General features: G+C 40.2%; 1 pseudogene; it reads right to left on the bottom strand.

Moving 5' to 3' along the window:
• Positions 1-6,246: 6,246 nt before the first annotated feature.
• Positions 6,247-41,309, bottom strand: LOC119530221 (annotated as a pseudogene).
• Positions 41,310-64,546: the final 23,237 nt, after the last annotated feature.

The following is a 64,546-nucleotide window of genomic DNA, read 5'->3' as shown; positions in this document are numbered from 1 at the left end:
GACTGTCCTTCACTCAACAGAAAACTGCCAGAGAAGCTGAAAACCAGGAAGAGGGGGGAGAACAAAAAATCAGCTTTCATTGCTTTTTGCAAGAATTTTAATTAACCAGGGAATTGTGCTGTGTACACACGACTCTGATTATTTTAAACTTCTGCAATATATGCTTTACCTCTGTCCCAAGTGACAATACATCCCATCCAGAATAACCTTTTCTCAGGAAGAGATAATCACCTATCCCAGACTCATTTGAAGCAGCAATCAACATCCCTTTCATGACTTTGTCTGCATTGCTGATGTTCTGGAGAAGCTTTATTTGGCAGTGGTGTTAGGCCCCTTATTGCAAGTCCAGGAGGTAATGGAGTTCAGGATTTCAACTGAGGATGTCTTAATGATGGCCTCATCAGGGTGGATGAAGTTGTAATGAATATAGCAGGTAGATCTGACTGGCAAATAGCACATTATGAGTCTCCCAGTGATTAGAGTTGTCTAAAAATGGAATGGTTAGCACATGAGGTGGTGAGTTCCCCATCAGAGAATCAACGATGTTGACATGGGGGTTCCTTGTCAGGTGGGGGTTAGACTCGATGATCTTTTGCACTTCATGTTAGTTTCCAGGGGCTGGTGGAAAAAAGAACCACAAACTGGCTGGCTAAAAACAACTGAAATTTATTCTCTCCCCATTCCGGAGTTCAGAAGTCCAAAATCAAGGCGTCAACAGGGCCATGCTCCCTCTGGGGGAAAATCCTTCCTTGCCTTCAGCTTCTGGTGGCCCCAGGAGTTCCTTGGCAAGTGGCAGCACAACTCTAATCTCTGCCTCCATCGTCACATGGTCTTCTCTCCAGGTGTCTGTGTCTCATGGTCCAATTTTCTCTCTTCTTATTAGATTACCAGTCATCCTGGATTAAGATGACCCCTAATCCATTTTAACTAATTCTACCTGCAATGCCCCTATTTCTAAATAAGGTCACATTGACAGGTACCAGGTGTTAGGACTTCTGCATATGTCTATGGGAGGACACAATTCAACCTGTGGCAGGTCTCTTCCAATTTTCACTTAGGGTTCTAGGATTGTCCTATGATCACACAGGCCAGCAATCTTGTTTTGGGAAACTTGCAAGTTCAAAGGTTCTGTGACAGAGTTGGATTGACTGGAAAGTCAGACAGTCCTGGGTTCAAATCCCTGCTCTGACACTTACTAGCACTGTGTAAGCAGGTTACTTAAACTCCCTGTGTCCCCGTAAAAAAAGAATTGAAATAGATTGCTTCCAGGGCTGTTGTAAGAGTTAGAAATAATGCACTTAAAAATGAGGCCCAAAGTGAGCATGCAATAAATCACAGCTGTAGTTACCCTTAGGAATCTAAATCTTTCACATTTTTGTTCACTCTCCTCTTTAAAGATACAGTCTTGGTTTATAAAAACAAAAGAAAGGGGAGGATTATATATAAACTTACAGGAGGAAGGTCATGCCAGTAACTGAACTAGTTGAAAAAAGCAGGCTGAGTGAATCTTTACAAGTTATCAGGTAGTCTCTGGAGGAGGCGGAACTCTGTAGCCCCGCCCCATTCCTGGGAAGGCTATTAGCATTGCAGAGTGCTATGGCATGCTGGGCACATGCCATTGTCATAACTACTCTGGGAGGTAGGTCTGATCATTCCCAATTTACAGAGGAAATACACAGAGGTTACTTGCTTAACCTACAGGACATACACCTAGTCCCCAGCTCTACCTCTCTCACCCTACCACCAAATCTCCCCAGCGTGCTGCTACATTTCATTGACAGAGCAGAGTAAATCCAGGTGCCCAGTTGCCCTTTGGAAAAGATTCTCCCACCTGGCGAAGGAAAGCCGACTGATGAAAGCATCTGGAAAGCTGGTGTTTGGAGCTAGCACCTTAGTTGGTAGACTCTCAATTAATTGTGATCTGCCATTAACTCATTCTTTGCCCATTTATTTTGGACTTTGCAGAGGGCAGGCATGTCTGTTAGACCTTCATCCTATACCTGTCCCCCATTGTCAGAAACTCACCATGCAAGACCACATTTTTCTCAACTCAGCAGCCCACCCCCACTCACATTATATCTGTGGGAATTGTACGCTATTATTCTACAACCTTTAAAGTTTACTTTATATAGTTGTTAATAGAGAATACACTCATGAGGTGCAAAATTTTAAAGATACAACAAGGTGTAATGATGAAAAGTTACCCTTGCAGCCCATCTCCCAGGTACACAGTTCTCCTCCCCAGAGGCAATTAGTTTACGGGTTTTTGCATATAGCCCTGCAGAGGATTTTAAGTTCATGTAATTTCCCCTATTTTTATAGTACACTGTAAAAATAGTGCTTAGTACACTAACTGCATTGTGTTTCATCTTGCTTTATTCACTGAACAATGGGTTTTGAACCTTGTCAATGGTATGCTAATAAATGGTTAACAACTGGCTCTCCTGGGTTGGTGAGTGCCCTGATTTGCAGCATTTGCAGATTTCCCTGGTATAACTCCCACTAAGGCTGATTTCAAGCTACCAGCGTGAGGTCACTGCAGGAATTCAAAGAGATGCTAATGATCTGTTCTCATCAGCTGGCTCCAGCGTATCACTGGATCATTTCATATCAGAGCATGAAGAGCTGCCTCATTCCTTTTTATGACTGCATAGCATGCCATTTTAGGAGGTACCATAATTTCTTAACCAGTCCCTGATTGTAGACACTTAAGTTGTTTCCAGTCTTTTACTTCCACAAACAAGGCTTTAATGGACAAGCTTGTATGTATGTAATTTTGCTCACAGGAAAATACAGCAGCAGACATGATTATATGACTTTCTAAAAATCACGAGGAGAAGAAATTCTTCTAAGACATTTCATTCCTTCATTGGACAATAACAGATGTTAGGAAGAATTCTATGCAAAGGAATGATCTCTTTTTGCCCCAGTTTCCTTATGAGTAAAACGGATGTAAATTAACTAGCTACCTGCCAGCATCAAATCTGTTGTAAAACTGAAATAAAACTGAAAAGCATGTTTTTCTTCTTAAAAATAGGTATTTGTCTAACTACAAAGTAACACAGTTCAAATTTGATGACCAAAAGTTCTTTCAAAAGTAGGTTGGTAGGAAAAAAGTAACACATTCCTGGGACATTGTGGTCCTGCTTTCGAGTTTCATAAAGGTGAGATATAAAGCAGAGGGATCCAATCAGCTGATTAGGAAATAGGATAGTTGAAGAGTTTTAGCCCAGTTCTTACTTATATATTTTTGACCAAGGAAGAGTCAGAATAGTTCTCAACCATGACTACACTTTAGAATCATTTGGGAAGCTTTTAATATCTTGATGCCCAGACTAATTAAATCAGAATCTCTTGGGGTGGGGGCCCAGATTTTATTAAAATTAAGGATTTTGAAAAGATAAAGTATTTTTGTTCCATCATCTCCAAATTGAAGTTTTTATTAGAATATTATCAACTTTTTTGTCACCAGGAAAGAATGTTGTTAATTTTGCAAGGAGATTCATTATAGAAGATGTGAAAAGGTTGATCTTAAGTCATGAATATACTATTCTTTGAAAATCTGATTTCCTATGTGCCCTTAAAAGAACCCTGGTACAAAAACCCAGAATTCAGAAAAATTGGTGGCGAGAGTTCTAGTGATCTCAATAGAAAGGAATCTATGATTTATTGTGGGAAAGTCATGGACATCCCAATCGCCCTTCTCTCCTTCATCAGAGGGCTTGGAAAAGTTTCATGCCACCCGCAATAGGATTTTCTTTCTTCTGTAAATGATTGGAAGCTTAGTTTAAAATCCAGCTTTTCTAAGCAGCAAACCATCAGGTTGCCTGAATGTCCCAAGGTGGTTGAGCTCCGGTAACAGGTGCGGAATTGGAGGCCGCTGGCTAAGCAGCAATTACAGTCCTGGGCTTCCAACTGGCCTCACACCTCCCACTCTCATTCAAGCTCCCATTTCAGAGTGCAAACTGGAAATATTCAGCCCAGTACGAAGACCCAGGCCATGAGGACAAAGCCAGGGGGCTGAACACTCACGCTGAGCCCCTAGCAGCGGCCATATGTGATGCTCTGATTCCCAGTGATCTTTGGTCCTATCTGGAGCCACTTTTAACCTGTGGGCCCAGCTGGCTCGTGGAGCCGGAACTGCTGTGAATCAGCAGGAGCCTGAGTCAGCCTTGTTGATTTGGAGTAGGAGAGTGTGGGCTGATTTTGTGGGGACCCTGAATGGATTTTTGTGGTGATGGAAATATGTTTCATTTTGCCGGCTACGAATCAGCTAGCATTCATGCAGGCCCAGAAGCAGAAGAGCTAAAGTTAAAAATAAGTCAACCCTTTATTTTTAGGCAAGACAGAGAACAGCCCTAAAAAGGGAATTGGGGCATGTGGACCTGCCTCGTTTAGGAGACCCAAGGGGAAGGGGCAGTAGCACAGGAGCCTTTGCCACGTGGCTTGTCTGCAGGACAGTGTGGCAGATGAGCTGGCTAAGCGTGGGAGATGGCCTGAAGTGAAGCAGGGTTGCACTTCCTATCCCGTTACCAATTAAAGTTTAGGGGACCCAGGTCCTCAGTTCTCTATCTAAAACTTGTCAGGAAATAACATCTGGCTGAGGAGAGCTCTGCTGTGCAGGTGTGCTTTGTAGGCAGGACTGCTGTGCATCTGTTTTCAGCCACCCCCATTGTTAAAATCAGAATATTTCCATGCGAGATGGTAGACAAACATGGGGCAAGCCTCCTGTTGACACCCTTAGCCCTTCCTCTGAGCCTTCATGGACTTTCCCACTACTCAGCAACTGGAAGCTTAATTCCTGGCACAGGGGGATTTCAGAAAATCTGATTCCCCCTGATCTCTTGAAAGAACCCCAGGATCTAAAGCCAGAAATCAAAAAGATTGGTGGCAAGGGTTCAGTTGGGCTCACTAGGAAGGAGTCTATGTTTTATTGAGAAAATCATGGACAACCCAATTACCCCTTCTCTCCTTTATAAAAGGGATTTGGAGATTTTCCAAGTCACTAAGCAATAGCATTTACTTTTTTCCATAAATGACTGGAAGCTTTAGCACCAGGGCCAGCTGCAGCCTTTTGGAATGGTCCTTGTTCACGAAGCAGTGGTGAAATAAGTGGCCAGTTGCCACTGTGTGTAGACATATGTGTACTGTCAGAGGAAGGCACTGGGCTAGTAACCCAAGCGACTGTGCTCATAGCCCTGCTACTTGCTTAACAGAAAATACCTTCCGTCCCCCTGTTCCCCATCACAGTATTCTCTGGCTCTTTCAGTCTGCTCAGCACCTGCTCCCATGTGCTCTGGAACAGGCCAGTGGGTTCTGGCACTTGGGCCTCTTCACGGTGGCACTGTACCATCACCTCTGCCAACAATGGCCCTCTGCTGGTGACCCCACTGCTACTGCCAGTCTGAGCCCAAAGAAAAGAGCACACCCTTCCCATGTCCACTTCATCCCAAACATGGACAGGCCCTTCCATTTGGTTCCCGCAGTAGAGCAGAGACCAGATGTAACTTTTAATGAGACTTAGAATAGGTTTGGGAATAATGATAGGCAGTTAAAATACAGGTAAAAACTTAGAGCTCTCATAGACCCTGGTGTATGCTAGCATCCTTCAAAGGCCATCCTTCCCTGACTTTGCAGCCCACTGGCCACTCTGGGACAAGAATCACCTTCCCTTAGCTACTGCCAGAGTGTTCTGTGTATCTCTATATCTGAGAGTCCGGGCCAAGCTGAGCTCCATGAGAAGGCAGAAGTTCTATTCTCACCCAGGTCTATGGCCTGCTGGGAGACCCCAATAGCTCAGAGAAGGTGAAACAGCACCAAGATCAATCAGTTGCTCTTCAGGGGTTCAAACATCCTGCAATGGAGTCTGAAAGGAGTCAACCAGAAAAGGCTAAATGATATTCAAACTGCATTTACCATGAGAGTGTTATATTATTTTTCCTATTTTCTAGAAGAGAAACAGAGGCCCAGAAAAGTTTAATAATTCAACAAAGCTTCTAAGGCCTTGTCCCTGAACAATCACTCCAAAACCTGAGACTTTAACCATACAAAGTACAAAAAGCACTTTTCTTACAGGGAGCAGGAGAGTTCTTAAAAATCTTCAATTATCAACATGTTGCAAAGATGAGAAAGACATATGGGGCTCACGGGTTAAGAATGAAGCTGAGCTTAAAGAGCTTGGGTAGCTTTCATATGAAACAGAAGCCAATAACGGGAAGTTTAAAGGAGGACACATCAGTGGAACACTTAAATTTTTTCAGTTAACTTCACCATCTTATCTGTGATGTCAGGACAGGCAACTTCAGCCATGGCAACAGCATTCTCCAGTCCTTCAACTGCCATGTTCCTGAGAACATTATTCACATGCAGCTGTTTAAGAGCCACAAACACAGTTGTGATTATCACAAGCAGCTCCATGTTTTCACAGGACCTTGATCTGCCATATTCTGTCGGTTCTTTTGGATCTGGCTTCTTTCAATTGTGATAAAGCTCCATTTAGGATAAGCATGATTTTCCCCTGCCGATCTTTTGGAATCACATTTATTGTCACTGTGTGCTTCTGCCTTCTGTCTTTTAAGTCTATCAATCAGCTTGGTCAGTGAAAAAAAGTCTTCCTGGAATTTTTTACAGTGAATTTGTGTTTCAGATGTAGGACAAAGTGATGACTCTTTGTCCAGGCATGCACCATTAAACACCTTAAACATTTAGTAATGTTTCTAGAAAGAGTGGAGGAGCTATATTTTTTGGAATATGAAGCAGAATCCTCGTTGGTTTCCTATCCGAGTTAGGTGGCTCTCTCATGGCGGTTTCAATGCAGCAGTTCGTGATGACCAAATGTCAGCTTTTGAGTCATAAGCAAGCCAGTAACTTTAGCAACCATCTTAATGTATGTTCCCACAGAGGTATTTCTTTTAATTTATATATCTGTCAGCAGGCCAGCAACTCCAAAGTCAACAAGGTTAACATCTTGTTCTAACAAGTTGAAAGTTTTGAGGGGTAAATTTTCTTTTCTGAATATAGATAGTCCAGATCCTTCAAAATTTCCCTTAGGATGGTAAGATCTGGGCCTCATCAAACAGACCAGCTCATAGAAGATCCAGTACTTTAACACTACCCAGCCACACCAGTTTTATTTATAATTTTGAATCATTTAAATATGATCCATAGGATTTTGTTATATAAGAGCTGTCACACTGACTCAAAAAAGTTATTTTTTGCTAAGTGTATTTAATTACGTCTTTGGCTTCCTCGAGATCTATGATTTTCATAAACCACTTGCTGGGTATGATGATCATTTCCTTAAAAACTTCTCCAAAGGAGCTTTTCCCATTGAGTTTAATTTTGTGAACACTTCTTTGGGACCAGTATTTGGCTTCCATTTAAATTTTTCCAACTGTCCCAATAATACCTCTTTTCTTTTCTGGTCCCACTCTGTAACATTTTCACTCAACTCTGCTCAGCATAGATGTTGAGAAGCAAACTGTCCTCATCCTTGAAGCAGCTCTTCCTTTTTAACAAATTCCAATTAAGTTTCTTTTCAACATTTCTCTGTTCAGGCAAATTTACAAATGTGTGTTTTTCAAAATGTTTTTCTTGTTACTCTTGGAATGTAATTTCATATGGTGGTATATATGCGCTGGACTGAATGAACTCCAGGACACCATACTGTGATCTGGGCCCTGCAGTGAGAGCAAAGTAGGTTGACAAAGCTCTCTGAACATCAGAAAGTAGAGGCAGGATGGGTGTGGCATGCTATATACAACAACAAACACATAGATGACTTTTGACTCAGCATTGCCAGGGTAAATGAATGTAAGCACATTCTGTTTGGTCAGAGTTTTATCATTTTCAGTCCTATTCTTTGACCAATTTCTCCTATTTGTTTCATGGGGCCAACTGAAGTGGATTGCAATGGAATGTGTGAATCTAGTCCTTGGAGATACTGGTCCTGCAACTGTGAAGACAGCACCTTCAGGCTTTTTCCCAGCCCTAAATTAGATAGTCCTAGCAGTGTCATCCAGAAGCCTGTCAACCACGGCTCAGTGTGACCCCACCATGGCCAGGGCTGCCTCCATTTCCAACCAGTCATCTTCTCAATGCTCCATCTCACCCCAAACCCAACTTAATGTCATTCTCATGGCTAACCTGAGTGTAAACTTTAAGAAAACTGGAGCAAAAGTTAGGGAAAAAAGCAAAGAAGCACTTAGAAATATGTTGTTCTCATTTCTTTCCTTCTGTTGAGGACTGAATCATGTCCCTAACAAAAGACGAGTTCAAATCCTGATTCCCGGTCCTGTGTGTGTGGACTCATTTGTGAATGGGATTTTTGAGGATCCTATTTAGATGAGAGCATATTGAATCAGGATGGCCCCTAATCCATATGACTGGAGGAAATTTGGCTGTAGACAATCTGGAGAAACCAGAGGAGGAGACAGAAAGAGACAGATTGCCATGTGACTGAGGTTTGCCAGAAAGCCATCACAGAATGCTGCAGACTTTGGAGAAAGCATGGCCCTACCAACACTTTGCTTTTGGACTTCTAGCCTCCCAAACTCTGAGACAATAAATTCCTGTTGTTCAAGACAACCCATTGGTGGTATTTGTCATAGCAGCCCTGGCAAACTAAGACACCTTACTTCCTTCCTGTTAAGAAATAAATGGAGAAAAATCATCTATAATGACAAAAATAGCTACAATTTTTGCCTTTCCAATGTTTTCAATATAACCGCAGCCCTGGCAAACTAAGACACCTTACTTCCTTCCTGTTAAGAAATAAATGGAGAAAAATCATCTATAATGACAAAAATAGCTACAATTTTTGCCTTTCCAATGTTTTCAATATAACCACACACTGTGTAACATAGCTTCTATCATAATATGCATGCAATTTTATATTCTGCTTTTGCAGTTAACCTTAAAGAAATTAATATATGTGGCCATTTAAAAACATACCTGCAAATTCTTTGTTACTACTTTCATTGAGAGTTGGTATCGATGTCCCCTCCCATTGAATCTGGGATGGCTTTATTGACTTCCTTGTAACCAACAGGATGCAGCAAAAGTGATGCTGAGTTACTTTCAAAACTGGATCAGAAGATGCCATGCAGTTTCTGTGTAGTTCTTTTTGGATGTTAGCTTTAGGGGAAACTAGACCATGTAAGAAGGTCTAGTATACTGAGACCTCTATGCTGGAGAGCCCATGTGTAGCCATGCTGATCAACAGCCCAGCTGAGCTCCCAGCTGACAGCCAGCATCAACTCCCAAGCATGTAAGTGAACTGTCATGGAGATCCTGCCCAGTCCAGTCATCAGATGATTGCAGCCTCCGCTGACATCTTTCTGCAAGTGCATGAGTAACCCCAAGTGAAAACTTGCTTAGCTAAACACTTACCAAATTTCAGATGCACAAAATTAAGGGTAAAATAAGCCACTAAGTTTTGAGGTGTTTTTTGCACCTAGTAGAAAACAGTAATCAAAACAGAATATGGGTGCCTGTAAATGGGGTGCTGCCTTAACAAATACTGAGAACGTATGCCATCAGCTTTGGGGCTGGGTAGTGGGCAAGGGCTAGAAGGGCCTTGAGACTATTGGCTGAAACCTTATGAACCTTGAGAAGCAAAAGAAAGAAAGTGAGGAAAATGTTAAAGAAGCTGAAGGAATACCATTATATCATAATGGTGGTAAGCTTAGCAAAATTATCCCCTGTAGTAATGTGAAAAATAGAGAATGTCCTCAATGACCTTGATGACCTAACTAAAGCAATTTCCAGGCCACCTGGCTCCTTCTAGCTGTCTACAGTAACATGAGAGCAGAGAGATATGGACAGACAAACTAAAAGAAACCCAGCTATTCAGTATTCAGGTAGAATTTGAAGGATATAAAGAGTATATTTTTCAGCCAGCAACGAGTACTTAAAGTAAGAAAAGGCCTCAGGGAAAAGATCAAATCCAAGGTTCTTTTAGGAAAATTCTGCCACAAGGTAATAATGAAGCCAAAGAAGTAATTTTAAAACTCTTTTTTTATGAATTCCAAAAGATTTAAGGTAGACTCTCTTAGATACTGTCAGCCAGCTAAAAAGCTTCTAAGGATTATAAGTCTTGTAGACCAGCCCTCTTAAATAATAGAGCTTCTAGAATCTTAAGGGTGTTGACCCTCAGCAACCTTACAGGGAATTTAAAATAGAGAAAAATCTGTGTCAAAGAGATTTATGATTGTGGTTTTGTCCAATTAAAGGAACCCCAATAAATTCAGAGAAAATCCACAAAATTTTTGAGAGAATTGTATTGGAAGAAGCAATGCATCTTGCACAGAAAGAGACAGAGGGACAGTGCAAAATCAAAAGAAACCTATGGACTCCAACTTTGTATTGGAAGGAAGCAAATGAGAAAGCCACTCAGCTACTGTGATGGTTGGGTTCATGTGTCAACTTGGCTAGGTGGCCTAGCTGTCTGGTCAAGCGGGCACTGGCCTGACGATTGCTGTGAGGCTATTTGAGGCTGGTTAATAAACCAATGGGCTGGTTTGTAGGATCATCAGTCAATTGACTGCGGCTGACTGATGACTCATCAAGGGGCGTGCTTCCACAGTGAGAGAATGCAATTGGCTGGATTTGGTCTGGGTGATCAGTTGGAGGCTTATAAGCTGGATGGTTAGAGAAACCTTCACTTCTTCTTCAGCTGCTCAGTGAAGCTTTTCCTGGGGAGCTCGTCGAAGTTGCCGGTTCGTTTCCCGAGGAGTTTGTCGGACGTCTTCCTTGGAGTTGACAGCTTGTTGACGGCTCTGCAGAATTTGGACTCGTGCACTCCCGCAGTTGCGTGAGTCACTTTTACAATTTGATAATAAGAGACATCTCTCATTGATTCTGTTTCCAAGGAGAACCCTAACTAATACAGCTACTAACACAGCCCATTTATTATGGAAAAGAAAGGATGACTCAAAATGCAGAACAGGAGCCCAGATGGAGGAACCAGGAGCCACCAAGAACAATTCCTAAGGAGTAGTACTGGGTCTTAAGGAAATGGTAACATGTGCCCAGCTGTATTTCAAATTGCTATGGACTCTGTGTCTCCTATCCCCTCCATTTTTAATAGGAGCATCTATTATAATTATTCTATATTTCCATCTCTTTAGTTCACAGGTCTTCAGACACTCTAGCAGTCTTATTCACACATGGACCAGATTTAGATGATGATATCCTGAACCCCAAGCCTGAGCCTGATGCTTTAATAGATGAATATTTTGGGAGGTCTTGAAAGGGGTGAGTGTATTTTTCATGTGAAAGGGATGTAAATAATTTATGGCCAGAGAGAATACTGTGACAGTCTTAAAATATGTCTGTAATTCCTTTGGCACGCCTCCCATTGATAAATGTGATCTGTGTCTCCTCGCTTTGAATTTAGACCAACTTAGTGATTTGCTTATAACAAAAAGAATGCAGCAGATATCACATTGCATAACTTTAAAGGCTAGACAGAAGAATCCTGTTCAGCTTCCACCTGGTGCTCTTGTGACATTTGCTCTGGGGGAAACCAGAGCCATGTAAGAAGTCTGTTCAACCCAAGAGTGTGTACTGGAGACACCACATGTAGGTGCTCTAGTCAACACCCCAGCTAAGCTCCCAGACAACAGGCAGCACCGAATGCCTGGCATGTGAGTGATAGGACATCCATTTTGAGTGTCCAGCCCTGTCAAGCCATCAGATGAATGCAGCCCCAGCCAAGATCTGAACACAGGCCGTCAGAGTCTCCAGGAAATAAATTCTCACCCTTCTCAAATTTCTGACCCATAAAATTGTGAGCAAAATAAATAATTGGTTGAAGCTGCTACATTTGGGGGATAATTTAGTTATGCACTGACGGTGAATGGAACATGTTGCTACATAGTTTTCATAAATATCCTTTAAACTCCTAGAGCTGCTTCTTGTTCTCTTCTTCTTCACAATAAAGTAAAAAACAAACACCTTATGGAATATTATTCAGTATTAAAAAAGAATTAAGTTCTGATTCATGCTACAACATGGATGAAACTTGAAGACATGAGGTTGAGTGAAATAAGCCAGGCACAAAAGTACAAATATTGTATGGTCTCACTGATATGAAATAATTAGAATAAGCAAACTCATAGAGTCAGAATCTAGAGTATAGGTTACCCGGGGCTAGGTACAGGGTGGGAAATAGGGAGTTAATGCTTAAATTGCACAGAATTTGTATTTGGGTTGATTGTAAAGTTTTGGTAATGAATGGTGGTGATGGTAGCAAAACATTGTGAATATAATTAACAGCACTGAATTATATGCATGAATATGGTTAAAAGGGAAATTTATATATATGTTGCTAGAATAAAAATTAAAGAAAAAACATAGGACTATGCAACACAATGACCTCTGTTGTAAACAATGGACTATAGTTAATAGCATGATTATAAAAATGTTTTTTCATGAAATTAACAAATGTACCTCATTTATACAAGGTGTTAATAATAGGATGGCATATGGAAACTCTGTATTTTATTTGTTTTATGCATGATATTTCTGTAAACCTACAACTTCTTTAGGACAAAAGGTATTAATAAATAATTTTTTTAAAAAAATCAATTTCCTTATTTTTCTTCTTTTGAATTATTTCTTTAGGATAAATTTCCAAAAGGAAGATTACCAGGTGAAAGAGTGTGAACATTTTTATAACTTCTAATTCATACTGCCAAATTACTTTCCTAAAAGATAGTTCTAATTTGCACTGGCACAAGCAACTTATGGATAGATCAGTTTTATGCAACTTCACCAGCTTTAGGTTTTGTTATTTTAAAGTATATTTTAAAGCATCACAATTTCAAAAGCTGGCCTTGTGTATCTATTGTAAAATTTCATTACCCTAATCCTAAAGAGAAATCCACACACAATTGGTGAGGAAGAGCTTACACAACTAGTAAGGAGAAGCCCTCCTCTGCTCAGTCTAACTCAAGCCCTCTATTATCTGGTAGTTTTATTCTTTTTCTTTTCCAACAAAATTCTTTTATTGTATTCTCTTCTCCCTTCTGGAAAGTTGACCAAGGATAACTTTAGGAGCCTGAGCTACACCTAACCCTCTGCATTGCCATCATGTCTCTCAAAAATAGCCCTGAACTGCTTATAATTGTGCCTAAGAGTCTCCCCCTGAGTGCCTCTTTGTTGCTCAGATGTGGCGCTCTCTCTCTAGCTAAGCCAACTTGGCAGGTGAACTCATTATCCGCCCCACTACGTGGGATCTGACCCCCAGGGGTGTAAATCTCCCTGGCAACGTGGAATGTGACTCCCGGGGAGGAATTTAGACCCAGCATCATGGGATGGAGAACATCTTCTTGACCAAAAGGGGGATGTGAAAGGAAACAAAATACGTTTCAGTGGTTGAGAGATTCCAAAAGGAGCCGAGAGGTCACTCTGGTGGGCACTGTTACACACAAAATAGACAATACTTTTTAGGTTCTAATGAATTGGAATAGCTAGTAGTAAATACCTGAAACTATCAAACTACAACCCAAAACCCTTGAATCTTGAACACGATTGTATAACAATGTAGCTTATGAGGGGTGACAATGTGATTGGGAAAGCCATGTGGATCACACTCCCCCTTGTCCAGTGTATGGATGGATGAGTAGAAAAACAGGGGCAGAAAACAAAAACAAACAAACAAAAAGACCTAAAGGAAGAATGGGGGGTGCAATTTGGGTGTTCTGTTTTTACTCTCTGTTTTTTATTCATTCTTTCACTTTTTCTGGTACAAAGGAAAATTTTAAAAAAGATCGGGGTGATGAACGCACAACTATATAATGGTAATGTGATCAATGGATTATATACTTTGGATGATTGTATGATATGTGAATAAATCTTAATTAAAAAAAAAAGTAAATAGCCCTAAATTATGCTGATATTCTGGGCTGCCAGATACCAACAGTTACTATGGATTGAGAGTTTGCTACGAACCACACATATGTTATTTCACTCATTCTCTCAACCACCTTGCAAGGTATATTTTAGTCCCCCTTTTATATAATTAAATAAAATAGGAAGAAAAAAAGCCTTCTAAGTTATTCTGCTTTTCCCCAATGCTTTATATTTCTACTCCATCCACAAGATAAGCTGTGATGTGAAAAACTGAAGCAGAGAGAAGAGAATTCTCAGAAAGGTTTGGGAAGTGAGCTGTAAACATGACTTTGCTTCTCTGGAATGCAAACTCAACAAAAAACAAGGACTTTTCTTTGTTCTGCGTACCCAATACCTTTTACAGCACCCTGGCACACTGTAGAGGCTCATATTTGTGGAATGCATGTTTGAGCTACCTAGCTCCTTGTCTACCAGCCCGCTAGTCTCCACAGCTGAGATAATTTAGGACAAATCTTTAGGCACGACATCTGTCTTGGAACCCATCATAGACCCTTGAGCCTGGTCCCTGAACCAGCACCTAGATGCTTGTTAGAAATGCAGAATCCCAGGCCCCACAGCAGACCTACGCATTTTAACATGTTGCCCAAATGACTTGTACTCAGATTAAAATTTGTAAATTACTATGTAGGCCAGTGATTCTCAAAGTGTGGTCCTTGAAGCAGTGCCATCAACATGACTAGGAACCTGTTAGAAGTACTGAACCAGCAAATCTGGAGGTGGGGTCCAGTGATCTGTAACCTCCAGTGACTCTGATGGATGCTAAAGTTTGAGAACCACTGGTGCATGCTCAGCCTCTCCAACCTTGCTCTTAATTCCACTCAACCCTTAAATTCTGGTTATAGTTACTGGGTTGTTTTCTTGTTTCCAGTAGCCAAGCTTTTGCTTGAACCCCTCTTCTAATAGGAAACTCACTTCCCAAGGTTCTATACTCCAAATATGGATAGCTCTGAAAGTTCTTCCTTACCAATTGTGTGTGGTATGACACATCACATTTTAGCAAATCTTAATAGCTCTTAATAAAGTATTAATGTACTTTATTCACATATTTTATTGCAAACACAATGAATAATCTCATTCTTCCCATCTTCCCCTTCAAGAATCCAGGCATTTAATTCTAAATATGGGTTTTAGAAAGTATCAATAGATCATGTCAAGGCTACCCATGGCCATGGGTACAGCCATTCTCTGCACTAAGATGCTCAGCAGAGAAAGTGTGACAAAGCTGATATCTGGCTTATGCTCCACTTCCCAAGTGATCACCTCCAGGGCTGCAGCCACCTAGGAGTATGCCTTGTTCTAAATCTCCCAAAGGAGTTGGATGAGTAAGTGTGACCCTGTGACTTGTGGATGATCATTTAAAGGGCTATGCAAATATGATACTACTGTCCAAGATCGATGCAGTGCACACAGTTCTAACATACATTTTCTGAGCTGCTCCCACCACCCCGATTAGAGCTGATTGATTTTTCTCCTCTGGTCTTTTGAACTAACTGACAGTTGTAGGACTGTTTGCTCTTCAAATTCTCACTCTTACCTCCAGGTTCACTGTTAGTCTCTCACTTGTCAGCGGTTTGATCTCTTCTCTAAGGTTTTATTAGCCTGTCTTCTTCCCCTTAACACAGCTCTTACACATGGTTCAGCAAATTCTTTAAAAACTCTTAAATACATGTAAGCAAATAAATGCCCAAAATATACACAGTTCTTTTATAAATGGGGTTTATATCCTGTATTAATTTCAAAATAGGATACACATGTTTACCATTCCACATTACACAATACTAAGCTTAGTTTTTTTAAATCATTATTATTTTTCTTAATTAGAGAAGTTGTAGGTTTACAGAAAAGTCATGCAAAAAATACAGCATTCCCATATACCCCCATACCATTGACACTTTGCATTAGTGTGGTACATTTGTCGCAACTTATGAAAAAAATATTAAAAAAGTACTATTAACTATAGTCTATAGTTTATGTTAGGTATATATTTTTTTCCATATACCACCCTACTGTTAACACCTTGTATTAGTGCCATACATTTGTTATAATTAATGAAAGATCATTTTTATGCTTATACTATTAATCCCAGTCCATCATTCACAACGGGGTTTACTGTGTTATACAATCCCATATTTTCTCTTTTAACTTTCATTCTAGTAACATACATGACCCAAAACTTTCCCTTTCAACCACATTTACATACATAATTCAGCACTGTTAATTATACTCACAATAATGAGTGTAATTACCTCTATCCATTTCCAAATATTTACAGTCAACCTAAATGGAAATTCTTTACAAATTAAGCATCAGCTCCCCATTCTCTACCCCCAGTCTACCTCCTGGTAACCTATATTCTAGATTCTAACTCTATGAGTTTGCTTATTATAATTAGTTCTTATCAGTGAGGTCATGCAATAGCTGTTGTTTTGTGTGTGGCTTATTTTGCTCAGCATAATGTCCTCAAGGTTCATCCATGTTGTCACATACATCGGGCCTTTGTTCCTTTTTACAGCTTAATAATGTTCCATTGTATGTAAATACCACATTTTGTTTATCCATTCATGGGTTGAGGGGCACTTGGGTTGCTTCCATCTTTTGGCAATTGTGAATAGTGCCGCTATGAACATCTGTGTGCAAATAGCTATTAGAGTCCCTGTTTTCAACTTTTCTGGGTATATTCCCAACAGCAGGATTGCTGGGTCATACAGTAATTCTATATTTAACTTTGTGAGGAGCTGACAAACTGTCTTCCACAGGAGCTGCACCATTTTGCATTCCTACCAGCAGTGAATAAGTGTTCCTCTGTCTCTACATCCTCTCTAACACTGGTAATTTTCTGTTTTTTTTTTTTTTAATAGTAGCCATTCTAGGGGGTGTGAAATTATATCTCATTGTGGTTTTGATTTGCATTTCCCTAGTAGCTAGTGATGTTGAGCATTTTTCATGTGCTTTTTAGCCATTTGTATTTCCTCCTTGGAAAAATGTTTATTAAGTCTTTCACCCATTTTTAAATTGGGTTATTTGTCTTTTTATTGCTGAGTTGTAAGATTTCTTTTCATATTCTGAATATTAAATCTTATAGGATATGTGGCTTCCAAGTAATTCTCCCATTGAGTAGGTTGTCTTTTCACTTTCATGACAAAGTTCTTTGATGCACAAAAGTTTTTAATTTTTAGGAGGTCCCACTTATCTATTTTTTTCATTGTTTGTAGTTTGTGTGTAAAGTCTAAGAAACCATTGCCTAACACAAGATCCTGAAGATGCTAAGCTTACTTTTTAAAAGAGTAAATGAATAAACCTTAGATATATATGCAATTCCTATAATCATTACCTATGTATAACCTATTGGTGTCAGTATTTATTAATTAATAGCTTTGGCCATTGTTTTAGGTTTTTTGGCTGCTCAAGCAAATACCATGCAATGGGTTGGCTTAAACAAGGGGAATTTATTAGTTCATGATCTTGAGGCTAGAAAAAAATACAAATCAAGGGATCATCAAGGAGATATTTTCCTACCTAGACTGGCTCCTGGGGCTGGCTGCTGGTGATCATTGGTCCTGGGCAGCTCTATCACATGATAATGCACATGGCGGCCTGTATTAGTCACGGTTCTCTAGGGAAACAGAACCAATGGAAGATATCTGTAAATATTATGAGATTTTTATAAGAATTGTCTCATGTGACTGTGGGGATGGGCAAGTCTGAATTCTGTAGGGCAGACAGCAAACCGGGAATTCTGATAAGGGTTTTTGATGAATTTCCTGGGAAAAACTGGCTGGATGAAGTAGAAACAGAAATTCTCTCTTCTGACTGATGAAATCATCACTTCTTCTTTTAAAGCCTTCATCTGATTGGCTGAGACTTCTCCCATTGTTGGAAGCAATCTCCTCAGTTGATTATAGATATAATCAGCCATAGATGTAACCAACTTATTGATTACTTAAGTCCACAAAATGTCCTCACAGTAACAAACAGGCCATGCTTGCCTGACCAAACAACTGGGCACCATAACCTGGCCAGGTATATGAGCTTAACCATCACATGGCCTTTCCTGCCTTCTCCTTTCTCTTCCAGTTTTTGTTGAACTTCAGCTTCTTGCTTCCTGTGGCTTTCTCTGTCTCCATCTGAATATCACTCTGCTTATAAAGAACTCCAATACTAGGATTAAGATCCATCTGATTGAGTTGGGTCACACCTTAACTGAAGTAACCTCATCAAAAGGACCTACTTATATAAATACCTGAAACTATCAAACTCCAACACAGTAGCCTTGACTCTTGAAGATGATTGTATAACAATGTAGCTTACAAGGGGTGACAGTGTGATTGTGAAAACCCAAGTGCATGGATGGACGAGAAGAAAAATGGGGACAAAAACTAAATGAAAAATAAGGTGAGATGGGGAGGATGATTGGGGTGTTCTTTTTTACTTTTATTTTTTTATTCTTATCCTCATTCTTTCTGGAGTAAGGAAAATGTTCAAAAATACATTGGGGTGATGAATGCATAACTATATGATGGTACTGTGACCCAGCTGTCTGGTCAAGCAAATACTGGCCTAACAATTGCTGTGAGGACGTTTGAGGCTGGTTTATTGGATCATCAGTCAATTGACTGCAGCTGTGACTGATGACTCACCAAAGGGCGTGTCTTCCACAATGAGCGAATGCACTTGGTTGGATTTGATCCAATTAATCAGTTGAAGACTTATAAGTGAGACAGATAGAGGACCTTCGCTTCTTCTTCGGCTGCCCAGTGAAGCATTTCCTGAGGAGTTTGTCGAAGTTGCTGGTTTGTTTCCTGAGGAGTTCATCGAACTATGGATGATTGTATGGTATGCGAATATACCTCAATAAAACTGAATTTAATTTAAAAAAATAAATAAAAATTTAAAATTTTTTTTAAAAATTAAAAAAAAAGGATCTACTTATAATGGGCCCACACCCACAGGAATGGATCAAGTTTAAGAGCATGTTTTTCTGGGGTACATTGCTCCAGATCACCCAGTCATCACAATTATAAATCCTTTGGCTGGAATGATTAGGTGAAAACCTGTTCCCAGATGACCTTTGGGAAAATATAAAGTATTTCATATGGAGGCATATAGAATTAAAATGTGTCCATTTGTAGCTTGTGCCCATTGATTCTAGATCTGTCACTGGGGGCAGAGAAAACAAATTTTATCATTCTTCCACGTGCTAATCCTATAGATTTTCTAAAGTAGTTATCATGCCTCTCTTTCTCCACATTTTCCACCCTTTATTTTCTCCTCTACAAGCTAAATGACCCATATCCCTTCAATTGCTCATCACTTAAGTGACTTAAATCACTTTGCCATCTTGATTGTTCTCTGAATGTATTCTTACAGGTCTATAGCACAAAATACTTGATGCCTAAAATGAAGAAACTGAGTGCTCTGAGAAGCATGAAACAGAGAAAGACTATCACCTCCTTTGTTTAAGATAACATACTTCTATTAATGCTGCTTAATGTCACAGATTGCTTTCTCAGCAGCAGCCACTACAGCTGGCCCACATCAAGCAAGACCCAAAATCATTGTCATACATGATGTTGATAAGTGAGCCACTGCTACCCAGCACTCCCTTGAAAAGTTCTTGGTAGGACTTCTTTCTACCATAACCTTCTGGGGCTTTCCCTGCTCCCCACCACCGCCATCTTCTCCCCGTCTCTAACACACTATCGGCAGACAAGTCGCACTATGCTCATATTCCTAGGCCGCATCCCAATCCTGTTCCACTCCAGCCGAGGACAGCCTTTATAACTACTGCTGGCTGCTTATTTACCAGCAGACTTGAAAACTTGATTTTTAACAGGAACAACAAAAAAACAAGTACTATCTATGAGGAACTCTGGTGACAATGATTTGTTATTATTACCACTATTCCCAGCCCAGATGGTTCTCCAGATGAAATGGATAAAAATTGGATCATCTCTGTTGCTGGTGACAGGTGCGGACTTGGCCCCTCCAGTGGGATCTCATCAGGCACACAGCACACGATCAGCACAGGAGCTTCCCACAGGCATCTGCTTCTCATAGCATCCCAAAAACTGTCAAGTGAATAATTGGCCTCTTTTCTGGAGTCTTTATAAGATCCTCTTCTGCACATCTTTTGAAAAGCTATATCAGTCAGGTTCTTTGTTTGCAAGCAACAGAAGCAGACTCTGGCTAACTTGAGCAGAAAAAGTATTTATTATACGGGACTGGGGGTCCTTCCAGAGCTGAAGAAAGGCCACAGAACCAGGTTTTATATATGATAGGAACCAGGGAGCCCTGGGAATGTAGGTAGCAGGAGATAATTGGGAACTTGTCAAAGTGCTGCTAAATGAATGAAGTACAACCTTTTCTTTTCTTTTCTTTTCTTTTCTTTTTTTTTAATCACTCCATCAAAATTTAAAATTTGGGTCAATAGAGTTTGATGATTCTCCTGTGTCTTATGTGTATCTAATGGTTATAGAAGGGTAGGGCCACAGGAAAGCAGCACGTGATAGAAAGCAATGACATAAAATTATTGGGGAAAGCTAGGGTTTCCAGAATGGCAGAGAGAAGAGCTCAAATCCTTTTCCCAAACATCAACTATAAAACTGGACAACCACTTTGGGACACTGGTAACTGACCAAAGAGACACAAAAATTGAGAAGTGTTTATTCAAGAAAACCTGCTAACACTTAGGTAAGGACATTGGGGCTTGTGCTGGTTCAAATCTATTATGTACCCCAGAAAAACCATGGTCTTTTAATCCAATCTTGTAGGGGCAGACCTACTGTGAGTGGGCTTTTTTTATTCAGTTGTTTCCATGGAGATGTGACCCACCCAATTGTGGGTGGGACCTTTTGATTAGATTATTTCCATGGAGATGTGACCTCACCCATTCAAGGTGGGTCTTAATTAGTTAACTGGCATCCTCTATGAGAGGATAAAAGGCAGAAACTTTTTGAAGAGAACTCAGAGATGCTTGAAGAGAAAATGCCCAGAGACATTTTGGAGACAGCCAATGAAACCAGAACCAGGAGAGAAGCTAAGAAGAAATCTGGAGTTTGCCCCCAAAAAAAGCTGAGAGAGGACCCCCAGCCATTTAGGGAGAAATGTCCTGGGAGAAACAAGCAAGGATGCACAGGAGCTGAGAGAGAGAAGCTAAGTAGAAGAACAGAGACATTTTGGAGAAAGCAACGGAAATGAGAAGCTAACCCCAGGAGAGGTCCAGCAGACTCCATCCATATGCCTTCCCATGTGATGGGGGAACTTTCTTTGGAGAAGGTATCATCCTTTTTGATGCCTTAATTGGGACATTTTCATGACTTTAGAACTGTAAATTTATGAACTAATAAACCCCCATTGTAAAAGCCGATCCATTTCTGGTATTTTCCATTTCAGCAGCTTTAGCAAATCAGAACAGGGCTCCATGACATTTTAGCCTGAAGTACCTCCCATCTTTCCCTCAACTCCACCAGCACAGTAGGTTTACCCAAGCAGGGCAAGTTGTGAAAACCAACAGCTTTACTGCAAGAGGCAGGGGGGTGATGATTTGGAATGGAGCATGGAAAAATCCCATGCCCTAGACACCACAAGAAACAGTGGTGATTGCATTAGCAAACAAATGGGGAAGATCAATGTCATAGTTTGCCTGAGGCTGTGATCAGGAAACCTACCCAGAAATTTGACAAGAAGATCCAGGGAATTAGACAACCATAGTGGGCCTTGATAAGCTTCAACATATTCTGTGGGCAAATGGCTATGAGCATGCAAAAGGCTGAGATCATGTGCAGGAGAAATTGGAGAGTCCCCTATATAGCAACAATTCCCTGGCTGAGTGTGAGACCACGTGCATGTGCAGAGCAGATATATATAGTCTCAAAAGAAAGCAAAAGCAGGAGCTGACTTGTAAATTTCCTAAACTTTTAAATGTGTTTCCCATTCCATACAGAGTTCCACCAGCAAACAGTGGAAGCCTTTCTGGCTCAAGGTGTATTAGACCAACCTCAGATCAATTGCTAAGCTCTGCTGAACTGAGAGTGACCAATGGGAAGCCAGACTTAGAAATAAAAACAAGAACAGAAAGAAAACTTAGCAGTGTGTGGCTGCTGAAGAGGAGAAAGAACTTATAGAATAAGTCTTGGCAAATCAACAAACAAACACAGTAATAACAACAATTGCCAGAAGGGATATGAGAATCCAGAGTTGCCAATATATTATCTAAAATGCCTAGTTTTTGACAAAAAAAGTTATGAAACAACATGCAAAGAAAGAGGAAAGTGTGCCCCATACTCAGGGAAAAAGCAGTCAATAGAGATACACTTTAGATTCAAAGATACAAATAGGTTGAAAGCAAAATGATAGGAAAGGATGTATGAAATAAATAGCAAACAAAAGAGATAAAGTGGCTGTAATAATATGAGATAAAATATACTTTAAGACAAAAGCTGTTACTAGATGCAAAGAAGAACATTTTATAAAGATAAAAGTGTCAATTCATCATCAGGAGATAACAATTATAAATAAATATATATGCACCAAACAACAGAGCCCCAAAATACAAGAAGCAAAAACTGACAGAATTGGAGGAGAAATAGACAATTCAACAAATAATAGTTGGAAACATCAATACTCCACTTTCAATAGTGGATAGAAATACTAGACAGAAAATCAACAAGGAAATGGAGCACTCAAATAACTATACACCAACAAGACCAACAGACATCCATAGAAGACTTCACCATGTAAATAGTAACCATAAGAGAGCTGGAGTGTCTATAGTAACACCAGGAAAAATAGATTTTAAGACAAAAAAAATATGACTAACAGGCAAAGACGGGTATTTACTTCATAATGATAAAAGATTCAAATCATCAGGAAGATATAATAATTATAAACATATTTGCAACTAACAATTTTTTGCCTTTAAAATATTTTTAATACAAGAATACTCATACACAATTTTTCAAACACAACTTTCCACTTTAAATGCTATTTTCCCAACTGGCAATGCTCAAATCTACATTTTGGTACATTCCCCCCAAAGATGAATCTCAAGTTTTTAAGTCTAACTATCAGAATTGGCAATAGCATCCAGGGTTCCTCAAAGGAACTGCTGCCTGGTCTCGCCATGCACCTAAAATACATGAAGCAAAAGTGGATAGCATTGAAGGGAGAAATATACAATTCAAAAATAACAGTTATAAACTTCAACACTTCACACTCAATAATTTATAAAACAACTAGATAATAAATCATCAGAGACATAGAAAGCAATAACAACAGTACCAACTAACTTGACCTAATGGATATCTATACTCTATCCAACAACAGCAGAATGCACCTTCTTTTCAAGTGCATAAGTAAATTCTCCAGAATAGATCTTAAGTAGGCCATGAAATAAGTCTCAATAAATTTAACAAGACTTAAATTATGCAAAGTACACTCTCTGACCTCAGAGATTGAAATAGAAACCAGCAAAAGAAAAAAAAATTGAGAAATCCACAAATATTTGGAAGTTAACCAACATACTTCAAAATAATCAATAAGCCAAAGAAAACAAAGCACAAGGGAATTTAGAAAATATTTTTAAATAGATGACAATAAAAACACAACATCAAAAATATATGAGATGCAGCTAAAGCGGGACTTTGAGGAAAATAGATAGCTTCAAATATCTACATGAGAAAATAAAAAAGATCTCAAATCAATAACTTAAACTTCCACCCTACAAAAGCAGAGAAAGAAGATCAAACAAACCAAAACAAGTAGAGAAAGGAAATAATAGACTATAGTGTAAATCAAAGAAATATAAATCAGAAAAATAATACCTAAAATTGATGAAGCCAAAATTTGATTCTTTGAAAAGATTAACAAAGTAGACACACCTTTAGCTAGACTGACCAAGAATAAGGAAGAGAGAAGAAACAAATTATCAAAATCAGGAATGAAAGAAGGTATATCACTACTGATCCTACAGAAATTAAAAGGATTATAAAGGAATAGTATGAATAATGTTACAGTAACAAATTAGACAATTCAAATTAAATGGACAAATTCCTAGAAAGACACAAAGTGCCAAATTGGACATAAGAAGAAATAGGAAATATGAATAGACCTATAACAAAAAAGGAATTGAATTACTTAAAAATCTTCCCACAAAGAAAACTCCATACCCAGATGACTGCATTTGTAACTTCTATCAAATATACAAAGAATAAATAATAAGAATGGTTCAGAAACCCTTCCAGGAAATATGGAGACTAAGATATACTTCCCAAATCATTCTATGAGCCAAGTAATACCTGATACCAAAGCCAGACAAAGTTATCACAAGAAAAGAAATCTAAAGATTACCCTTCATGAACATAAATGCAAAATTCCTCAACAAAATATTAGCAAAATTAATCCAGAAACATTTATGAAAAGAATTGGACACCATGACCAAGTGCAATTTATCTCAATAATGCAAGATTGGTTTAACATCTGAACATTAATAATTGTAATTCATGACACTAATAGAATGAAGGACAAAAATCACATTCTCTCGATAGATAGGCAGCAAAAAATTCTTAAAAATATGACATCTATTTATTTTTTATTCAATTTCATTGAGATATATTCACATACCATACAATCATCCAAAGTGTACAATCATTTGTTCATAGTACCATCATATAGTTGTGCATTCATCACCACAATCAATTTTTTGAATATTTTAATTACTCAAAAAAAAGAATAAAACTTAAAATAAAAGTAAAAAAGAACACCCAAAACATCACACACCACCACCCCCCAATTCCCCCCTATTATTCATTTACTTTTTGTCTCCATTTTTCTACTTGTCTGTTCATACACTGGATAAAGGGAGGGAGAGCAACAAGGTTTTCATAATCATACAGTCACACCACAGAAGCTATACTGTTATACAATCATCTTTAAGAGTCAAAGCTACTGGGCTGAATTCAATAGTTTCAGGTATTTCCTTCTAGCTATTCTAATACACTAAAAACTAAAAGGGATATCTATATAATGCATAACAATAACTTCCAGAATGACCTCTGAATTCCATTTGAAATCTCAGTCACTGAAACTTTGTTTCATTTCTCTTGCACCTTTTGGTCCAGAAGTCTTTCTCAATCCCATGATGTCAGTCCAACTCATCCACAGGAGTCATGTCCCATGTTGCCAGGAAGATTTATACCCCTGGGGTCAGGTCCAATGAAGGGTGGAGGGCAGGAAGTCCACCTACTGAGTTGACTTACAGAGAGAGGCCACATCTGAGCAACAAAAGAAATTTTCTGGGGGTGACCCTTAGGCACAATTATAAGTAGGCTTAGACTCTACTTGGCAGTAACAAGCATCAGAAAGGCAAGCCCCAAGATCAAGGGCTCAGCCTTCCAAATTGGTAGTCCCCGAGACATCCATTTATTTTAAAAAATTCTCAACAAACTAGGAATAGAAGGGGACTTACTCAACCCTATAAAGAAAATCCATGAAAAACCTACAGTTAATATTGTACTTAATGGTTAAAGACTGAATGTTCTTCCCCCACAATTAGGTGCAAAGCAAGGATGTCCCCTCTTGCCACTTTCTATTCAACATTGTACTAGAGGTTCAAGCTAGTGAAATACGGCAAAAATGTTTTAATCAAACAATTCAGCTTAGAAAAGAAGATGTAAAATGGCCTTTACTTGCAGATTACATGATCCTTTATGTAGAAAACCCTAAGGAATTGTTTTAGTTCCCTGATGCAGTGGGTTGGCTTAAGCAATGGGAATTTATTGGCTCACGGTTTGAGGCTAGGAGAAGTCCAAAATTGAGGTGTCAAAGGGCAATGCTTTATTCCTGAAGAATGAGGCATTCTGGGGCTGGCTACTGGCAATTCTTGGTCCTTGGCTTTTCTGTCACATGGCAATGCACATGGCAGCATCTTCTCCTTCTATTCTGGGTTCCATTGATGACTGGCTTCTTCACATGACTTTCTCTATGTGTCTGAATTTCATTTGCTTATAAAGGGCTCCATAATAGGATAAAGACACATCCTGATTCTGTTGAGCCACACCCTAAATGAAGTAACCTCATCAATTGTCCTATTCAAAATGGATTCATACCCACAGGAATGGCATGAGATTAGGAACATGTTTTTCTGGGGTAAATAGCTCCAAGCCACCACAGGAATCAACAAAAAAATTTTTTTCAACTACTAGAATTGATAAATGAGTACATCAAGGTCACAGGCTACAAGATCATTACATGAAAGTTAGCTTTATTTCTACATAGTAGTAAACTAACAGCCTAAAACAGTGAAGTTAAGGAAACAATTTCATTCACATTAGTATCAAAAAGGATAAAACATTTAGGAATAAATTTACAAAAAAAATGTAAGATTTATACACTGAAAGCTACAAAACATTGCTGAGAGAATTCTAAGATCTTAATACATGGAGAGATATTCCTGGATTGGAAGACTCAATATTGTAAAGAAGGCATTATTCCCATATTGGTCTATAGATTCAACACAAGCCCCATCAAAATTTCAGCACATCTTTTTAAATGGAAATTGACAAGCTGGTTTTAAAATGTATATGGAAAGATAAAGGTCCTAGATTAGCCAAAACAACCTTGAACGAGAAGGACAATGTGGGACAACTTTGACTTGCCAATTTCAAAACTTCTATAAACCTACAGCAATTAAGACATTGTGAAACTGACAAAAGGATATACATATATCAATTAAATAGAATTTAAAGTTGAAATAATACCTTATGTTTTATCATCATTTGATTTTTAACAAAGATTCAAAGGTAATTCAATGGGGAAAAAAATCTTTTCACCAAATGGTGTCCATAAAATTGTATACAAAAAATTGATCATAAAAAAGATGAATTTAGACCCTAACCTCACATCATGCACAAATAATTAATTCAAAATGGATCATACACCTAAGTTCAAGAGCTAAAACTATAAAACTTCTAGAAAAAGTCTCATAGGAATACATCCTCATGACTTTGGGTTAGGCAGAATTCTTAGAGATAGTACAAAACCATGATTCATAAAAGAAAAAAAAATGGTAAGTTGGACTTCAATAAACACAACAGCTTTGCACTCTAAAAGACACCATAAAGAAAATGAAGAAACAAGTCATGGATTTGGAGAAAATATTTGCAAATCATATCTCTAATAAAGCACTTGTATCCAGAATAAATACACAAGACTAACAATTTAATTTAAAAATGAGCAAATGACTTGAATAGACATATCACCAAAGAAGATATATGAATCATTGATAGGCGAATGAAAAGATGCTCAGCATCATTAGTCATTAGGGAAATGGAAATCAAACCCACAATGGGATACCATTCCACACTCACTAGAAAGGCTATAATGAAAAAGACAGACACCAACAAGTGTTGATGAGGATGTGTAGAAATTGGACCCTTCATACACTGTTGGTGTGAATGTAAAAGGCTTACAGACACTTTGGAAAACAGTTTGGCAGTTTCTTAAAAAGTTGAACATAAACTTATCATATGACCAAGCAATGCTCCTCCCAGAAGGCTATCCAAGAGAAATGAAAACATATCTCAACAAAAAGACTTGTACATGAATATTCCTAGCAGCACTATTCATAATAGATAAAAATAAATAAGTGGATAATTAAAATGTGGCAAACCTACACAATGGAATACTATTCAGCAAAAAGAAGGAATGAATCGTGGCCATAAGCTACAACATGGATGAACCTTAAAAACCTTATGTGAAGTGAAAGACACCAGACACAAAAACTACATATTGTATAATTTCATTTAAATAAAATGTCTAGAAAAGGCAAATATATAGAGGCAGAAAACAGACTAATATTTTATTGAAGTTGGGGGTGTGAATGGGGGTTGACTGCAAATAGGCATAAGGGATCTTTCTGGAGTGAAAGAAATGCTGTAAAACTGGTTTGTGTAAAAAGCACTGAATTATACATTTAAAATGGATGAAATGTATGGTATGTAAATAATCCTAAGTTGTTTTAAAATGACATTGGTGAAGGAGGCGGGGCAAGATGGCAGACTGGTGAGCTGTATGTTTTAGTTACTCCTCCAGGAAAGTAGGTAGAAAGCCAGGAACTGCGTGGACTGGACACCACAGAGCAATCTGACTTTGGGCATACTTCATACAACACTCATGAAAACGTGGAACTGCTGAGAACAGCGAAATCTGTAAGTTTTTGCGGCCAGGGGACCCGCGCCCCTCCCTGCCAGGCTCAGTCCCGTGGGAGGAGGGGCTGTCAGCTCCGGGAAGGAGAAGGGAGAACTGCAGTGGCAGCCCTTATCGGAAACTCATTCTACTGATCCAAACTCCAACCATAGATAGACTGAGACCAGACACCAGAGAATCTGAGAGCAGCCAGCCCAGCAGAGAGGAGACAGGCATAGAAAAAAAACAACACGAAAAATTCCAAAATAAAAGCAGAGGATTTTTGGAGTTCTGGTGAACATAGAAAGGGGAAGGGCCCTGAGGCGTATATGCAAATCCCGAAGAAAACCTGATCTCTCTGCCCTGTGGACCTTTCCTTAATGGCCCTGGTTGCTTTGTCTCTTAGCATTTCAATAACCCATTAGATCTCTGAGGAGGGCCCGTTTTTTTTTGTTTGTTTGTTTTTGATTGTTTGTTTGTTTTTTAATCCTTTTTTCTTTTTCTAAAACAATTACTCTAAGAAGCCCAATACAGAAAGCTTCAAAGACTTACTATTTGGGCAGGTCAAGTCAAGAGCAGAACTAGGAGAGCTCTGAGACAAAACGCAATAATCCAGTGGCTGAGAAAATTCACTAAACACCACAACTTCCCAAGAAAAGGGGGGTGTCTGCTAACAGCCATCATCCTGGTGGACAGGAAACACTCCTGCCCATCGCCAGCCCCATAGCCCAGAACTGCCCCAGACAACCCAGTGTGATGGAAGTGCTTCAAATAACAGGCACACACCACAAAACTGGGCGTGGACATTAGCCTTCCCTGCAACCTCAGCTAATTGTCCCAGAGTTGGGAAGGTAGAGCAGTGTGAATTAACAAAGCCCCATTCAGCCATCATTTCAGCAGACTGGGAGCCTCCCTACACAGCCCAGCAGCCCAGAACTGCCCTGGGGGGACGGCACTCACCTGTGACATAGCACAGTCATCCCTCAACAGAGGACCCGGGGTGCACGGCCTGGAAGAGGGGCCCACTTGCAAGTCTCAGGAGCCATACGCCAATACCAAGGACTTGTGGGTCAGTGGCAGAGACAAACTGTGGCAGGACTGAACTGAAGGATTAGACTATTGCAGCAGCTTTAAAACTCTAGGATCACCAGGGAGATTTGATTGTTAGAGCCACCCCCCACTCCCTGACTGCCCAGAAACACGCCCCATATACAGGGCAGGCAACACCAACTACACACGCAAGCTTGGTACACCAATTGGACCCCACAAGACTCACTCCCCCACTCACCAAAAAGGCTAAGCAGGGGAGAACTGGCTTGTGGAGAACAGGTGGCTCGTGGACGCCACCTGCTGGTTAGTTAGAGAAAGTGTACTCCACGAAGCTGTAGATCTGATAAATTAGAGATAAGGACTTCAATTGGTCTACAAATCCTAAAAGAACCCTATCAAGTTCAGCAAATGCCACGAGGCCAAAAACAACAGAAAATTATAAAGCATATGAAAAAACCAGACGATATGGATAACCCAAGCCCAAGCACCCAAATCAAAATACCAGAAGAGACACAGCACCTAGAGCAGCTACTCAAAGAACTAAAGATGAACAATGAGACCATAGTACGGGAGATAAAGGAAATCAAGAAGACCCTAGAAGAGCATAAAGAAGACATTGCAAGACTAAATAAAAAAATGGATGATCTTATGGAAATTAAAGAAACTGTTGACCAAATTAAAAAGATTCTGGACACTCATAGTACAAGACTAGAGGAAGTTGAACAATGAATCAGTGACCTGGAAGATGACAGAATGGAAAATGAAAGCATAAAAGAAAGAATGGGGAAAAAAATTGAAAAAATCGAAATGGACCTCAGGGATATGATAGATAATATGAAACGTCCAAATATAAGACTCATTGGTGTCCCAGAAGGGGAAGAAAAGGGTAAAGGTCTAGGAAGAGTATTCAAAGAAATTGTTGGGGAAAACTTCCCAAATCTTCTAAACAACATAAATACACAAATCATAAATGCTCAGCGAACTCCAAATACAATAAATACCAATAAACCCACTCCGAGACATATACTGATCACACTATCAAACACAGAAGAGAAGGAGCAAGTTCTGAAACCAGCAAGAGAAAAGCAATTCACCACATACAAAGGAAACAGCATAAGACTAAGTAGTGACTACTCAGCAGCCACCATGGAGGCAAGAAGGCAGTGGCACGATATATTTAAAATTCTGAGTGAGAAAAATTTCCAGCCAAGAATACTTTATCCAGCAAAGCTCTCCTTCAAATTTGAGGGAGAGCTTAAATTTTTCACAGACAAACAAATGCTGAGAGAATTTGCTAACAAGAGACCTGCCCTACTGGAGATACTCAAGGGAGCCCTACAGACAGAGAAACAAAGAAAGGACAGAGAGACTTGGAGAGAGGTTCAGTACTAAAGAGATTCGGTATGGGTACAATAAAGGATATTAATAGAGAGAGGGGAAAAATATGACAAACATAAACCAAAGGATAAGATGGCTGATTCAAGAAATGCCTTCACAGTTATAACATTGAATGTAAATGGATTAAACTCCCCAATTAAAAGATATAGATTCGCAGAATGGATCCAAAAAAAATGAACCATCAATATGTTGCATACAAGAGACTCATCTTAGACACAGGGACACAAAGAAACTGAAAGTGAAAGGATGGAAAAAAATATTTCATGCAAGCTACAGCCAAAAGAAAGCAGGTGTAGCAATATTAATCTCAGATAAAATAGACTTCAAATGCAGGGATGTTTTGAGAGACAAAGAAGGCCACTACATACTAATAAAAGGGGCAATTCAGCAAGAAGAAATAACAATCGTAAATGTCTATGCACCCAATCAAGGTGCCACAAAATACATGAGAGAAACACTGGCAAAACTAAAGGAAGCAATTGATGTTTCCACAATAATTGTGGGAGACTTCAACACATCACTCTCTCCTATAGATAGATCAACCAGACAGAAGACCAATAAGGAAATTGAAAACCTAAACAATCTGATAAATGAATTAGATTTAACAGACATCTACAGGACATTACATCCCAAATCACCAGGATACACATACTTTTCTAGTGCTCATGGAACTTTCTCCAGAATAGATCATATGCTGGGACATAAAACAAGCCTCAATAAATTTAAAAAGATTGAAATTATTCAAAGCACATTCTCTGACCACAATGGAATACAATTAGAAGTCAATAACCATCAGAGACTTAGAAAATTCACAAATACCTGGAGGTTAAACAACACACTCCTAAACGATCAGTGGGTTAAAGAAGAAATAGCAAGAGAAATTGCTAAATATATAGAGACGAATGAAAATGAGAACACAACATACCAAAACCTATGGGATGCAGCAAAAGCAGTGCTAAGGGGGAAATTTATAGCACTAAACGCATATATGAAAAAGGAAGAAAGAGCCAAAATCAAAGAACTAATGGATCAACTGAAGAAGCTAGAAAATGAACAGCAAACCAATCCTAAACCAAGTAGAAGAAAAGAAATAACAAGGATTAAAGCAGAAATAAATGACATAGAGAACAAAAAAACAATAGAGAGGATAATTATCACCAAAAGTTGGTTCTTTAAGAAGATCAACAAGATTGACAAGCCCCTAGCTAGACTGACAAAATCAAAAAGAGAGAAGACCCATATAAACAAAATAATGAATGAAAAAGGTGACATAACTGCAGATCCTGAAGAAATTAAAAAAATTATAAGAGGATACTATGAACAACTGTATGGCAACAAACTGGATAATGTAGAGGAAATGGACAATTTCCTGGAAACATATGAACAACCTAGACTGACCAGAGAAGAAATAGAAGACCTCAACCAACCCATCACAAGCAAAGAGATCCAATCAGTCATCAAAAATCTTCCCACAAATAAATGCCCAGGGCCAGATGGCTTCACAGGGGAATTCTACCAAACTTTCCAGAAAGAACTGACACCAATCTTACTGAAACTCTTTCAAAACATTAAAGAAAATGGAACACTACCTAACTCATTTTATGAAGCTAACATCAATCTAATACCAAAACCAGGCAAAGATGTTACAAAAAAGGAAAACTACCGGCCAATCTCCCTAATGAATATAGATGCAAAAATCCTCAACAAAATACTTGCAAATCGAATCCAAAGACACATTAAAAAAATCATACACCATGACCAAGTGGGGTTTATTCCAGGCCTGCAAGGATGGTTCAACATAAGAAAATCAATCAATGTATTACAACACATTAAGAAGTCAAAAGGGAAAAATCAATTGATCATCTCAATAGATGCTGAAAAAGCATTTGACAAAATCCAACATCCCTTTTTGATAAAAACACTTCAAAAGGTAGGAATTGAAGGAAACTTCCTCAACATGATAAAGAGCATATATGAAAAACCCACAGCCAGCATAGTACTCAATGGTGAGAGACTGAAAGCCTTCCCTCTAAGATCAGGAACAAGACAAGGATGCCCGCTGTCACCACTGTTATTCAACATTGTGCTGGAAGTGCTAGCCAGGGCAATCCGGCAAGACAAAGAAATAAAAGGCATCCAAATTGGAAAAGAAGAAGTAAAACTGTCATTGTTTGCAGATGATATGATCTTATATCTAGAAAACCCTGAGAAATCGACGATACACCTACTAGAGCTAATAAACAAATTTAGCAAAGTAGCGGTATAGAAGGTTAATGCACATAAGTCAGTAATGTTTCTATATGCTAGAAATGAACAAACTGAAGAGACACTCAAGAAAAAGATACCATTTTCAATAGCAACTAAAAAAATCAAGTACCTAGGAATCAACTTAATCAAAGATGTAAAAGACCTATACAAAGAAAACTACATACCTCTACTAAAAGAAATAGAAGGGGACCTTAAAAGATGGAAAAATATTCCATGTTCATGGATAGGAAGACTAAATGTCATTAAGATGTCAATTCTACCCAAACTCATCTACAGATTCAATGCAATCCCAATGAAAATTCCAACAACCTACTTTGCAGACTTGGAAAAGCTAGTGATCAAATTTATTTGGAAAGGGAAGATGCCTCGAATTGCTAAAGACACTCTAAAAAAGAAAAACGAAGTGGGAGGACTTACACTCCTGACTTTGAAGCTTATTATAAAGCCACAGTTGCCAAAACAGCATGGTACTGGCACAAAGATAGACATATAGATCAATGGAATCAAATTGAGAATTCAGAGATAGACCCTCAGATCTATGGCCGACTGATCTTTGATAAGGCCCCCAAAGTCACTGAACTGAGCCATAATGGTCTTTTCAACAAATGGGGCTGGGAGAGTTGGATATCCATATCCAAAAGAATGAAAGAGGACCCCTACCTCACCCCCTACACAAAAATTAACTCAAAATGGACCAAAGATCTCAATATAAAAGAAAGTACCATAAAACTCCTAGAAGATAATGTAGGAAAACATCTTCAAGACCTTGTATTAGGCGGCCACTTCCTAGACTTTACACCCAAAGCACAAGCAACAAAGAGAAAATAGATAAATGGGAACTCCTCAAGCTTAGAAGTTTCTGCACCTCAAAGGAATTTCTCAAAAAGGTAAAGAGGCAGCCAACTCAATGGGAAAAAATTTTTGGAAACCATGTATCTGACAAAAGACTGATATCTTGCATATATAAAGAAATCCTACAACTCACTGACAATAGTACAGTTGGCCCAATTATAAAATGGGCAAAAGATATGAAAAGACAGTTCTTTGAAGAGGAAATACAAATGGCCAAGAAACACATGAAAAAATGTTCAGCTTCACTAGCTATTAGAGAGATGCAAATTAAGACCACAATGAGATACCATCTAACACCGGTTAGAATGGCTGCCATTAAACAAACAGGAAACTACAAATGCTGGAGGGGATGTGGAGAAATTGGAACTCTTATTCACTGTTGGTGGGACTGTATAATGGTTCAGCCACTCTGGAAGTCAGTCTGGCAGTTCCTTAGAAAACTAGATATAGAGTTACCATTCGATCCAGCGATTGCACTTCTCGGTATATACCCGGAAGATCGGAAAGCAGTGACACGAACAGATATCTGCACGCCAATGTTCATAGCAGCATTATTCACAATTGCCAAGAGATGGAAACAACCCAAATGTCCTTCAACAGATGAGTGGATAAATAAAATGTGGTATATACACACGATGGAATACTACGCGGCAGTAAGAAGGAACGATCTCGTGAAACATATGACAACATGGATGAACCTTGAAGACATAATGCTCAGCGAAATAAGCCAGGTACAAAAAGAGAAATATTATATGCTACTACTAATGTGAACTTTGAAAAATGTAAAACAAATGGCTTATAATGTAGAATGTAGGGGAACTAGCAGTAGAGAGCAATTAAGGAAGGGGGAACAATAATCCAAGAAGAACAGATAAGCTATTTAACGTTCTGGGGATGCCCAGGAATGACTATGGTCTGTTAATTTCTGATGGATATAGTAGGAGCAAGTTCACAGAAATGTTGCTATATTAGGTAACTTTCTTGGGGTAAAGTAGGAACATGTTGGAAGTTAAGCAGTTATCTTAGGTTAGTTGTCTTTTTCTTACTCCCTTGTTATGGTCTCTTTGAAATGTTCTTTTATTGTATGTATGTTTTCTTTTTAACTTTTTTTTCATACAGTTGATTTAAAAAAGAAGGGAAAGTTAAAAAAAAAAAAAAAAACAAGGAAAAAAAAAAAAAAAGATGTAGTGCCCCCTTGAGGAGCCTGTGGAGAATGCAGGGGTATTCGCCTACCCCACCTCCATGGTTGCTAACATGACCACAGACATAGGGGACTGGTGGTTTGATGGGTTGAGCCCTCTACCACAGGTCTTACCCTTGGGAAGACGGTTGCTGCAAAGGAGAGGCTAGGCCTCCCTATGGTTGTGTCTAAGAGCCTCCTCCTGAATGCGTCTTTGTTGCTCAGATGTGGCCCTGTCTCTCTAGCTAAGCCAACTTGAAAGGTGAAATCACTGCCCTCCCCCCTACGTGGGATCAGACACCCAGGGGGGTGAATCTCCCTGGCAACGTGGAATATGACTCCCGGGGAGGAATGTAGACCTGGCATCGTGGGACGGAGAACATCTTCTTGACCAAAAGGGGGATGTGAAAGGAAATGAAATAAGCTTCAGTGGCAGAGAGAATCCAAAAGGAGCCAAGAGGTCACTCTGGTGGGCACTCTTACACACACTTTAGACAACCCTTTTTAGGTTCTAAAGAATTGGGGTAGCTGGTGGTGGATACCTGAAACTATCAAACTACAACCCAGAACCCATGAATCTCGAAGACAGTTGTATAAAAATGTAGCTTATGAGGGGTGACAAGGGGATTGGGAAAGCCATAAGGACCACACTCCACTTTGTCTAGTTTATGGATGGATGAGTAGAAAAATAGGGGAAGGAAACAAACAGACAAAGGTACCCAGTGTTCTTTTTTACTTCAATTGCTCTTTTTCACTCTAATTATTATTGTTGTTATTCTTGTGTGTGTGCTAATGAAGGTGTCAGGGATTGATTTGGGTGATGAATGTACAACTATGTAATGGTACTGTGAACAATCGAATGTACGATTTGGTTTGTATGACTGCGTGGTATATGAATATATCTCAATAAAATGAAGATTAAAAAAAAAAAAAAAAGACATAATGCTGAGCAAAATAAGCCAGGCACAAAAAGAGAGATATTGTATGTTACCACTAATGTGAATTCTGTGAAGAATGTACAATGTTTTATACTGTAGAATGTAGGGGACCTAGAGATACCAATTAGTGGAGGGGGAATGATAATCTAATAAGAACAGATAAACTATGGAGGGTAATCTCAATGTTATGGGAATGCTCAGGAATGATTAAGGTTTGTAAACTTTCTTTGATATAGTAAGATCATGTTGGAAGCAATAGAGTTATTTTAGGTTTTTTTTTTCTCTTATTCCTTTGTTTTCTTAGGGGTTGTTAATTTTCTTGGGGTATGGTAGGAACATGTTGGAAGCAATGTAGTTATTTTAGATTATTTGTTTTTCTTACTCCTCTGTTTGGACATGGTTTATTAATTTTCTTGGGGTATGGTAGGAACATATTGGAAGCAAAGTAGTTATTTTAGGTTATTTGTTTTCCTTAATCCATTGCTTTGTTTGAAATGTTGTGGGGTTTTTTTGGTTGTTGTTTGCCTGTTTGTTTTTAATTTTTTGATAAACAAAGTTAAAAAATTGAAAAAAAATCAGTAGAAAAATGGGAGTAAAAACTAAATGACAAATAGGGTGGGATGGGGGGATGGTTTGGGTATTCTCTTTTCACTTTTATTTTTTATTCTTATTCTGATTCTTTCTGATGTAAGGAAAATGTTCAGAAATAGATTGTGGTGATGAACGCATAACTATATGATCATACTGTGAACAGTTGATTGTATACCATGGATGACTGTATGGTTTGTGAATATATTTCAATAAAACTGAATTAAAAAAAAAAAAAAAAAAAAAAGACCAGGGCAAGCCCCAGATCTTCACCATGAACCCCTCGCTGCCTTCGGGGTCCAATATGGTCACTTCTTAGAGAGTCCTGGCTTTGAAAGAGACAGGATACATGACTTCAGCATGGCTGAGAAGAAAATCCTCCTTTAGTTCTTCATCCACGTTTTCCTGTAGCTCTTTGAGCACATTTAGAACCATTTTAAAAAATTCTTGGTCTGCTCCTAGGTCTGGCCCCCCTCATAGGTGGTTTCTATTGCTTTAATCTTCTCCTTTGCCTGGGCCATCACTTCCTGTTCCTTGTGTATTTTGTAATATTTTGTTGAAACCTGGACATTTTGATATTTTAATGTGTTATCACTGGAATATAGACTCTTAAGCTTGTATCCAGCTAATGTTAGGACAGAGCTTTCCTTGAATGCCAGGAGCTAACAAAAAGAAAAACGAAGAAGGAGGAGGAGGAGGAGGAATAAGGAAGGAGGAGGAGGAGGAGGAAGAGGAGGAAAAGAAGTAGAAGGTGGGGAGAGGAGGAAAAAAAGAAAACCCTTTTCCCAGTCTTTGCAGCTTGACCTGTGGGGATGTGCTCCAGGCTTATCTGTATGGCGAGTTTAGAGAACAGCTCCAGGTCTGTGCAGGGGCCCCCGATCCTTTGCCCCTGTGTCCTGTTTTGGGCATTGTGAGAATGAGATTAAGTTTAGCTTTCACATGGGGTGGGGGTGACTTGGGGGGATGGCAGAGAGTCAAGAAGCCAAGCTATAGTCGGCGGCTGGTCCCCCTGTTTATCCGTCCAGTGTCCTTACAAGCTGGAGACTCCTGGGGTGGAGTCTCCTAAAATAGCCTCATAATTTGTTACCAGGTGGCTCTGCAATTAAGGAGCAAAGAAAAGAGGCCACCTAAGCATAGAAGTGGTGTCAGTGCCTTATGTGGGCGTAACAGTTACAGTCAGGGGTGGAGACTTGTTTCAAATGTTTCTTGTTTCAAATGTTTCAGATTTGAGTGGGTTACTTAGGCCTGTCGAATAGACTGTAACCTCTGGAGTATCCAGCCAATGGAGAAACAGGGGAGGGACTTGTGTGTTAGGCTTAGGGAATAAATAGTGCCGTGTTCTATTGTTGGGCACACCAGCCACCATGATTTGGTTGCGCACCCATTCTTGCAAGATCATGAATAAATTTCTTTTGTTCTCCACAAAAAAAAAAAAAAAAAATGACATTGGTATATTGATTCCAAATGAAAGAATGTTGGGGAGCAAAACACCACAGATTCCCAGAGTTCTTGTTCCTCAAGCTCTTTCTGCTGTCATTTTTGGGACTTAGGTGTATAGAGTCATGTACAACTCCAGGGAGCAAATGTGCTTATCATCTTTGTTGCTCACCATCATAATTTTCAGTCCTCTGCCTTCTGGAAACCTGATGTGCTTGCACTCTCTGGGTCCCTATGGTTGACACGAACTATGAGACTAGTTCTGGCCAATCAGTTGTGAGTGAAAGTGAGTCATTTCTAGCTAACCAGTTGTGAATAATAGTAAGCCTGGCTGAGTATTTAATTGCCGATACAATTAAAGAGCCTTCCTCTTTACTCTCATGGTAACCAGTAAAGTTCCAGAAGTCTGCTAATCTGACAGTCAGGGTCCCGGAACAACTATGATAAGCAGTCTCCTGCCAACCTGTGATGGAGCAGAAATCTGGGTAAAAATAAACCTTTGCCATTGTATGCCCCTGGGGGTTGTTTGTTACAGCAGCATAATTAGTCTATTTTGACTGATGTAAGCCAACCAAATTGGAATCCAATAAATTTTTAACTGAGTCTTAGCTAAATCAATTGTCAGTAATGACTGCAGTACCATTTATTAATCAACTACTATATGCCATAGGCTATGCAAGGTACTTGACATATTTCTAATTCTCAAAGCATCACTTCCATGTAGAAATTACTTTTGTCATTTTACATATGAGAAAACTGAGCCTCAGTCAGTTTCAGCAACCTGATTAAGGCCACAGAAGCCTAGAAGTTGCTGATACAAAACCCATTTACTCAAACTCACTACCCTCCCCCCTGCATGGGACATGACTCCCAGGAGGGTAAATTTCCCCAGTAATGTAGGACACGACTCCCAGGGACGAGCCTGGCCCTGGCATCGTGGGATTGAGAATGTCTTCTGGACCAAAATGGGGAAGATAAAAGAAACAAAATAAAGTTTCACTGGCTAAGAGATTTCAAATAGAGTTGAGAGGTCATTCAAACTTCAGCCAGATATTGCAAATTGTCACAGTATGCCAACCAATAGTACTCCTGAAAACCCTAAAGAATACCCTGGGCAATATCTAAGACTCTATGGAAGTTTTACTTGGTTTATTTTTTCAGAAACTTAAGGTCTCCAGATTGTACCTATGCCAGATAAACCCTTAAACCCAGAGGTACCAGTCTCTCCAAGAACATCAACCAGTTTCATTCCTCTCCTCCATAAGATTGACACCCCTTTCCAGCACAAAGAAGTTAAAATAGCCACTGCCCAGATATCCCTGAAGATTGAGAGAATGAAATAGAGGGAGGAGGTGTGTTCTAGTTTGCTAAAGCTTCCGGAATGCAATATACCAGAAATGGATTGGCTTTTAAAATGGGAGTTTATTAGTTCACAGATTACAGTTCTAAGGCCATGAAAATGTCCCAATTAAGGTATCAATAGGACTATACTTTCTCTGAAGAAAAGCTGATGGTGTCTGGGGTTCCTCTGTCATATGGGAAGGCACATGGTTGGAGTCTGCTAGGCATCTTCCGGGGTTAGCTTCTTGTTTCTGTTGCTTTCTCCAAAATGTCTCTGGGCTTCTGTCTTAACTTCTCTCTCTCAGCTCCTCTGCATCCTTGCTTGTTTCTCCCGGGGCATTTCTCTCTAAGCATCTGGGGGTCTCTCCTAACTTCTCTGGGGCAAACTCTGGATTTCATCTCTTAGCTTCTCTCCTGGTCTGGTTTCAATGGCTGTCTCCAAAATATCTCTCTGTCTGCATCTCCAAGTGTCTGGATCTTTGCCAGTTCTGAGCTCTCTCTCTCTCTCTTTCCCTGAGCTCTCTTAAGGACTCAAGTAAGCAAATTAAGACCCACCTTGAATGGGCAGGGTCACATCTCCATGGAAATAATCTAATCAAAAGGTCCCACCCACATTAGGTCTGTCCCCACAAGAATGGATTAAAAGAACATAGTCCTTTATGGGTTACATAACAGATTCAAACAAGCACAAGGTGTAACTGAGAAATTAGGATTTAACAAATGATTATGACTACTGACTCATTTTACAGATATTTCCTTTTAGTTTCTAGTGTATTAGAATAGCCAGACAAAAATACCTGAAATTGTTGAACTGTAATCCAGTAGACTTGATCTTTGATAATGATTGTATAACTATATGGCTTTTATCATGGGACTGTGGGATTGTAAAAATCTTGTGACTGACACTCCCTTTATCCAGTTTATGGGTAGATGAGTAATAAAATAAAGACATGCATGAAAATAATAAAAATGATAATAATAATAATAATAATAGATCAGGAATATGGGGGGAAAAGCCCCTACATAAACTATGGACAATAGTTATAGTACTACTTTAATAATCTTTCATCAATTTTAATAAATGTAACTATTGTTAAAAAACAGTAGAATTACAAAAAAGTATTATAAATTTTTAAAAATTTTCCACACCAATGCAAGTATTGGTGGTGGGGTGATGTACGAGAATCCTGTATTTGATGCATGATTATTCTGTAAACCCACAACTTTTCTAACAAAAAAAAAATTCTAAATAACTCTTGTACTCAGCCAATATTTGCTATTGCCTATTGCCTGCTGATCAATCATATGCTAGGCAACAGGAACCTAAGGCTGAGAAAGACAATCGCAGTTTCTCCTTTCCCAGAATTTAGATGCTTCAGAGTTAACCAGTTGCCTCAGCCTTAGTCCTGGAGATCGGTTCAGTTGTCCAAGGTAGGACTCCTGGCGTCAGTGTTTTTGAAAGCTCCCGGGGGATTCTGCTGTGCATCCAGGATGTAAACCACTAATTCGGAGTCCAGAGACCCAGGACTTTTGACTCCAAAGTCCCTAATATCCAATCTCAGCACACAGTCTCTTGTTTCTGTACAACCTGGACCAGGTTTGACTGTGCCAAGGCAATCGGCTTGAAATAGTCTCCAACTTTCCTCCCATAGACCTCACCATACTCATCCTTTGTTTCCTCAGCCACCTCCCGCTCTTTATCTTCCAGGGAGTCTGTGTTAGAGCAGACCGTTTGAGCTGAAAAAGACTTCAGCAATAAAGATTGGTGGTTTTCTAACATTTTAAAGATCTTGATTCCTCTTTTTCCCTAATAAATTCTTATATGAAAGCATAATACTTGATTTAAGTATTAACGGAGGCCTGAATGGACCCAGAAGTGGTAGCCACAAGTTGTCTTTGCCCCCTTCTACCCTTCCCCCTGACCCTTGGCTATCTCTCTCAAATCCCTAGGGTTCTAAAGGACCCAATTTGGGAAACACTCCCACAGTTCCACTCCCTCATTCCATAGAAAGGAGAACTAAAGTCCCAAGAGGGAAAGAGACTTCCTTCTCCAAGGTCCCACTTCTTCCTGCGTGGTAGACACTGAGATAGGAATCTAGGGCTTCTCACTCCTTGTCCAATGCTTTTCCTACCGTACCATATGGAGCTTCCCAGGTCATGCTTCCCTTAGTGTCCATGTTGTTCTAGAATCTGAAAATATCCAACTGATGCTGAGGACACTAAGAAGAGTGGGTCAATCAGGGAAGGCTTCTGGAGGAGGGAGTGGCTGAGCTGTGGCCTAAGACCGAATTGGCTCTAGGAAGTCCAAGAGAGATGAATGAAAATTCAGCTTAAGATAATTGCATGTGCAAATGTCCTGAGGTGAGAGAGAGAGAGAGTGAGTGATAACTTTGGCAGCTTGCGAATAAGACCAGAGGGCCGGTGTTAAGAACTAAGGCTGGAATAGCAATCAGAGGTCAAATCACAAATGACAATGCATATCATGCTAAGGAGTTTGGGCTTTTGCCTGATGAGAGTGACCTGAGCAAATTATATATTGCAGAACATTCACTCTGGCTCTGGTTAGAGGATCATTTAAGTTGACCAAGACCTAACACAGGGAGTCCAGTTAGGCTGTTGTACTAACACATAAATGGGAAGATGGTACTGAAGTAATTGATGGAGGTGGAATGAAATGGACAGACTGAAGTCAAAAAGTCGTGATTAGGTTTGGAGGACGAGAGAAAGGAATACACCAAGGATGTCAACCAGGTTTCTGACATCCTTATTATGGCATCCATATTGTCTCATATGGACATGCACTACCTCATATTACAAGACGTTTAGAAGTAGGACAGTTTCTGAGTTGTTTAATTCAAGAGCTAACTGACTCATCAAAATGTGGATCCTCTCCATCTCTTTGCACTGTCACCTTGGGTGTGTTTGTGAGTGTCCCTCATGGTAGAGAGAGGCCCAGCAGCCCTAGGCATTGCACTCTCACACACTAAGGCAGAAAGGGGAGCTGGCTCTTCCTCTTACCTTGTTTCACAGAGCTAAGAAGGTTTTCTCAGAAGCTCTATTCTCATTGGCAAAATTTGGAGAATGGGATGACCACAATTGGCTTATACCAATCAGAATTTACCCAAGCAACTTGGAGAAGAGGTGGATACTGGAACAAAATTAGGGCTCTGCCAGCATGAAGAAAGGGAGAAGACTTGCCAATGCCTGCTCCAGTAGAGTAGCCAAGCAGACAGGCAGGCAGATTCCGGCATCTGGGAGTCTGTTAGACACCAATGGAGCGAGTTAAGGATCTAGCCCAGTAGGGCACTTCCTTAATGTATCCTATTAGGAATGGAATCTAGTCCTGCAAATGAGACCCCTGGAATCTAGAAATGAGACCTGGACAGGAATGCAGCTGTCTGGAAATGGGGGATGGTGCTGAAGGTGGATCCTGTCATCTAATCAAAATAGGAATAAATATTTCCTAACCATAGAAATCTAGAGATTTTGTCCACTTGTGTCACTCTCACAACTCATTCTGACCCGTCAAACAAATCCAACGATGCTGCCACTCCTCTTTAGTGAGTCCTTTGGGTGGCAGACGTGTTATCTGTCTCTGGTTGGAGGGCTGTGAACGTTTGTTATCACGGAAACTGAGTCCATCCCCACATGCTGGATGCTATGAAGCGATGGAAACATCTGATCACCCCCCTCAAAGAACTCACAATCTATTCTGGACCTAAAATATGAGGCGATAATTAATATTGATCCTATTTATGGAGTATTTACTGAATACCAGGCACCATGCCAAGGACATGTATTCTATCATTTGCATCTCATAACAACCTAATGAGATATATACTGTTATTCCCATTTTATGGACTCACAAACAGCAGCTCAAAAACATGACCTGAAGTGTTCAAGTTTGAATGGCCAAGTTAAGACTCACACTCAGCTCTGTCTGATACTAACCCCTGTGTTCTTACCCCTAGTAAGTGGGACAGATAATATCTATTGGAGTTTGAGAAAGAGAGAAAATCTTGTGGGTGGGGTAGGAATGAAAAGCAAAGATTTCCTGAAAGGAGAGTAGTTCAACAAAGCTCACCTTGAACGATGAATAGAATTTATTATGAGGTTTTTTTTTCCCAGAGTGAGACAGTGAGACACAATAGGCAACAATGAATCTCCCAAGGTCTTTCTACAAGTCACCAGCCAAGCTTGGCATGCCACTCAAAGTTCCGAATTCCCAGATCACTGAACTGAGCGGATGAAGCAGCTATGATGGTGTTATGTCAAAATAAGTTTGGAATAAAACATCTACCTGCACTATTTCCCCTTCTTCTCCTTTTCCCACTATGTCTCCCTGCCCCCTCCACGAGCGATCATCTTCTACCCCCTCCCACAAATCCATAAATTGTCCCAGAAAATGCCAGGATCCGAAAACCATAATGGCTGTGAGGGACTGGGTCAACTTCTTTGCCTTCTGGCTGTTCTAAACAAACAAAGGGCAGTGCACAAGTTATTAGTAAATACCAAGGCTTAGTTTATTGTATAAAACTTCAATCCAACAAATAAATGAGCCATCAAGTTTGAATTTATGTAGCATTCAAAACACATTAGAGCCATTTGACCATGACAAAGGCCTTTCCTGCTTTGAATGATGAAGCCAGCCCTGCAAATACCCTTCGGATGAGACATTAAGCGAGGTCCTTTCAGTTTGTCTCTGGGGACTGTCAAGGTGGAAAGCAAAGGTTCTGGCACTCTTTCTAAAGAATTCTTTGGGAAAATCCCATCCTGGCTAACAGCTCCTTTCTCTAAAAAAGGGTTTATAGGACTATAATGGTCAGAACAATTGTAGTCACTCCGCTAGGGGTCAGCCAGCTGACTGTCACTGGGAACTTATTTACTTAGAGATACCCCAGAGAGACATCAGAGAATGCACGGGGTCACATTAAAGCATGCTGATAGCTTAGTCTATGAGGTTCCCGCCGCTGTTGTGGCCTGTCTCTGAGCGGTTTCTCCATCCCCAAACTGGTTATATTAATACTCACTTCAAAGTGGGTTGTGAGAAATGAATGAGAGAATACAGGAGAAAGCGTTTTATAAACTCCAAAGCTCTGTTCATATTGTAAATTATATGGAAAGATAATAGCTCAATTCCGTCTTCTCACTCCATCTTAGTTTTTCTTTCTTTTGTTACAGGCAATGCAAAGTTGCTCATTTCTGCCAGCAGCTCCTGCAGGGAGCTCAGGCCTGCAGCTGCTATGAATAATTGCAGAGGCTCAGGAATTGACTCATTGGAGTTGAGCGTCACCTGATTAAGGACTGAACCTCCACAGCAACAGGCAATTTTCAGGCAGGCCTCCCCTAGGGACATGGAGAGCCTAGGAGAAATTGTATTTGTTGGTCTTCTTCCAACACCTCCAATCCTCACCCGAATGAAGATCAAAGACAACCCTACAGGAATCGTCTCCAAAAACAAATAAACAAAGAGTAGAAGTTCAATGAATCTGGGTGGAAGGGCTTGGGGAGGCAATATTCATTCAACAAATAGTGATTGGGCACCCACCATGTGCCAGCACTATGCTGGCCACTGAGTTACAAAGATGAGTAAGACACAGTCCCTTTTCTCAAAGGAAGTCAGACGTAAATAGATACACCCAGTGAGCACTCTGGCTGAACTCTGTGATCAACTAGCTATGTCTTGAGTAGTCCCATTCCACCCTGTTTCCTTCAGCACCTTTAGGGTTAGCACTGATTGATATGTATGAGTTTCAGGACATTTTTAGCACTTCTTTCTTCCACCTGCAGGGCCCTGAGTCATTACCTCCTCAGTCTCAGCCTGGGGTGACTGATCTGGGTGAATGCACCATAAGATACACCCCAAATGAAATACTCTACTGGAAGGAACGCCGGATGCTGTGAGAAAACTAAAGACAGCCAAGAACTCAAAGAGGACATTGTGGAAGAAGAATAAACCCAGTCCTCTCCAGATTTCTGAACTTTTGTATAAGAGCCAACAACAATTACCAATGTTCACTAAATTCCTACTGTGCTATATTCTCAATCTCGTTTCATCCTCACAGCAATCCTGGGAAACAAATATTAATATTCCCATTCTACAGCTCAGGAAATGGCTTAGAGTCAATGTCTTTTCCAAGATCCATAACTGGTAAAGTCAGGATTCAAACTCAGATCTAGCTGACTTCAAATCCGGACTTTGAACCATTTGCTGCATTGCCTCCAGTTCCAGTCCCTTTATGTTGGATTACTTTTGAAGGAGATGCTTTGAAAGCTAAAGTTCAAATGGGATGATGAGTGTACAGCACCTAGTTTCATACCTGGAACCTACTAGGTGTTGAGCTTATGATAACAACTTCTGCCTCTACCATTATTACTATTATTATTATCCATGGGTGGCAGCTCAGAGAACAGAATCCAGCTCTGGTAAAAGGTACTGGGCGAAGCCTAGAAGATTTTCAGTATAGTCAGGGCAGGTCCCAGTTCCTAATGGAAAGACATAACTGGGAGAGCTCCTCAGGCTACATATTCAAAGAAAGACAAACTTTTGTTTTAAGTAACAAGGTCTCCATAGTGTATGTCAGTCCATCCATCCATCCATCCATCCATCCATCCAACAAAATCTTTTCCAGCACTGAGTATAAAGTGATGAACAAAACTTGCAGCTCTACTCCCATGAAGCTCATAGATGGGTAGGATGGACAAACACATAAATAAACCTCATTACAAATTGAAAAAACGTGCTATGAAAGTGACACACAGCATGCTGTACTGAGAACAGCTGCAGAAGGAAGCTATTTAGAATAGATGGCCAAGGAAGAATGCCTGAAGACATGACATTTAAAACAGACTTGAAGGATAAGAAACCAGCCAGGAGAAGGAGCAGGTGGGGCAGAGTGAATTGAGACCTCACAGAGCTGCCCAGCAGGCCACATCATAGCAATCTTTTGGGCAAAACAGCTCAACTTCAAGCCTTCAATCAATGTTGGAGCAAAGCTGGTGAATGACACCCCTGCATCACTGGTTCAGAAATTGGTCCAAAAAGTGGCCTTAGAGAGGTCTCCCTCTGGGGAGCTGGGATATCAAAAACATGGTCACCAGTAGAGGCTGATGAGTTAGCACCCAAATTCTCCCCAAATTCCAAATGGATGATGGGATGCATTGAATGAAGGGGTTGATTGTGGCCCTGGAGAACCTGATGGGGACTGCCCACCAGGTGACTTCTAGACGGACTGTTTTCCATAGCTGCAAAAAGAGCAGCATTGCTATTTACATTTCAATGTAAATCAAGCCGACTTCAAGCAGCAAGGCTGTGTAAACTTGTGTTTAATGTCAGGTTTATATTAATATTTGCATTAACAAGATTGATCGTTTACATAACAATGCATACGTAAAGTCTGGGCTAGGTTTGGGTTTACTCACATTTGCATAATGTTTACGGATTGATTGATTAGACAAACTGTGCATAAATCCAAGTAAACCACTAGTTGTTTGTTTATTTTTTCAACTGGGGCTTGGTAGCTATATCTTAATAAATGGGCTAAACTGAACCTCAGTCCTCTATTACAGCCTTCACTGAAGATTTAATACTCTGAAAAGTAATTTTCACTGAAAAAGACTGAGATGAAATCATTGGGTCTATTTTTTCCCTTAATCTCCAGCGTGAAGTAGTAAGAGGGAAGACAAGGGCTTAAACTGTGCTGTAACAGAGATGAAGCCAGGCCTCAGGGGGAAAAGCCAGACTCAGGACTCCTACCACAGCCCCTTTCGCTAAGAGGTTCTTAAAGAAGCTCAGGCTCCCCGGAGACCTTAACAGGGCATTTGAACCTCTGCCTCCCACTGGTCCAAACAACTGAGGCCTAGGGCGCATCTTCCTTTTATTCCTGGAGCGCCCCCATCTGGCTGAAAAGTGCGCTGCATCCTTAGTCCCCCAGCCCAAGCAGAAGGAAGCCAGGAAAAGGGCAGAGTAGAAGAGATTTCAGGAGAGAATGGAACAATGCAGAATGAAGTGCGAACGAACGAATTTTTAAAATATTTTTGGTTATTATTTGTGTTCCTCAGAGAATTCGGTTAATCACAGCCTCAGTTCATGCACCGATGGGCTCAAGCCCTGATCCCCTTGAGATTCATCTCCCATCCCCCAAAAGGGCACACTGAGTGAGCCTGACAGGGGTCTTTGGAGATACAGGTACCTTATAAAGTACGTAGTGCTATTTTCTGTGTGTTTTTAATTTACTAAATGATATTGTACGGACGATCTCTTGCAGTTCTTCCTTGTGTTTTCCATTCAATACTGTGAGTTAAGGATACATCTGGGTTGTTGTATGTCTACAGTTTGTTGCATCTTAGGGCTGAATATGTGCCATGTGCACCCACTAGTGCGTGCCTCCAGTTTCTGCTACTACTGATGATGCTGTGATCAACATCCTCCCAAGTGCTCTCTTAGGAAACAGTAAGCTAGAGTTCCCTAGTCACCTACTCAGGATGGGATAGTGGATGCAGAGGGTATGTGTGTCCTCAGTTTCAGTAAGTTCTGCCAGATTGTTCTCAGAATGAGTATGATAGTTTATATTCTATCAACAGTGCATGAGGTTGCTCGTTTTCCCAATGCCTTGCCAACACTTGGTAGTAACAGGTTTTCTATTTATGGAAAACAGAATGTTGTAAAGTTGTATCTATCAGGCTGGTGTTTTAATTTTCTGTTTATTACATGTGATGTTGAGCATCTCACCGTGTACTTTACAGATTCAAGAATTTCCCTTCTGTGAACTGTCAATTCATTTCCTTTACCTATTTTTCTACAGGTTCTCCTGTCTTCTTGTGGACTTATAGAGGTTCCCTGTATATTCTAGATGTTAATCCCTTGTTGGTTTGGGGGGTTGTAAATATTTTCTCTCAGTCTGTCACCTTTCTTAAAGTCTGGGAAGCTTTGTTGGGCAAAATTTCCTAATTTTGATGGAGACAAATCCTCAAATTTTTGTGTATTTTGGGGCCACTGTTTTAGAAGCTCTTCCCTACCCTTAAGAACACAAACATAATATTCTCCACTTATATTTGCTTTATAGGAGGATATTTTAACCTGGAGGGCATTAACTTAGAATTCGAGGAGTCAGTGAACTTGAATGGGGAAAAAATTACATTCAGTATTTCCTTGAATTCTGTGTGTTGCCAACAAACCACAGAATTATTAGCAGATTTGATGTTGTCACCAGTATATATTAAGTGTATTTTCACTTGCATTACAGTTGTCACAGATATCTCAAAATTTTGTTTATGCTCATTGTTTCAAAATTGCTGTAGCTATTAAATCTGCTGGTAGATCTTATCAAGTAATGCTTTTATAAAGAAGCATATTTATTTTGCAATTTCTTTGAACATCTACATTTCAATATAATTGGTTTCCTTCATAATCCCACCTCTTTCATTTATGCATGTAAAAAGATTATTCTGAGAAGGAATCCATAGGTTTCCTCAGACTGCCAAAAGGATCTGTGTTACAGAATAAGTTTCGAGTTCTGCTTTACAATTTTACCTTTCACACTGCGGTCTTAATCTGAAGTTCCTCTTTGTGTATGGTTTGATTCAGATTCCTGTCTAACACCACATGCCAACACCATATGCACAGTAATTCTTCCTTCGCCACTGATTTATGGTGCATCTTTATTCTGATAAAGTTTCCAAACATCCCTAAGTCTGCCTCTGAGTTTCCTACCTGTCTTTACTTGGTCCAACATGAGTACTACACTTGTTTTTATTACTATGATTTGTAGTATGTCTAAATATCCACAAAAGTGATTTTTCTGTATGGAGTTTAGAATAAGTTTGTCGAGTACATAACACATTCTTCCAGGTTGAAATTCTAAAATACAAAGAGAGGTAGGAGTACACAGAGACTGGGTATACCCATGAAGTTTACACATGGAGATTTGTTTGATATTTGGCTTTTAAAAATTATATGTTAATTCCACCTTTTTTCACTATAATGAATTAAAGAAAGACATTTTAAAAATATTAGTGAAAAGGTGCATGGTTTAGGATTGTTGAGTTTTGAGTGAGAAGGCCTGAGCTCTCCACACTCTATATCAGCAGTCAGCAAACGTTTTCTAGGAAGGGCCAGATAGCAAATGTTTTAGGCTTTGCAGACCAAAACTACTCAATTCTGCCCTTGCAGTATGAAAGCAGCCATAGACAATATGGAAACAAACGAGCATGGCTGTGTTCCTATAAAACTTTATTTACAATATCAGGAAGGCTGGATTTGGTGCAAGAACCACAGTCTGCCAACCCCAGTTCTGTACCACGCGAGTACTCGCCTCCCTCATATGTAAGTAGCAACGGCCTTTATTATGAAACTCATCAAAAAATAGAAATTATCATCTTTGATAAAGGACACAGATCTGTGGAACTGGGCATCCATTTTGCTCATTTGCTGTGTCAGCATTATTTCTAACAGATGAAGTATGAACAACCCAAATGGCCTGTGGTAGGAAAATGGTTAGGAAAATTATGTGAAACACAAAGAAGAATATTATGCAACCACTAAAAATGTTTATGAAAATGTTTGATAACATACAGAAATGTTTATGATATAATGCTATCTTGAAAACAAGGATAAAAATAATGCCTATAATATATCAACTGGGCTTTTAAATGCATGAGAAAAACCTAAAAGGAAAAATATTAGTGACAATTAACTCTTGGTCCATGAAATTACGGATGATTTTAATTTTTTTTCTTTATGCCTGGCTATATTTTCTGTATTTTCCACAGTGAAGCTGTGTTATTTTTAAAAGCAAAAACAACTTTTAAAGAAATTTTGTGATATGGCACCCACAAAATTGTCTGGACAAATCCCCTCAATGTCAAGGACCACTGAGTATATGAACAATGGAGAAGCTTATTTAATCACATTCTAATAATGCAGAATGTGTGACAATTCAAAGCAAAGCTAAATGTAACTATAACCTTTGTGTTGAAAAGGCAAGTGATTAATAATGGGCAAAAATTTCAGAAAAAAATTATATTAGTTTGAGCGTCTCTTGCTAGGGCCATACATGGTATGCTAAGGGGTTTCCAAGAATTATCTCAGTTACTCTCTCCAATAGCCCTCTAACATATTATTATTATCATCATCATTATTATTATCAGTATTATTCCCATTTTATGGATAAGGAAACTGAGGTTTAAACAGTTTAAGCTCTGGTTATGTAGAAATGGAGGTAGGACGCAAATCCGGGGACGTCTAATGCTCAGCCAACCTCTGGAGAAATCAAACTCTTTCCCAGCACTTTAAAAATAACCATTAGAAGCTTAGTGTTAGCATCAGTTGAGGTTCTAGTTTCAAGTGGTTATTACCTATTCACTGAAGCAGTTCCCAACGGGAACTCTTCTTGCCAAAACTTGCTCTGATACTCTATATTCTGGTCTCTGGAAAGGTTGCATTTCTTTAAAAATATTCTCCAGTCAGACCTTTCACCAGTTCAGGTGGGAAACCATCTCCCCTTCCTCCTGGCTGTCCCCTTTGAGTCCATTCTGTTTCAGAATTTTGGAGCTTGTATCTTTCAAGTGATGCACAATGGCTTTGACTTTGGAGGACGTCCTAGGGAAGGTACCTGCTGGTCCTTAAGTACCACGCTGCCCTTCACTCATGCTTTAGCCACTCTGACTTCTTTTCTGTGGCTCCAACATGCCCAGCTCACTCCCACCTTGGGCCATTTGCATCTATTCCCTCAGGCTGTAATACCCTTCCTCCAAATCTTCCAACACAGAGTTACGATCAGGACTCAGCCCCAGTGTTGTTATCACAGAGAGTCCCTTCATGATAGTCACATGTAATATCTCTCCCATCACCACCACCACTCCCCCCCCCAAAAAAATGCTGACCCAGCACACACCATCTCACAACTCTGATTTGATAAATTGCATTCTTCATAGCACTTCACACTATGTATATCCATCTCATTAATTTTTAAATGTTTGGTTTTATCTCCCCCATTAGAATACTAGCTCCATGTGGACTGGAACTTTGGCACAGTTATTGCTACATTCCTGTGCCTGGTACCCAGGAGGTCCCTCAGTAAAGATTTGTTGAATTAACTATCCCATTTAATCTCCCCAAAACCCATAAGGCACGTCCTCCTCCACAGTCGACGGAACCCAGCTAAAACCTGGGGAGAGCAGGGATTTGAACCTGGGTTTGTCTGCCTCCTGTATTAAAAGCTGTGTGAATGGTAAAAGAAAAAAAGTTAAGAAGATCAATACTTATGGGGATCAGGTGGGAATAGCCATTGAATAAGGCAGCCTAAAATTAAAGAGGGGCAGCCAGTGCCCCCTGAGGGAAGTGCGCGGTAATTTTCAGATTGCTTTGCAATCTTCAAAAAAGTCTTATTTCAAGAGGACTGCAAAATTGGCAAAGTTGGTCTCTCTGGAAAGAACCTCAAGGGCAATATTTTAGGGCATTTAAGCTCATGAGGTTGATGGACATTGGCAGATTTGTGTCCTGGAGTCCGTTCAACACCTACCCATAATACCACAGGGTCTTGCTACTATGATTTTAAACATCCATAAAAATCAAGCTTTATTGATTAGGAAAGCATAATATCTTTTTGGAAGTGGGCCCTGTTTTTGTTCAAAGAGAGTCTACACAATGTTCCGACTATAGATAACTGACCCAGGAGTCCTTTGGGACCACTGCAGCCTCCAACATAAACACATCTGAAGAGCTCGTTAAACACAGCGTGACTGGCATTCTAATTCATATCACTCTTGCCTGCATTTCAGACCCTTGGTTGCATCAGACTTGAAATTCCTTTCATCTGAGAGGGGTGAAGGGCTGCTTGCGGTTCTTTTCCATTTTGCTGTGTGTGTTATTGCTGTTGTTGTTGTGCTGTTGTTTTTTTAATCTTCTGTTCTTTGAGGTTGATTTCTTTCTGTACTTTACATCTCCCTGCAGAAAAGAGGTGAGCACTGAGGTTCACAGTCCCCTGACTCACTGGGGAAACATGCAATCTTTTTATTTGCATCCCTTGGGGAGGTACCCCCTTTCTGTACTTGTCCTGTACCCTAACATGCAGGCACACACCCACGCAGAGTTATACGCTAAGGCCGTAGAGAGTCTGGCTCTCTTTTCCCACTTGCCGCTTCCTCTTTCACTCTTGCCAGAGAGAACATTTGCAAATATCATGATTTCTTCACCTCTCAACAGACCCTCTATTAAGAACAGTCCCCCCTGTCCCTTCTGTCCTCTCCTTCACCTCCCATCCCCACCCTCTTTCACCTGGCTGACCCCTACTCACCTTTCTGCTCTCACTTCCCTTAGATACTGTGTAATGCTCTGTGTTCAGAGGTTGCCCTGTGAGGGCATAGAGCAGGCTCTGCAGCTACGGACCTGTGGTTCTCAAGCTTTCACATGCTAAGAGTCACCCGGTCAGTGCTTACTAAAAAATGCATCTTCCAGTTATAATAGAGATTGTAGGTGGCCTGGGAAACTGTATATTTATTTAGCCAGCACCTCTACATCACTCTGAAGCAGGCAGGTCTCAGACACTACTAAGAAGAACCATGTCCTAGCCCAGCATTATCAAATAGGTTTTGGTCTTGGATTCCAGCAATAAAAATTTTTGAGCATGATGAATCATATGCATGTACTACTGTAAAAATGTTATTAAAAATGTACTAATAAACAGAAAGGATGCTATAAAAATAGAGCCAGATCAGAGTTCTAACTTTTTTTTTCTGAGATCTTTTTGCAAACCTCATTTTGGAGTGCGATGACTCCTCTTTTCTGGAACAGCAGGAAGATGATTTCGAGATTTCACTTCTTAGTAGCAAATCGTCAGAGGGGGCCCTCTCTTTCCCTGGATTGCTCTCTAGTCCATAGTTTGTATATTTCATCAGTGTACTGGTTTGAATCTGTTATATACCCCAGAAAAGACCATTTTCTTTTAATCCATTCTTGTAGGGGCGAACCTAGTGTGGGTGAGACCTTTTGGTTAGGTTATTTCAATTGAGATGTGATCCAGCCCATTCAAGGTGGGTCTTAATCCTTCACTGGAGTCCTTTATGAGAGGATAAAAGGCAGGTAAAGCAGGAGCACATAGAGACAAATGCCCAGAGATATTTAGAGAGAGCCACTGATACCAGAACCAGGAAAGAAGGACAAGCAGACTCCAGTCATGTGCCTTCCCATGTGACAGAGGAACCCTGGATGCCAACAGCCTTTCTTCAGAGAAGGTATCCTCTTGTTGGTGACTTAATTTGGACATTTTCATGGCCTTAGAACCATAAATTGTAACCTAATAAATCCCCATTGAAAAAGCCAACCCGTTTCTGGTATATTGCATTCTGGCAGCTTTAGCGAACAAAAACAGTCAGATTAAAAAATAAGAATAGTCTTGCCCCTGCCCCATCAAGAAGGTGGAAGGAGACGCTTCAGGGCTCTATCCCCATCCCCAGCCCCACCTCCAGAAGCTTGCCTTGAACAACCAACAAGAACTGGCAGAAACATCTTTCTCAAAGTTCCAGAAAACAGTTAAAGGATTACAGTCACACAGTTTCCTCTTAAATTCCAGAAGTAGTAAACAATTTGCATCTCCTTAGCAGATAATTTCTCCTATTTTATCATTATTTCTTTACTTTCTGATTCTCCCCCATTCGGTTGTGTGCTCCTTGAGGGCAGGCCCCATGACTTGTCCACTGGTATCTTCCCAGCACGCAGGAATAGACTCGTCACATGGCCAACTCCTGGGAAATATGAGGGTGAAAGGAGGGAGGGAAGCAGAAAGGGGCCAGGAGTGCTGGATTTTCTGCCTGTGGGACTTACACCTCTGAGAACTTTTGAGAACAACCCCAGTCCGCAGTCCAATACCGAGAAACTTCTGAGAGAGCTAGACTTGGTATAGGTTGGGGTTGCTCATGGAGAAAAGAGAAATGAACAGGGTAAAATGCACATAATGTAAGTAGCAAGAAATATTTGCATGGAGATAACGACAAGAGCAAGCTCTCAGTAGTTCCTTTAGAATTGGGAGCCCCAGATCCCACCCTGGCTCTGCCACGAGCTTGCTGTGTGGAGTGTAAATCAGGGGGTTGACCTGGGGCCTAAGTTCTGAACCTCTTTAGGCTACAGATGTTGGGCACTTCTCTCTGCACTGTGAATGCTGAATGAGGGATACAAAGAAATGTTTTAGGCTGATTAAAAACACACAAAAACATTTTCAGAGTTATTTTTCCATTTGCTGCCACTATGTTTTTTTTTCCATTTAGAGAAGGCGTGTTCCCAGCATAACCTTGGATTTAAGCATCAGCTGACATGTACATTATTTTAGTCCCAGTTCCACCACTTATAATCTATGTCAGAGGTCAGCAAACTTTTTTTCTAGAAGGGCCAGATAGTAAATATTTTAGACTTGGCAAGCCTACAATTCTCAACTCTGCCTTTGCAGAGCAAAAGCAGTCATGGACAATGTGTAACTGAATGGGCATGGTCATGTCCTAACAAAACTTTATTAACAAATACAAGCAGGGGGGCTGGATTTGGCCCAGTTCTCCATAGTTTGCCAACACCTGTTCTCTGATCTTGAGCATATCAAACCTCATCTGAAACAAAAAAACTTGGGGCTATATCTGCCTTTACTACATGAAATTATTTTGAAGACTATAATGAACTAAAGCATTAGAGCAGCGTGCATTATTCATAGTAGCCATAATGTTAATATGCCATAGTTAGTCCCATTAATAAATCACACTGATTAAGCGCCTATTGTATACGAGGTGCATTGCATTGATGAACTTGCTCCAGCCTCACAAAGACCTTGCAGAACAGTGATTGTTATTTGCCAACTTACAGACAAGGAAACTGAGGCTCAGAAACTGTAGCTTAATCTCACAAAGGTGGTCAGAGGCAGGACAGAATTCTAACTAGTAGTGATTCCTATTCTAAAATTGTTGCCTCCAAAAACAAAAAAAAAAAAAAAAAAAAAGAAAAAAGAAAGAAAAAGAGATTGTAAATATGTGAAGTACATAAATAATACATAAATAGATGGCTTCAAACAGACAAGTCCCATTGCATTTATTCAGGAGGGGCAGGACCTGGTAAAATCCCCTTTGCTATCAAAGTATTGCCCCTTGCGTGCCATGGCATCATGGGCTGGACGCTCTTTCCTGGAGGAGAGAGTCTTTTTCTGGGTAGGGTCCCAGATTTAAATCCTAAACAAGGCCGGCTACCTAAGGCAGCCTCTGCCAGCAGTGGAGGGCTGGCCTTCTCTGCGAGGAATTTCCTGAGTCACCAGGCAGCCTTCCAGAACTTTCCCGGCTGCCCAAAGCCAAGCCTGTCTGAGCCCCGCGGGGAGGCGCCGGCAGCCGGAGCCACTTGAACGCCCAGTCCCCTGCCTCGTGGAGGCCAGATTTAGCAATCTGTCACACACAGCCCGCTTCCTGGTGACTCTGGGCACGGAGAGGCAGGCAAGGCGGGCAGGCCGAAAAGCATCTGTCGGCATTCCGCGCAGACAGGGATTAGAGAGGATGGGGGAGGATAATTATGGCATTTGCTTTCCTATAAAATGCGTGTCAGGAATGAAAGGATTAAGCTAATTGAAGAAATCTCTAGCACTTACGTCAAAGTGGTGGCAAAGCGATGGCTTTATCTTGCATCTCACCTGCTTCTGAGAGCCCAGCTCGGAGAGACCTACCCACATCTTCACTTTGTCCCCAGCAACTCTTTTCAGAAATAGTTTGAGTTGGCGTTATCCATTCTGCAAAGGAAAGAGGAGCTAAAAATAAGTGCCTGTGAAGGAGGCTCCCTGCCTTTTTTTTTTTTTTTTTAATTTCCAAAGCTTTCATCAAGTTACCCAGAGAAAGATGGAGAGCTAATTTTCCTGAGGTTTTGCATATTTGTGTACCTGTGACAGGTGAAATAAATGTGACAGGTGAAATAAATGGCCCTGATAGTGCACGTACGACAGGTGGCCGCTGCTCTCAAACCCTATCTCTTTTTCATCTCTCTGGAACATTAGCTTATGCTCCTGAGGGCCATGTTGTGTACAAAGAGAAAGCACCAACTTCAGGGTCATTTATCATCCCTCCCCCATGCACCATCCCCATTCCCAAACATGTCCAAACCCAAAAACAAACTGCAAAGGACCGGCACACAAATGGAACTTGGTTTTTGAGTTGCTAGGTGACAGATATCACAGTCCTCTCTGTAGTGAATTTGGAAAAGAGGTAACTATTCAAAAGGTTTCTCTTTTCCCTTCAGTTCAAGGGATTATTTCTTTCACCTCAAGGACTGTTGTTTCCCAAAGAATAAAAGATCACATTTACAAATATAAACAGCTGACTAAATTTTGCCATGATGCATTCTTAGGCTGCCTTAGGATATGGATTGCCAGATGAACTCCAGAAATATTTGTTTGAGAACATAGGATTGAAGACCTATTCACTAATTGGAGACCCAGTCACTATTGCTTACCAGCTTTCAGACTTTGGGAGAATTATTTCAACTCACTTTGGTGTAATCGTTTGTAAAATGGAGGAATAATGTTCACATGGAGCTGTTGTAAGGATTGAATAAGGTAATTCAAGGAAAGCATCTTGTATACAGTAGGCACTCAAAAGTGGGAGCTATCACCATTGTCATCATTTGCCAGAAAGTCATAAGATATATCATCTCTTCAGGGAAAATCTAACCTTTGGGAATTCCCAACTAAGTGAGCATTGAATAAATCTTAGATTAACAACACACCACTGAAAAAGTACAATCACCATGACAAAAAGATACAACAACCAATTGACCAACAAGAAGTCTTGAAAAAGGATGACACCCTGTTGTGATGGAAGGCACAGCCCACTTGGAGCTGGCCAGTGAGGTCCTATGTTCTGTTCCCTTCTGCTCTTTGGTTATATGTGATTTTTAGGCAGGTCACTGAATCTCCAGATGTCTTCAGCTGCAACTCATAGGAAGCACATATGCCTCACGTACAGCACAGAGGAATTGTGAGGATAAACTAAGGCAACTGCTGGGAAGAGCTTTACACAAAAACTTTTGTCTTAATATCAAGCATGATTGTATAAGGAACACAATGCTCTGGGCAGATTGAGTCCAGTTCTTTGTAGTAGAACAAGTAAAAGGCAATTCTATTGTATCACAAGTTTGATCTAACTTTCATATGTTAACATAATCATTAGAGTTTTCAATTAAAATGTATTTTCTCACCTTCTTGGTATTTAGAATGTCTTATTCAATGTGATTTAGATGACCAAGTAGTCTGAATACTCAACTTATCTTTTCCCTCTCTAAATTTTCTCAGGGAAAGCGTTTCATTCCATTTGATCAGGTCCAAAAAACATCTGTCAGACATAACTCATTCATTACAGAAATATTTATGGCATTCTAGCTGAGTGTCAGGCAACTGGGCACTGGATAGAGAGAGTGGTGACTTGAAGGGCATAGACCATTTAGGGCACAGGGTAATTGCTTGGTAAATGCCAACAACTTATTGTTTGCTCGTATGTTATTAGGCAACCATTTAAAAAAAAAAAGAATTAATTTTAAAATAAAGACAAGGCTGAACTAACATCTCTCCCATCCTCTGCAGCTTTTTTAACATTCCCAGGACTGTGGCTCAGCATCAACTCAATATCACATGCCAAAGCCCCGACCCTTGGAGCCCAGACGAGCTAGGCAATCACTCTTTCAGGAAACTTCACCATCAAAGGAAATGGTTCTGTGTCGTCTCTTAGAACACTTCACACTTCATTGGCAAGCTATAAAAACAATTACTAGGTCATTAGTAAAGGTTATTACTTTTTTTAAGATTTAAAAGCATTTCTCCCAGAATGACCTTAGCAAGCATTTCACTGGGAGCAGTTGCTGGAGTGGAAAGAATGAGAGCTTTGGAGTGGAAACAGAGGGAGCCTGCCCCCACCCCACATCCTCCATTGCTTAACTTCTCCAAGCCTCAGCTTCCTCAACTCTTTATTGAAGCTAGGATTCCCTGCCCACCTCACTGGGCTGTTGAGAGATTGAAATAAAGTAGCTTGGGAATAATACCTAGCATCCCCTAGACACTGGGAAGGCATTCTGTAAATGCGATTCCCTCTGGTCTTAGTTTGCCAGACTGCTTTGACAACCACCACACAATAGGCTGGCTTACACAGCTGACATTTATTTTATGGTTTCAGAGGCTAGAAGTCCCAAATCAAGGCACTGACAAGGTCAGGCTTTCTCCCCAAACTCTGTAGCATTCTGCAATCCTTGGGGTTCCTTGGCTGGCATCTCTGCCTCCTGTCACATGGTGATCCCTCTCTCCTTGTGTCTGCTCTTCTAGTTTCCACTGACTTCTGGCTTCCCCCATGTGGCCTTCTCTGACTTCTGGCTTCTGATTTCCCAGGTAATATGGACTAAGAAACTCTCTGATTCATTTGGGCCACACCTTAACCAAAAATAACATCTTCAAAAGATCCTGTTCACAAATGGCTTCACACCCACAGGAATACCAGTTAAGATTAATGACATGCCTTTTGAGGGTATGTACAATTCAACCTTCCACACCTCCTTTCCTTGGATCTTTGTGGTCAGAGGTATGAATAGATAAAGGGGGAAGGATTGAAGTGGGAACTGGATCCATCAAGATAAGCAAAGCTGGTTGCAATAACAACCTGAAAACTTCTGTGGCTGAAAACAAGCAAAGCTCATTTCTGACTCATACATCATGTCTATCATGGGTTAACAAGCAAACTCTATACACATAGTCACTCAGAAACCCAGGCTGAAAGAAGTTCCATCTCAACATATGATCCCAAGATCATAGGGAAGGAAAAAGAGGGCATGGTGGACCAGATGCTGGCTGCTTGGACGTGGTCTGCATTACTTGGACTATCATTTTGTGGACGAAAGTAAGGCATATGGCCAGACCCTTTCTATCTATCTGCATTAGGGATGGGGATGTATCATCTTACTGTGGCAGCAAGGACTAAAGTGTAGGAACAGATCAAGGTATAGGAACATGGACCAAGTCAATGTCCATATATAATAAAAGTAGGTGGAAATCTAGCAAAAGTTTAGGTCTCAGACATAATCCATCCTGTTGCATCTACTTAAATTATTTTCTCCAAGCAAATATTTCCTTTAAACATTCATTTCTTCCTTTATTCAATACTTTGGTTAGATACCATCAATGGGGCAGGAGGTAGCCATTTTTACCTCTTTTTTGCAGAAAGGAAACTGAGGCTCAGAGAGGGGAGGTACTTTGCTCGAGGTCACAGGTTGAGTAAATGCCAAAGACAGGATGAAAACCCTGTGCACTAGCTACTCTTTTGTGCTAACTCCCAACTCTTTGAGCTAACTTATGCCTTTCTTCCGTGCTTTGCCTCAGGGATCCATTGGCATCAACAGTTCAGCCCCACAGGAGGTTCTCAAAATGAATAAAATTGTTGGCTATTATTTATTGAGTTCATAGTATGTTCCAGAAACTATGTTGACTATATACACATTTATAATATAAAATCATTTTATATTCAACAGATCGTGTGTACACATCGAAACTATAAAGTGGGTCATTATGACCTCATTTTATGCACTAGAAAAAAGAGGCTCTGAAAGGTAATGGGAATTGCCTATGCTTCAAATCCAGGATTGTAGACTCTAAAAGCCTCCACCTACCGCCACATTGCCCCCATGAACCCAGACCTCCTTACCTTCATGCCAATAGGCTTGACCTAGTTTGCCAGGGCTGCTATGACAAAATACCACAGACTGGTTGGCTTAAACAACAGGAATTCATCGGCTTACAGTTTTGAGGCTGGAAGTGCAAAATAAAGGTATCGGCAGGGCATTGCTGCTCCGAAATCTGCAGCATCTGATGGTGGCTTGCTGACAGTGAATCCCTGCCTCCATCACGTGGCCATCTGTCTCTTTCTGTCGCCTCCTGTGGCTTATACTTCCATGTCCTTATGTCCTTTGTTTATGAGGATCCCAGTCATACTGAATTAAGGTCCACTCTGATTCAATTTGGCATCATCTAAACAGAGTCTTCAAACATCCTATGAACAAATGAATTCATACCCACAGGACTGGGGGTTAGGACTTGAACATGTCTTGTTGGGGGGAGGGCATGATCTAATCGACCATCATCTGCCCTTTGGATCCCCCAAAAGACATGCTCTTCTCACATGCAAAAGACATTCTCCCTATCCCAACATCCCAAAAGCCGTAAGCCATTTCAGTAACAACTCTAAACCCAAAATCTCATCAAAATCAATTATGAGTGTTATCTACCCTGGGACAATATTCCTCTCCAACTTTGGATTTGTGAAACCAAGAAAATGAGCTATCTGCTTCCAAAATACAAAGGAGGGCAAGGTATAGGATAAACCTTCCCATTCTAGAAGGGAGAAATAGGAAGGAAAACAGGAGTCATGAGTTCCAAGCAAGTTTGGAAGTCAGCTGGGCAAATGCCATCAGATTCCAAAGTCTGAGACCCTGGGGGCTGGTAAATCCAAACTCTGTAGGGCAGCCTGCAAGCTGGAAATTCCAGTAAAGGTGATGCTGATGTCCTTAATCCAGATTCCCCAGGGGAAGCTGGCTGGCTAGATATTCTGGCAAGAGCCAATGCTGAAGTTGAGTCCTAATCCTTCTTCTGATCTCTGAAATCCTCAGTTCTGGCTTTTAAGACCTGCAACAGATTGGATGAAGAAACTCCCCACATTGCTGAAGGAAATCTCTTTTGCTGATCAGAGATGCAATCAACAGATTATAGATGCAAATCCCATCTTGAAATATCCTCACAGTTACAAACAGTCCAGCACTTGACCAAACAAGTAGACACCAGAACCTCGCCAAATTGACAAGGCTGCCATCACTCTCTCCCAAACAATCTACCAGGTAAACTTTCCAAGGGAACCTTTTTCTGTCCCAGTCCCCTCTGAGGCACTGATAAAAGATATGGGATTTCTCCCTAGAAAAATGTTCATAAAAAAACCTGAGTGGAAAAAAATTACCTACAATGATCTTATACATTAGAAATTTACTTACTTCATGTATTTGCAGTCTTTTTATTTCTAAAAATCATGCTTCTCACTTCTGTTTAATTATACAAAAATGAATGATCAATTCCAGGAGGAAAAAAAAATGTGCAATTAAGCAAAAGTCAATCATAAATCTGCTCAAAAGTAAATTTCAATTTTTAAAAAGTGTTGGTATTGGCCTTGGGGAAAAAAAAGCTGAAATCGTGGTGCACAGTTTAACATGGTTGGTGCATATCATTTGATAATTATTAATCAGTTTGACTTATTCTTTGGAAGATAGTTAGTGCTGACTCACAGAGTAATCTGTGCTCCCTATGCTCTTTGCCAAGTGAGAGAAGACTTGTGCCAAAAAGCATCAAAATTCCCCAAGACACAATATGAATCATAGATCCTATCTACATTTGATAAGCAGCTCTGGAGGGCAAGTAACAAAATATCTGTCTAAAGTGACTTAAACCCTACAAATGTATTTTTCCCAGGTAATATGTCTGGCGATAGAGAATTCCTGCATTGGTTCAACAGCTCACCAATGTCATAGTTCTGGGTCAGCTTCTCTGCAGTTCTCTTGTCCTTTCCCTCATCATCACAAGATGGCTGCAGCAGCTCCAAGCAGCAAATCCTCATAGGACATCTCATTAAAAGAAATGTCAACAATTCTGGAGAGGTGTTGTCATTTGACAGAGGTATAGCTTCAATTTTCTTTATCTGCACTGAGTCCCAAATAAGATAGGTCCAATCCACAGAACAATTTCATATGACTTCTTCTGTTTGAAGGGCAAATAAGGCATTGTGTAAGATGTTTCAACAAAAAGATTGTGTTGAGTCAAATTCATGTTTGAATACTGTTCCAGCCTTTTCGAATCAATCCTTCTTGTTAAAATGTCTGCATTGTCTAATGTATTTACAGGATAGACAAACATTAATTTTGCCACTTTAGAAGCACTGTGACTTTTTTGGTGGGAGAGGGAGCTTATCGTGTCCAGTGATAAAAATTGGAACAAGGGTTGTATTTAAATTTGGACATCATTTGTTTTCATCAATATTTTCCAACTTGAGCCAGGCCCAAGGTAAGTCAAGGCAGAAGTGCAGGGTGGGTTGTCATTAATTCCTATCCATGGGAAACTCTTCTCGTCAACAGGACATTGGGGTCATCCCCAGTGTGTCTGATTCTAACCACATAAAGTAACATCCTTTCCATCCTACATGTGTTTGCAGTGAAACCACACTGCATTTTTGCTTTTTCAAAAAGAACATATTATTTTTCACAAGGACAATTTGTAAAGTGACACAAAGGAAACCTAATAAAAAAAATACTTTTCTTCCAATCAGGAAATCATTCATGGACTGCAGGTTAAAAAAAAAAAAGCACCCTGCATGGGAACAATTCCTCTTCTTTTCCTCTTTTCCTGACTGAATGGTAAATGCTACATTTCATGTTAGCTCAGAGTCCTGCCTCAAGACTCTTGGATCATGACTGGAAGGCAACTGGCTTGGAACCCTTCACTCATAACCTGCTCGGGGGCAGGTAAAAGGGGTTGGAGAGAAAGGAGATAGAGTGGGCCACTCTTACAGGCCCCATGGGAGAGCATGGAGAGGGGACAGGGCAGGTTGCAAAGTGAGACAGACATGGGTTTGAATTCTGGCTTCTCCTCCTTCTACCTCTAGGACCTCTGTGTTAAATCAACTATTTTCTCTCGGTTTCTTCATCTGAAAAAAATGAGTGTGATTGTTACCCTCAGTGGGACTGAGTATTTAAAAATTACCAAAATTGATTCTGTGTTTGTGACTAAAAGTGACCAAAGAATGTTTTATTATCCAGGGGTGACCAGTGAGTGAATGGAAGCAGCCTGAGTTTCTACCCACGGACAGGGGAAGGACCCTCCCCTTTCCCACAGAGCGTATTTAAAGGGAAGGAAGGAGAATAACAACGCTGTTTGTATAATTCTACCCTCTATGAGGCCTGCTTTCTCAGTATGCAACTTTTATTTGTATAAATACACATGAGATGTGAGTTGAGGCCTATGTGTTCCACCCCTCTTTGGAGGCAGCAGGGAGACAGAGCCATCAAGGCTTGCGTTTGCAGCCCACCCACACCAAGCCCTCCAAAGTCACCAGGAGATGATGTCCTGCCACCTCTGGTCCAGGGTCACTTCAACATACCAGTGACAAGTAGGATGGGCTAGACAATGGGGGGGTGCACCAGCCCCTGGTTTGTCTACCTCTGCCCTGGCCAGACCAGAGGAAGAAACAATAGCTGTGTTCCATGGTCCAAGTTCACAAGCTGTATGGCTATGAGTAAGTCACTCAACCACATGTCTTCTCCCTGCTCTTTTCAATGTCAAATAAAAAATAAGAAACAAAACAAATCCAGACTTGGTAAAGACAGACTTTATTCAAAAGGGTTATAGTAACAGGGAAAGGGACTATTGTAAGAGAAGGAGGGGAATACTGTAATAGGGGGGATGCCCTGAATGTAAGGTCTGCAAGTATCTCAAGAGTTAGCAAAAAGAGTTTTTTCTTCTATCAAGAGGAAAGAATCAGGTGTAGGAAAGGGGGATGAAAAGTTGGCCTGACCAGGTAGTAGATATGAGAATATTTTTTGCTGAGGCCCGCCTATATTTTGGGAGGTGCCCTTCAAGTACAGGGGCCTGAAGGAAGGAGAAAATCTTAACCGAAGTTTGATTAACACGCATTTTGCTCCCATAGATGAGTGGGGACAAGTAGTTCAGCTAATCATTGAGACAAAAATGGGGACGTGGAGCATCTGTGTCCGGCCTTGTCATGGGAAAACAAGGGGGCATCTGTGAGTCTTATCCAAGTCAAATGCAGAAAGGTCCATCTTGACAGTAAGCCATTTTCCAGAACACAAAGGTTGGAAGGATTTGTTAAACTTCACTGTTTTCCAGAAACACAGGGATTGGGTAAAGTTAAATATGATCACCAATAATGAACAATGCTTTTGTTCATTGTAATGTCATTTGCTGAGCAGCAGATTTTACCAGCAGAGGATATTACCAGAATAAGCTGAAGAGAGTCTGGAGCCATCCATTGTTAGCTGAAATCACTGCCCTGCTCATGATTCTCCAGCAGCCTCCTTTGATCAGTTTCTTCTGTGAGTTGTCAGATTGTAGCCTTATATTCTTATTACATTGCTCATATATCTTACTAGCCAGGCATACTCTTCCAAATCCACCTATTGAATATATTCACTTCCAGATACATAAGCATATGATTATTCTTCTAACCAAATATATTTTACATATTTATTTTCTAACCTAATAAATATTCTTCTTCCTGTACAATCGATTTAGCTCTTGAACACATGCTCTCAATCTCCCACTTGTTGCCGAGGTTCATCCAAATGTTTATCTCCCTT

This window comes from Choloepus didactylus, chromosome 3, assembly GCF_015220235.1.
Source record: "Choloepus didactylus isolate mChoDid1 chromosome 3, mChoDid1.pri, whole genome shotgun sequence".
Taxonomy (NCBI): Eukaryota; Metazoa; Chordata; class Mammalia; order Pilosa; family Megalonychidae; genus Choloepus; species Choloepus didactylus.
This window is presented reverse-complemented; position numbering and strand designations above follow the sequence as displayed.